Consider the following 72,089-nt stretch of genomic DNA (forward strand, 5'->3'; position numbering starts at 1 on the left):
TTATTGCAAAGTCATGCTAAATCAGTGACACTCATATATATAAATTGCGGTGATGATTATTGGCATGCTAGGTACCGTGATAGTTGCGGAGTAGCCAGAGATGAGGCTGGAGTAGAGCGCGACAACGTCGGTAGGCGCAGCTGCGAACACGAACAGGTCGTTGCTACCGACGCTGATGAGGAAGAATGATCTTGAGAGCAGGATGTGCACCGCAGCGCTGCCCACCTTCACCTGCATCTTGGCCTTGGTAGACTCGAAGTACATCACCTGCTTCGATAACGGGATGTTGTCCCCCGCATGCTGCATGGGTCCATAAAATGGTGATTAATTTATTCCATGCATAAATATATGGCCTATATATACCAACAACAGGTACACCATGGATAATAGTGACATGCACGTGAAGCTGATCGGTTGTTGAGATGGGTCGATCGAAGACTTACAGTGGAGTCCAGAATGCCGGCTCCAGCGGAAGCATAGCTCACACCTTCAGTGAGAGCAGTGACAACCATGGGGGTGGTGCCTTGTGTGAGCGACAGATAAGCCGGAGGGCTCTCCTTCAGTCCTAGCTTCTTTGCTGCAAACATGCACGGTTATCCGATATGGATACAGTTATACACACACACACCACCGTCATAAATATAACTTGTCACACTTCCCATATTGATCATCACGGATTCTAGTATAATGTTGTAGTTGAAAGATTGTTGCACTAGCCAATTAAACCAAAAGCGAGAGGGCCGGTCATTACACTCTAACACTTCCCCTCGTGTCTATTCTCCTTTTTTTGGAATCTTGACGCGCAGCGGAAACAGGGGCAGTCCACAATATTTTTTCATTGCTTTTGTTGGGTATTGAACCCTCAACCTCTAGTTTCAAGTTGTATGCACCTAACCTCTTAGCTCTGATACTGCTGAACGATTTATGCACTAGCCAATTGCACCAAAAGTCCGAACTGGTGGAAAGAGACTAGACAATATATTTATATTTAACACCCCCTCACGTCTTGGCTATTTTAGTCCTTAGCGTGGGTCGGTGCAGACCGCAGAATTTTTTTTTTTTTCTTTATACTGTGTGAGCAGGGTCTTGAACTTGAAACCTCTTCAGTCTGATATCATGAAAGATTGCTGCACTAGCCAATTAAACTAAAAATCCGAACTAAGAGAGGGCCGGTCATTACACTCTAACTGTACTAAATCTGCAGCGACAAATAATGAAGGGGTAGATAAGAGCACGCACCGATGGAGTCTGCGATGTTGTACCCGTTGCTGAACCGCCCGGTCGGCTTGGATCCCGGATAGTCGATGCCGTGAAGTGGCGTGTTTGCTCTAGGGACGTCTGCCCCCGCCAAGTAGTTGTTGTTCCCGACGTCTAGCGTCGAGTCCCCAAACACGTACATAGCCGGTACTTGCTTTAAGGCATTGCTACTCGGCTGGACCGCATCGCCAGCGGCGGCGACCAAGTGCCGCCGGATGGAGATTATAGCAAGGACAGCTACAAGCACCTGCCTCATGGCCTGGCCATAACCCATGGTAGATGATGGTATGTGCTCACTAACTTAGTTCTTGCTTCCACTGTAGATAGGCTTAGTTTTTTCTTTCTGTATTTGTGGCGACGGAGAGCAACTAGTTATATAGGCCGATGCGAGGCGCGTGCGCGTTTTCAACTCTCCTACCCTCTCTACCAAGTCCCAGTCTCATTGTACCCTACTTCACTATTCATTTTTTGTAATGCGTGAACAATTCGGCCGGATGCTATATATGTGTACGTAACGCGGGCTACGGCTAGGAAGATTCCGCTCAAAATGGAGCAGAATCGACAAGGGCCATGCATTTAACTGTAATGCACACATTACTCGTTTTTTTTATATATAATGACATACTCGTTATCTAGTGCGCATGTGACCACAGAAATTGCTGGGCTGGCCTTGATGTCTACGTAACTATCTGCTGGTCAACACTTTGTTAGGTCTGCATCGACCGTTAGCGCGTCTGCTGTCTCGTTTTTCAAATATCATCTCTTCAGGAATAGCACGTAGCTCATTATTCTGCTTATTCTATTTTGATGTGTCAATTCTCGCAACAACGTCACACTCAAGTCCATCATATAGTGTAAAACAGTACATGCATGCGCCGGTAGCTAAAGCATTTTTCTTTTAGCTAGTACTACAAGGACTGACATTTTTGTGGATTGAATACAAGAACCAAGGTTATGCAAGGATCGACTACAAATCAGCTGATGTATGGATTTGGACCTTAATTTTCCTAATAAAATCCATATACTTTTGCACATTAATCATATTAGAATTAAAATTTGCCATGTGTAGTTGTCACACATTGTTGTAACCACCGACCAAAATCTCACTCTTGATTGAGTTACAAACTTTGCCGGAACATAGTCATCCATTGATGGAGTCTTGCGCTCAGTCCCGATGATTATATATATCGTGCATGATTACGCAAATGTTCATCAACTCCCACATCTCCTCTTGACACATCAAGGCCTCGCGACGCTATTGCTGCCCACGCACGTTCCCACAATTAGGCTAGCTAGCAATGCCACTCATATTCACGGCAAATTAAATCCTTCTGATGAAATGCATTTCCCATTATTGCATTTCATCTTAAGAAAGGCATTTCCATTTTAATTTTTTCCCATTTCTCAAAATTATATGCAATTTGTTTCGAAGTACATAACCATTTTCTTCTGATATGTATCAACTTTTATTTTCATAAATATGAAAATTATGTTGAACAATAAATATTCAACAGAAAAGTACTCTTACTGTGTGTTCGGAGCAATATAAACTGATTAAATTGTACACGCCCCTAGCCTCAGCAATCTAAACTGGTTAAATCATTAGTAGAAAAATGGGCATCCATCTAAGTCATAAATACCGGTTCCCTTACGAACCGGTACTAAAGGGTGTATTAGTACCGGTTGCACTGCCCAGACCTTTAGTACCGGTTCGTAAGGACCTTTAATACCGGTTCGTGACACGAACCGGTACTAAAGGGTTCGCGTCAGCTGAAAAACCTTTAGTACCGGTTCGTGTCACGAACTCGGTACTAAAGGTAGCCTTTAGTACCGGTTCGTGACACGAACCGGTACTAAAGGTTTTCTGCTCCCACGCAGCTCCACACCCCCCCGTGGATCGCCTTTTTTGACACCGTAAAATAGAAAAGAAAATGATAGAAAATTCAAAAAATAAAATGTTTTTAGATTCTTGTATGTTATGCAACCTACTATTAGGGAAAATTAACAAATTTGAATTTTCACTTTTTTTGCAAAAAAGTTTTGAAAAATGGTAAAACCGCAATAACTTTTGCATAGGACGTCGAAAAAAAACGTATAATATATCAAAAAAATCCGTGGAAAAAGTTACATCCGCCGTCTCTCCTTCCATCGCGTGGCTGGCCATCAGCCTCCTCCCCGCCCCTCCCCCTCGCGACCACCGGCTGCAACCGCCGTTCCGCCGGCTGCAACTCCCCGCTGTCGATCTCCGCCGTCGTGATCGTGAGCCTCCTCCAGCCCTTTCACGGCCGCGCCTTCACCATCCCCAGCTGAGCTCCGCCGCCTCCTCCACCCCAGCGGCCATTCAACGCACAAAAAAGCGGCGGCCCGAGCTCTATATCCTCCACTGCCGCCTCTCTTTGTCGCACGCAGCGGTAGACTGGGGGGAGGGGAGGGGGTTTCTAGCCGCCTTTGCCTCCTGCCGGTGCTTAGTGGCTGGCCGGCCGGCTTAGTTTCTGCGCTCCTACATGGACTCCGCAGGATTCAACGCTGGTTCAGGTGAGATTCAAATCGCTTGGCCCCTCTCAGTTATGGTGGTCAAATTAGTCACTTTCTCACCTTATCTCGTGTAGGGGTTTGGGGCCTCGGATGCGTCGCTGCCTGGAGTCGCTCGCTAATGTGTGGAGTTGCCTCGCCGTCGTGCCCATTGTAGTTCTCATGGTCTAACGGCCCTGCAATTTATGGCCTCGAAACTTGGCTGAAGGTAAGCACCACCTCTGGTTTTTCTCTTTACAGTAGTAATCTACATGGTCAATTCTCATGCCAAAAGAAAAGGCAATCTGCTGTGTTTGATGCCAGGCTATTGCAAATAAATCATGGATTGGAGTGAATTAGTGGATATGCATATTTGTTGTGCAGGCTAGAAGGTGAAGATCGATTGCTGTTGCATATTTGTTGTGCAGACTAGAAGATGCAGGTCAATTGGTGCCTGTATTATTCCCTGTGTGGCAGCGTGTTCAATTTTAGGTAATTTCCCTCAAAATCTCCACTATGATGCATTTGGTTTCAGGTTATAAATTCTTTATTTTATCACATCTTGTCTGTAATGCGAGTTGAACTGCAACTATGAGTTGGGATAAAGGAAGCAGAAAATTCCTTTATAGGTTTATTAAATTGTCCTTACCTATCTGATTTCGCCTTCCAATGCAATGGATTGCAGGAAAGGGCATAATACTGTGAGAGGTACTATCATCTCAGAGGTGAGCTATTTATCCGGTTCTATGTGCACTTTGTTTCTCCCTTTTTAATGACATGAGGGTCTGAGTTCTCTGGGCTGATCTACCTGAAGCCATGTCTCAGACTCATTCATTTCCTAGGTGTGCCTTTATTCATACGAAGGTTGATTTATACGTATCGGTTGACCATGATTTTGTTGGATTTCATGGGAAACATTGCGAAGCTCGATCCTGGAGAGGGATGCATGAAGTGACTGGTTCTTACTATGGGAACTTTCAGTATTGCAATGGGGCCAAGAAATTTCTTTGAAGTTCATTTTCGATAACCTTGAGTAAAGATGATCAGGCCATCCACGAGCTAGAGACAATCCAGCTTTTGAGAAATATAGTTGTAAATTTCATATGTACATATTCTAGCTTTTTAAAAATATTTGTGTTCATCTGGATCTCTGGTTTATCAGATTGGTTGATGTCTGCTCTGGATTGGTTATCGTCTGCTTTTGAGGAATAGTTGTAAATCGCATATATACATATTGTAGCTTTTGAGAAATACTAGAGCTCTTGTTTATAGATCATAAAAGAGCTTGCAAAATCCTCCTTGCAGATGGTGTTAGGGTTGCATGCCCTCGACGCTCTCCCTCTCCGCCCCGGCCAGCCCTCAAGGTCTTGAGGTAACTAACAACGATGTAAATTCCATTTGCACTCCAAGAAATGGTTACATGTTAGATATGCAGCATCCTTTTGCTTGAATTCAATTCAACCAAACTTGAGCACTCATGTCTTGTTTTACACTTGGTTTGAGGAAGCATTTTTTAAGTCTAAAAGCCTGTCTTCCTCACTGAAAATAGTTTCTTCTGCCATGTTCTTCCTTTTTTTTAACCACCCTGCCTTACGTTAACTAAATAACTTGGTTACTAACAAATATGTTGGGTTTATATGCCCGGTTGACATGCTATTGATATCACAAAGACTATGCACCCCACGTCTCTTTGTTGTAGCCACTAAGAATCCACTTGCTTTCTTTCCTACATCCTGTATTCTTTAAATTGAATTTTATTATTTCTGTACTGAGAGCAGGATATATAGTTAGTTCGCATGTTCAGGTCGTTTGTTCTTCAGAGGATATTTCTTACATTTTCTATTTATTATGGATAAGAAGCAAAATATCTGAATGTAAAGAAGGAACATTAATAATTAGAAAACCGGTATTGTGCACTCATCCATCTTAGAGGTAAACTCTTCTAAGTGTGCAAGATGGTGGCTGACGAATATGCTTGATTTCAACACATTCAAGTGTACTTGTCGGTTTGGTAAACAAATTTATTATTTATGAATCCTGGGTGATACACTCTGTTTATAATTTCTCTCAGTTTTAGTCGAATATCTTTTTATTTTGCTTATAATTTAGAAAGCTCTTAAATATTAGTATGTCCAGTCATTTTTCTGTGGTAACCTTCCTTGCATTCTTTTCTAGGTGTGCAAGATGGTGGCTGACGAATATGCTTGAGTTCAACACACTGAAGTGTACTTATCGGTTTGTTAAAGAAATTTATGAATCTTAGGTGTTCTATGTATAGGCTCTGAAAATCATTTGCTTACAGTGATATTCCACGTGAATTTATATGAATAGACATAGGGAATGGTGTGCAGGAAGTTATTGTATAATCTGCAACATTACAATATTATTATCATTCTCTCTGCAAGAAGTTTAATTCATTACTGTTACCTTTTGGCCCGAATGATTTGTCAAGAAAAATGATTTTTCTTTGGCCATGTAGAGTGAATGCTATTCTGAACTTCAAAAGCAGTGAGGGGCTCATTTTGGGACAAGAACATAATTTTTAGAATATACTGAGATCATGGTGACCATGTATTCTCTACACTTGGATTTGCACCTTCTCTCTTCAGTGCTTTGATGTGTTACAGCCTGTTAAAAATTATTTTAGATTTATTGTTTGTAAAAATGTTGTTGTGAGTTATACCTTTTAGCTTTAGCCTTTGGTATTATACATGTGTATTTCGATTAATAGATTGCTTTCAGGATTATGTTTTGGTGCTTTGGATGTTCCAATCTATAGTTTCTATATACTTATTTATTCTTTTTGTCACATAGCGTTATAGTTTAAAGGGTAGGTTTTTTTTAATACTTCCATGTTTGAATAATAAACTGTTCACCGGGGGATAATATCTCTGCTTTTTTTTAATTCAGATGTGTAATCCTTCGGTTTTTTGAGATATGCCCCCTTAGTAAAATATTAATAAATGGTATTGATTAAGAGAGGTAACAGAAGGACTGGATAGCAGAGAAATAAATTGATCACATTTCAGTTTAAACGCCACTAGATTGTTACTAGTGTAGTGTGCTTAAAATTTCTTATATGTCTCTTATCTTTCCTCCATTTTCCCATGTCTCTTATATGCTTTGTTCATTGGGTCGTGCTTTAGGTACAAGCAGCATACATGAACCAAGGATACTATGTAAATTGGTATTAACTATACATTATAATAGTTAATGTAAACCCATGGGCAGCACCAAAAGGCCATAGTCGACGCTAAGTTTTGAACTTCAGAGGTATTCACTGTTGGCCTTTCTTTTATTTTGTGATTGTTCACTTGACCATATACTATTTTAGTTCTTAGATGATTCCTTTTTTGTTTACATCCCTACCATAGAATAAGCGGAGGAAAATATTTAAAAGCACATTAGGTGATATTGAGGCTAATTCCTATGGCCAGGTGTACGACTAGAGGGTTTAAATTATTTTCTTATCTTTGATGAAATTGTCCGTATTATCTTTGTGTGCTCCTTATCTTTTCTCAGATTATTATATGAAAAGAATAAACTATATTTTTCTTATAATGGCGTGATGGTTCAGTTTTTGGGTAGCATAGAACACTACAAAAAAGAAGGGTAACAATACAGAGATACAAGTATGCGGAAAGCTGATCAAAGGGTAGATAACTGTCAGACCTGCTCTTGCATCACTGGCAGGAGAATACATGTTATTCTCTCTCCGCTCCTGGACACAAGCATTGTGATTTCATATGAACAGTAGAAATTGTAGTTGAAATCCATTAGAGCTTAGCTGTTTATCCGTACACATAACACAACAATAATACTTATGCTACAATATTTAAATGCAGTCTATAGCTTTTCTGTGAGGCATTGTTCGCCATGTGGTGTTGAGTGTTGCTATCTGATTTTTTTTTTGTCTCGCTGCAGTCTATAGCTTTTCCCAAATGGCCAAATCAACTGCTTTTGTTTCTAGAAGAATGGTACAAATTATATGTGAAGGTCAAGTATGAACTTGCAGCTGACAATGTGATCCTAATGTGTATTATAGAAATCATTTGCATCAGCTTGGTTTAATATTTTGAGTTACTTTGTAGTTACTTTCATGGTTTTCATCGTGCCAGGCCCTAGGTGAGTTCTTGCAACTATTTATTTCTTATAATCTAGGTCAAGGTTTATCGTACTTTTAATCAAGATTCTGATCTACTTGCATTTTGTGGTATTTATCCTGAGACTGAAATGGTTATTCGAAGTAAAACATATTGATGAAATAGAAACATGATTTCATTTCTCTATCAGAAATGTACTGTTGTATATCGTGTTCTGCAAGTTTTTTTATTTGCTATGAGGTTGCTGGATTTTTTGCTTGATACCATGAAAGTAAAATGCGTATTTCTCTATGAATCCCTATGTGTTATCAAGTACAAAAACATGCTATGTGATTGTTCATAAGAAAAAAAGTGTTTGTCCCAAGGAATAGTTTACAAAATAGTGGAGTAAGGTTCAGGATGTTAGCTCTTTTAAGTTAAGTTTTCCCTTGTCAGCAAAGGATAGGCAATTAGTGATAGGGAGAGCTCGTGTATGAAGCCACAAAGAGAGAAATCAGGTTGCGCTGTTGTACCCAACCGGTGGACGTATTTATATTTGAGCTTATTAGTATCATTTTCTATTTATTGCATCAATCGCTGAAGGTTAGACATGTGTGCATACACTGCATTTGCAACTTGGATCCAGATAGGCTGGTTTGTATCTTTATGCAGGTCTATATAGTGTCACACTGCCTGCTGAAATGGGGTATTTTCATATATTCTTCCTGTTTCTCTTTTGCAAACAATGCATAGCATAGTTTTATATGCTGAACCTGTTTCCGGAAAGTTTTTTGTTCACAAGGAGGTTTTTGTGATGGTTTGGAATTATCGTAGTGAAGGAACTAACTATCCTGAATTTTCTAATTTATGTAAACCTGATGTGTGGAAGAGCAATGTGGTTTGCTCTAAATTTAGATTGCCATGATGTGTCTAATATATTTCTCGACATTGTATATGTATGTTTGTTTGGTGCTTGCTAATAAGTGGTTTCTATAGATGCTTTATATAGCGTTTGACAAACCGTTTCTCACCGCGGAAGTCGGCGGTCTGTTATATCCGTTATGGATATAGAATTATTAAATCAATTAAATTGGGTAGTTACTACCTAAATCAGCACAACCCCGTTGATACGGTTTGGAATAGGTTTCTTTGTAACTTCCAAAATATATGGTGTTTAGGCTTGAACATATAGATGCCTTCTTGGAGGCGGTCTCTATCCCTTATGAATATAAATTAGTAAATCAATTAAATTGGGTGGTTACCTACCTAAACCAGCATAGCCCCGTTGATACGGTTTGGAATAGGTTTCTTTGTAACTTTCAAGATATATGGTGTTTAGGCTTGGAAATATAGATGCCTCATTGGACAAGCATTACTTTTGACAAGCAAAAGTACTCTTGGTGCCTCCTTCAGTTCTCTTGTTGTGCGGCCAAAGCAAGGCACCTAAATCTATTCTTTTCGATTTGTTTTCATGGTTCATGAGCGGTAATTTTTTGTCTTCTTTTTTCTTGGTGCCTCCTACACTTCTATACAATCGTGCACCTTCGATTTTCACTTCTTGCCATTTTACTTGACATGGTTGTTGTGTTCTTCGTTGCAGGCCGTTGTCCCGTTTAAGGTTGCTGCCTAAAGGCTCTGTTGTTTTTCTGGTAGATTTGGGATTCAACTCTGTTGCAGGTAAGCTTTAGCATCTGGAAGGGATCTTTTGGGAATCATGTTCTGCTAGAAGATTTCAGTTTGCCAGTGCTGCAGTAGTTTGCAAGCAATCTTCTCATGATGTATATCCTATCCAAGCCATTATATGTTCATTAGATCGGTTATGCTTCAGATTATACAGTTTGGCAGCATGATCATGTATCGTATACAGTTTGATAAGTGTGTTAAATATTGCTGAAGTTGGTGTTGCTTTGTAACGGCTTTTCTCTACCGTCACAGTTTGATTTCTGCAATTATTAAGAGGCTACCAGTCCTGCTAATATTGCAGTGTGTGAGTTCTCCACTGTACAAGTTATGCTGTTTTTTCATGTGCGTGCATGCATTGTAAGTAGTACTAGACCATGATAGCGCGCGTTGCTGCGCCCGTCTATTTTTCAACAAAATATTATTTTTTTATAAATATATTAATAATTAGAAAGTAATATAAGAGACAAACTTAATCTGATCGCAAGGATGAAATTTAGTAGTAAGGGGGGACTGGGTTTTTTTACCTTGGTTCTAATGGTCTTAAAGTAGACTTCAATTACGACACGAAGTATTTGGGCTTCGTATGGAATAGCTGAGTAATTGACCCTGCTTATTGTGTGGTATAGCATCAGATTTATGGGTGCATTGCTTGAATGGAAGGTAACTATAATTGATTATTTTATGTTACTTCATGGTGTACACAATTCTAATCTACTATCAGTTATTTTTATCATACGTATTGAATTGTTTATTACCATAGGAGACTCGGTTCCATTGAAATGGGTTTGATGAATTGCAACCCGTTCTGATATTGTCGGTATTATGTGGTATAGGCCTGAACATATTTGCCAATATCAATTTGGTAAGTTGATTGAACATTTTAGAGTTCCACAACAGTTTTCCTTTGGATGTTTGTACATGAAGGTTGGCGTGAATATCTCAATTCTGTTTATTAGACCGTGGGCCCATCTGAAGAAAAGAACAAGAGATATAAAATTAAATCCAAGATATCAGATACAATTTGAACACATTAAACTTAGAGTGACCTATTGTCGTTGGTAATATATTTGGTTTAATGAACATTGTGATAGTGTGAACAAAATCAAACAAAATAATGTTACCTTATCTACTTTCTCATTCCCTGTAAACTTTAGTATTTGCTTTCCTTGAGTTATGAAGGTCGGACACTAATGTTTATTAGGACTGCTGAACCCGCAAGACAAAGCTTTAAATATATTCACTTTAAATTGTAATAATCATCTTAAACCATAACTAAACCAGTAACACATATTTCACCTTGAGAGATACATGCAAAACATCACTCTGAGTGCCCCCTAGCAGGAATGATGTACTGGAACTCCTGCAAGACATGCAAGGCAGAACGAGCAATTGGTGAAATTACAGGACGGCAGTTGGGGAAATTACAAAGCTGAATAACCAGAGATCTTAGAAGAGAACTCGTCGCTTCTTGTTTCTATATTTCTTTTTATTAGCCCAAGGAAAGGGAACACAGTATCTACTGATGTGGATCTTCCCACTGCTGATATATGCAGATCAAATGCTGCAAACAAACATAAGTCATAGTTTAACTCTACATGGAAGAACCAAAGTCTGAATGAACTCCATAGAAAATCAGATTTTAGAGCCAGGGAATGGTCTCAGCCGCAGATATGTGTTCTTGTGTGTCCATTTAGAGCTTATACTTTCAGGTTTACCATCCTCCAAAGAGGCTACATTTGGTTCTTCAACTAATTTCGGCTGATTTGGTAGAGGGTGCCGGACCAATCCTGTCAGCACAAAAGACAAATCAAGAGAGCAAGTATTGCTTCTAAATCACTTAACAGGTTAAAGCAGTCAAATGCCAGATTACATACCAAAGCATACACTTCAATTTCTGGTCGGAATTATTTTTTCTCTAAAGCATAGGAGCAGGACTGAAAAGGCATATACATACAATTAATACAATCTCTTCTGGTTAGTTAACCGTCCTGCGCTCTGCTGGCAAAAGACTCTCCAAAAATCCTCTTCACCAAGAATTTAAGAGGAAATTATGGATAAGAAATGTAGGAGAGACATAAGGGGTAGTTCATAAAAGAGACATCGCGGCCAGTTATCATAGCAAGGCTCCGGTGAATAATATGTGAATGAACTCATGAATACGTTGGCGTCGAAATGACGGTAATCATAAAGGTCATCGTAGAATTACTCTAGTTAATTTAACACCTCTGTGGATCTTCTTTACTAACCTGCAGTGCATCTGATGGTATATTTGTTGGCAGCGGCAAAACTGCATGGGTACAGTAGTATGAGTCTATGACAGATGGATGACCCCTGAAGCTGTGGATGTGAGCCAAAATGACGGAACAGAGCACAAGAAACTTGTTCCTCCTACAGTCTTCAGAGAACTGATGCATGCCTAGCTTACATTCATATCTCTACTCACCCGTGGATCAAAATAATCTTTTGGTACCTTTGATATTGAAAATCTGAATAAGGAAGAAAAGAGAGGGTGTTAAAGATGCAAATACAACAACATGTACTGTTAAAGAAGCATCAAATGTTCTCTTGATTTTTTTTAAGACAAACAAAATTGCAGTGCCAGACAACAGATAATAAGTGCAAACTATTTTCGTTATGCAATTTTAACTTAAGCTACCTCCGAGAAAATATAACTTAACCAAGCAACCACTTAAGTTCGAAGAGAGCCTACCTAAGTGTTATTGGTATAGTTAATTAGCATGGTAGGCAACATTTAGCCTCTATTCATAGGTATATAAACATATTTTAGTGTAGCTCAAAATCATTGTAGCTAATCGAAGTTTCATCATCCCTGGCTAACTTATATATGTTGCAACCTTGAAGAAATCATTAAAAAGTCCATCTGTATATGAGCATAAGCTATCCGTGTTCAATAGACATCAGTGCATAGAACGAATACTCTGAGAAAATCTTTTATCTGAAAATATTGATACATATTTAGCCTGCGCCAGAAAAAAATTATAGATTACCTGACCAACTGCACATGCTGCACTACTCCTCAATGATGTATACTGAGCACGGATAGATCCAAACAAAAATAACTCTGAAAGAAAGGAATTGAATAATAGATCTGAATTAACAACAAATTAGATAAGCGGTTCAGAATAATACATCCACATTGCGACATCCTATTGAGGTAGCAGGCAATACATAATAGATGGAAAATCAAATAGGGTGGACTACCTTAAATATTATGCGCATAATTACAGGAACACATAAATTCCCGAATAAAATTAAATGTCCAAATTCAGTGACACATGAATGAGGAATAAAGTAACAAGACATCATACGCATATTGATAGATGAACAGGTACAGTAGTTTCAACCAAAAAAGAGTATACCTACTCTGTAGGAGCTGCAAAAGTTCAATAACAAGGCCTCACTTGCATCTGCAGTAGAGCCCTTTCTCTTCCTTGCCACACCAGCAAAAACATCATCTGATCCAAGTTCCTTTTAGATTTAAGAACTGATTTGCTTTTAATAGCAAGAAAAATCATTACAACTGAAGTCAGGCAACAAATATTGACAAATCCAGTTAGTAATCTAGATCGGAGGGCGTCTCCTTCAAGCTGTGGAAGAGGGATAATCCAGATCGGCCTTCTGGAGGGCACCCTCCACTTCTATCAACCACAACCGGCCCGGCCAATCAGAAACTTAACACAGGGCATTGTGAAACAATTAGTGCACCTGTCTAGCAGCCATGGTGGCGAATGGAGGTTACACATTTGTTGTGAGCAATCCCTGGATAAAAATCCCAGACGAGAAGGACAACAATCCTTGCAAAAATAACAGTAGTCATTTGGCTACCTAATGTTAACGTTGATAAAATTACAGGAAAGACGCATGATGACAGGCAAGCAGAAAACGAACCCTTAGCAAGCAACATCTCTGATGAACTGTGGGAGGTCGAAGGCGAGGTTGAAGAGTTAATTAATGAAAGACGCTTGGTCGCTCCACATATTTATCAAAGAGAGGAGATAACTGACAATAATGCTCCATTAATCATCATAATTACAGGAAGGAGTGGATGAAAGTAATGACATGAATGAGTGAGTCGAAATTCACACCGTCATTAGTGCGCCGACGGTTTCAGCTTGCGCACCGTCATTAGGACGCCACCCAAATGAAGGAAGGAGAAGCGTTCCTCCGATATGGGCCGGGTCCACCAACAGTTCCAAGAATCGTAGGCCGATATGGACGGAGCCCACTCCGCGGCCTGCTCGCCATACAGACTTGGCCGGCGTCGGCGCCGGAGAAGAAACAGAATAAGTGCTCGGCCTATCCAATCCAGCCGAAATATAAGAAAAACGGCAAGGTGCAGCCATTGGTACCCGGGCGTCGCTGTTTCTTCGTGGTGGGAGTCAAGTAGCCGGTCTTTCGGTGCGCTTAGCCGTCAGCGGCGCAGCCGCGCAGGTGTAGGAGAAGGGCGATGCGGGCAGAACGGACAAGGAACAAGAAGAACGAGGGATGTCGTTTCGATATACCTGTACGTGAGGACTAAAACTGTGTAAAGCCCGAACGCCTAAGCCCATATGAGAATTTCGTGGCCCAACAAACCAGGTGAGGCCTAACTCGTTTCCTGGAGTAGCAGCCCGGTAACGAAAGGTGATCTATCTGAGGCTATCGAACAAAGTAAGACCGTGGTGATCGACCGTTCGGGATTACAGAGCACATACAGACCGTCAGATACCCAGATCGGACGGCTTAGAACCCCAAATCGTTGTGGAGGCTCCTAGGTAGGCGAGTTATACTGTTTACTAATAATGCAGGTAGAGGTACCGAGGTAATGAGGTATTTGGGGCTAATAAACAAATCATCACCTCTTCCTAGAAGACTGCACTTTTCAAGTTGCTTATGTATTGAGTTAATTTTGTCTATCCAACGAAATATATTAGAGCAATTGATCTTCAAGACTTTCTTAGTAGTTCAGCTTAGTAACACTTGTGTTTTCTGTTTCATGTATGCCTGCCAGCTTCATACAGGTTGTAAGGATTTGTTTGACATGTTCTGGTCTTCAAAATATTATTCAGGCACAATAGATGACACAATAGATATATCCTCATATACAGGAATGCATAACACACTGTCATATTTCTTCTGTCTGACCCAAAGTATTTTGAACTGGAAAGCTTCATGTAAGAAGATATAATCAGTTGATTTCTATGTTCTCTTCTAATAGATCCACATTAAGTATGACAACGTTCACAAGTTTATGTCCCGCTGAAGTTGACCTATCACCATAGCCATAGTTCCTACTCTTAAATCATTGTGTATATTTCAGCGAAAAATCGCTTCTATTAGGTTCTATGTCGGCATTAAGTATAAAGATGTGTAGCTAGCTTTCCGATCAGTGGGAATGCTTACCCTTTTCTCTTTTTATTAAATGGATTCCATGTGGTACAGTGGTGAGCAACTAAACAATTGTTAAAAAATGGATTCCATATATGCTATGGCCTATCATCCTATCGGGTCATGATGGATTCATACTCATATGTTGTGGCGTGTAGAATGAAGCCCACAACACTTGCCCATCCATGCCACCACGACTTGCTTTTTCCACCTAATTTTTTGTGGCGGTTATACAAACTGTAAATCCGTGTGAATTTGACGGGATCGTGCGCCAAGGCGCACATCTAAATCTAGTTTTCTATAGTAGGCAGTTATGGACACGGATCTCTTGCCGACTGTACTTCATTTATCCGGACGGCATCGCCATGCCCATCCACGATCGAAGTTGCCGCTCTGAAACTGAAGTTTTCTTCCATGTTGAGGGAATGATGTTTCAGATGGTGATGATAATGCGTATTTTAAAATAAATCATTACTGTTCATCTTCTGAGATTAGAAAAGGCAGGAAGAGCAAGGAAAAAATGTATCAACATGGTTATTATTATTATCTATTAGCACAAAACAATGGATATGAAAATTATGGTGAACACAGAGATATTACAAAGAAAATTTATGTGTCTGTCGGGAGGGGGGGTGGGGTGATCATAGGATCTAAAACACACACACGAATTGGGATGAACACACAGAGAGGGACACCGGGGTTTTTTGTGTTGTGCACAGTCTGCAACTTTTCTCTATGTTTACGACTTATTCTGAATACAAGCAAAGCATGGAGCACCCACGATCCGTAAGCATCGCGCCATCCCACGAGCGGAAACGTGTGTCCACAGGAATCGGTCCTGGATCGTTAGCCGATGACCAGGACAACTATGTCTATCTAAACCTGTCTACTGAAAACTGAAACAACGAGCAGTTGTCGTCGACAACAACTTGACGAGCAACAGTGCAAAAGTTCAGAGATAAAAACTAAAACAGGAAACGCACAAGGATTATTCAACAGGGGGGGCCAATTGCCCTGGAATATAACTGCAACTCCCACGGGTCTACTTGCCTGCGAAAGGAGCGGAGCAGAACAGATGTGCTTGCGTGTCGACTCACGAAAAGGATTGCGTCAAGGTCTTAAGAAGGTCCATTGGCTAACCGTGTAAGGTGCTAATTTGCTAGGTAGGCTTATTATCGAATTTGAGCATAATTTCATCACACATATGAAAGGGAAAAATTTCGGTAGTCAGTGAAGGTGAAGAAGAGGGGGCAGGAAATCCTCGTCCAGAAGTGCATCCTCGGGAAGATGCCCATGTTCCAAACCGAGCACGCTTTGCCGACGAGGTCGAGCGGCTCGAGCTCTGCAATCACGTTGTCATGCAACGCCCGCCACGCCCGACGGTATGCAACGGTACCCCCTTTGACAGCACCTTGTAATGTAGTCGTGTGGAGCTCTTGCATGTGAGGTTGAATGATGCACCGCAATGTCTTCGCACAAAACAACGGCTATAAAATCATAACAAACAAATATATATTACATAGAAAATTCATGTTTGTGACGGGAGGGGGTGGGGGGCAATGGCCCCTACCCTCAACAATTTAACCCATTTAACCTATTTAGAGCACAAGTGTCAATGGACGTTTGCCTCCTCATACTGCCCCGCGCACTATTTTTCTTCCTATCCACATTAGTAAATAGTAAAACTGAACCACTTAGGACCTCCCACAATGATTTTGCGTCTAGGGCCATCGGATCAGACATCTGAACGATCTAGATTCTCTCCTCATCCCAGCAGTATCTATCGGGTTGTCATCGCCGTGTAACTCCACATTAACCGGCCGGCCGAACGTAGCTGGGCTGCTGCTCTCCAAAACGAGTTCGGCGTTTTCTTGTTATGGGCTGCTGCCATAAGCCCAATACATCGAGGGTTATGATAGATATGCAAGCAAAGCCAGCTTTGCTCTCTCTCTCTTCCTCTCCCGTATTTCCTTTGAGGCAGTCGTAGTCGTGTCACAAAACTACCAAAAGTGTTCGTTTTGTCACATGACTACCACTATTAGGGTCAGTTTGTGATGGAGAGCACTGATTTTGTAATTTGCAGGTCTTAATCCAATTTCGGACTACTGAAACCCAGTGTCAGGTCCTACCTGGCAAAAATAAATATTTGTTTCTACTCAATTTACACAAGACCCCTCCAAGTGCCGGCTCCTAATGCAATCAAGTCCCAATTGGCTAGGCACGCTAGTTGCCTCCTCCGTTCCTGTCGTGGGCCTACTTGCTCGAGATAACCACCGCTGCTCCTCTGCTGCCTGGGGCGCGTTTGGTTGCCTGGGCCGATTTGCTGCATGACTGCGCCAGCGAGATGGGAGGCATTGCGCGTTGCGAACGGGCCATGGGCCACTTTTGGTGGGTCGTTTGATAGCCTGTGCGGCCTTTTGCGCGCCGGAGAAGGAACCCAGGCCCCATCATTTGGTTGCCCGTTTCTAGCCCATTCTTCCCAGGTCGTGCAGCCCACAGCCTGTTTGGTTGCACATAACTCAGTGATGTGGTAACCCCTTCACTTTGAGTGGTGAGGTTGCCCAGTACTGAATAACAACACACATCAGATTCAGTTCATCAGAAAAGATGCTGGTACTACACAGCAACTAGTACTTAGTGGGCGATGCATCACGAACGAAGCAACTACTTCGTGATGCATCACAGGTTTGTCACGAGGGGTTAGTATATACCACCTCGAACAAGTTCATCATTACAAACCGGGGATCAGATTGTAGCAAGTCCTAGCTGAAGGAGGGATACAAGATCTCCTCCCAAAATCAGCGGATCATGAGAAGGAAGCAGACGCACTAAGCAGGAAACTGGTTGCGGAGCCAGGTCCTAAGCCAGCTCCTCCTCTCCGGTGGCTGCAGCTTACGGTAGGCGGCATACTCGCCTTCATTGTCTGTAATGAAGTCGATAGCCCTGACGAGAAAGTTAGGCTAGAACAGCTGCGCCTTGCAGACAAACCGGGGAGTGAAGATCGTCTTCATCTAAGCGTAGTTGGTGATCGGGGTGCCGACGTACTGACGGTGCTTCGGGTACCGCTGCAATCGACAAGGAACACATGTTAGTGCGGACGGCATTGACATGTATATACTTTCAGATCGATGAGGATTCGTACCAGGATGTACTCGTCCGCTGCCGCTTCGTCACCGCCGTAGAAGCAGCAACCATCTTCACTCCAGTCCAGAATGCGATTGGATTTCATCTTCATGATGACGCTCCACTTCGTCATCCAGTTGTTGATGTGGTTGTACAGCTGAAGAGTGGTGACATGTACGCCGACGAATGCAAGAACATCCGCGGCTACCTTCTTCATCTGCTGCTCCTTGAATCCAATGTTGAAGCAGACACCGCTACGGACGAGCTGAACCAACCTGTTCAACACAAACTCTGATAGCTCAGGTTTCCAAACCATGGCTGGTTTGCTTGCTATCAGAGATGGCTGAGCATTCACATTTGCCGTAGACAGATCAGGGGAGCCCAAAGGTATGATAGCCTACATGACAAACACTAGCAGATCAATGAACTACCACTTGGAAATCCTTAAGCACTAGCAGATCTATGAACTACCAGTACCACATCAAAGAACATCGAGGTAGGTAAGATCGGCCTTACAGTCAAAGGAGCCACACACATCACCGAGGTAGGGGAAGCAGGAGACCCTGGCGGAGATGCAGGCAGCACCACCGTCCCCGTCGTAGAGTCAGATGGAACCTGGAAAACCTCCACAACCTCCACCGGCGACGAAGGAATGTCGTAGAATGGATTCGTTCACACCCCGGTTGTGTAACCATAAGATCTAGATCTAAGGCTAGGGTTTGCAGAAGCTTACCACAACCAAAGTCATCGACGCACACGAAGAAGACGACCATCCTCCGCGGCCAGTAGCCGCCGCCACAGCCGCCGTCGCCGCCGCAAGCCTCGCCGACCGTGCGGGTGAGGTAGAGCCGGCCATGTCGCTAGATCGGGGATGGTGGATGAGCTCGAAATGGGGGGAAATGGGGGATTTGGATTTGCCGGTGAGAGAGCCGCCCCTATATACGGTGGCGAAAATTCAAGCGCGGTGACCGAATTCGTGGCACCGAGATTTCGCCGTCCCGCGCGAGCTCCCGCCATCTCCCGCGGTGGCTCTGCGAGGAAGCCGCATTCTCCACTTCTGCGGAAACGGGGGTGGCTCGCTAGAAACGGCCGAACCGGGCGTTCCTCCACGGCCTGGCCCGAGGGTGATTTGAGAACCGGTTCCTGCAACAACGCGGCGTGGACCAGGAAACCAACCGGACCGAAAAAGCTGGACCGATGCGAGCCAAGGGGCTTGCAGCCTACCAAACGCGCCCCCGGGGAGCTCTGGCTGCCCCGCATGTCTCCGCCTTCATCCGATAACCGCCGCCGTCGCCGCGAAATACTAGTCCCGTAAACTCTCGTATCTCTTCTTAGCTCACAGCTCTCCTATCTCTCTCTCTACCTCGCTTGCGTGCGGCGGCCGACGGGGACATCTGTCCCACTTCGACTGCGCCAGGGGGAGATGGAGGAGTCGCCTGGGCCACAGCCCCGTGCTATTCTGTTGCTGTCGAGCTCCCATGTGCTTCCATCCCCACACCCTTCTCATGTTCCGGAGGCGCCACCATCTGCCCCTGCCAGCAACCGCCTGGGTGTGCTGGTTTCCGCCGCCGTTCGTTCCAACCTGGGTGCGCTCATGGCGGCACAGCTAGCACACGGCCAGGAGCGGCCATTACCATCGGGAGGCCCTCCACGGCAGCCTTCATTGCCGCCCGCCTACCCCTTGCTCGCTCGTTCTCCACCTCCGTCGAGGCCCCGCACCACGGTGGTCTCCACCTCGTCCCCCCTGCCGGCGACCTGCTCCCGCTCTACGGCGTCCTGATACGTCCAATTTGCATCACTATTTTGTATCATAATTTGCTGTTATTCATTGATATATTTCATATTGGGACACAATACTTATGTTATTTCATCTATTTTGCATGTTTCATCATCATTGGAGGATCAAACACCGGAGCCGAGGATTCTGCTCGGAAAAAGCACCGTCGAACGCAATATTTCGGAAGATCAACCGTGGAAGGGAATTTCACGTAAATTCCTATTTTTCCAGATGACGGAGGGAGCCAAAGGGGAAGAAGAGAGGGGCCACTGTGGGCCCGGACCATAGGGCGGCGCGGCCCAAGGCCCGGCCGCGCCACCCTATGCTGCAGGGGGCCCACGACCCCTTTCGCCTCCTTTTCTTCGCGTACTCCTTCGTCCCGAAAACCTAAGCCGGATAGAGGACCTCACGAAGGGTTACGGCCGCCTCTGCGGGGCGGAGAACACCAGAGAGAAAAGAGCTCTCCGGCGGGCAGGAATCCGCCGGGGAAATTCCCTCCCGGAGGGGGAAAACGACGCCATCGCCATCGTCATCGAGCGGGACATCATCTCCATCATCATCATCATCATCTCCACCATCTACACCGCCATCACCACCGCTGCACCTCGTCACCGCTGTAGCAATTCGGGTTGGATCTTGATTGTTTGATAGGGGAAACTCTCCCGGTGTTATTCTATACTTGTTGTAGATGCTATTGAGTGAAACCATTGAACCAAGGTTTATGTTCAGATTGCTATTCATCATCATATCACCTCTGATTGTATTCCATATGATGTCTCGTGAGTAGTTCGTTTAGTTCTTGAGGACATGGGTGAAGTCTAAATGCTAGTAGTGAATTATGGTTGAGTAATATTCAATGTTATGATATTTAAGTTGTGGTGTCATTCTTCTAGTGGTGTCGTGTGAACGTCGACTACACGACACTTCACCATTTATGGGCCTAGGGGAGTGCATCTTGTATTCGGTTGCTAATTGCGGGGTTGCCGGAGTGACGAAACCTAAGCCCCCGTTAGTATATCGATGCGGGGAGGGATCGCGAGGATCTCGAGTTTAAGGTCTGTGGTTAGATTTATCTTAATTACTTTCTTGTAGTTGCGGATGCTTGCAAGGGGTATAATCACAAGTATGTATTAGTCCTAGGAAGGGCGGTGCATTAGCATAGGTTCGCCCACACGACACTTATCAAAACAATGAAGATTAATCAGCTGTATGAAGCGAAAGTACTAGACTAAAATCCCCGTGTGTCCTCAGGAACGTTTGGTCATTATAAGTAATCAAACCGGCTTGTCCTTTGTGCTAAAAAGGATTGGGCCACTCGCTGCAATTATTTCTCTCGCATTTTATTTACTTGTACTTTATTTATCCGCAATATCAAAACCCCCGAATACTTGTCACGTGAGCATTTACGAGTGAATCCTCCATCGAAACTGCTGCCAACACCTTCGCTCCTCGTTGGGATCGACATTCTTACTTATCGAAGATACTACGATACACCCCCTATACTTGTGGGTCATCAAGACTATTTTCCGGCGCCGTTGCCGGGGAGTGAAGCGCTATTGGTAAGTGGAATTGGTAAGGAAAACCTTTACTCGTTGTGCTTATTTTATTTCACCTTGCTCGCTATAAATCATTATGGAGAGATCTTCTCTTCAATTTCTATTTGGGAAATCTACTACTACTGCAACGGTAGTGGATGAAGCGCCGAGTGAGGAAGTAGTACCATATAAAATACCTATGAAAATTATTGAACGTGTTATGGATAACCGCTATGAAGGGGATGGAACTCGTCCATCCTGGTGATCATTTACTCGTTTTTGCATGAATTATGCGGGTTATTCAAATGTGCAGGTATTTCTATGAATGAAGTTAGGAAGAAACTATTCACTATATCGTCGTCCGGTAAAGCGGCGCACTGGTATAAATTGTTGAAGAATGGTGATTCTATTGATTGGGAGGACATTGTGCCTTTATTTTATTCCAAATTTTATCCTCCAAGTGAAATTCACAAAGATCGGAACCGCATATATAATTTCTGGCCTCATGATGGAGAGAGTATTGCCCAAGCTTGGGGAGATTGAAGTCTTTAATGCTCAAATGCCCCATTCATGAGCTTCCTGGTAATGTTATTATTGATAATTTCTATGCAAGACTTTCTTTTCAAGACAAGACCTTGCTCGGATACTTCTTGTTCTGGATCATTTACACGCAAGAATGAAGAGTTTAAAAGGGACCTTCTTGATCGGATCCAAGAAAATACTCGAAGGATGGGAGAACGACAAAGATAGAGAATCGGGTATAATTTATGATTATAAATGCATTGAAGCTTTTATGGATACTCGATAAATTTCGTAATATGAGTGCTACATATGGTCTTGATTCCCAAGTTGTTGCAAATCTTTATAGAGCTTTTGCCTCTCATTATGAACTGCCTAAGAAGAATTTTGATAAGTATCATGAACCGTATAAAGATAAAATTGATTCATCTGTAAACAAATGTGTAGTGGTTGAAACTGTTGATAATGTTATTCCTGAAGCTTATATCGAAAAAACTCCTTTCCCCGCTAAAATGAAGGAGTACTCTGTCATATCTAGTGCGGTTAATAAAAGCGAAAAGAAACCTAGAGAACCTGAAGAACAAATTAAAATTGAACTCTGTCTGTTGCAATAGTTAAAGATCTTGTGACTGAAAATGTGGAGGATGGTCATATTATTTTACGTGAAGATGCTTCTAATATTGTTTCACATCCTAATAAATCCAAACAAGTTAGTGTTCCTATGCTATCTCGTTAGAATTGGTGATCATTGCTATTATGGTTTATGTGATATTGGTGCAAGTGTTAGTGCTATTCCTTATGAGCTTTACACGGAGATTATGCACGAAATTGGTTCTTGTGAACTTGAAGATATTGATGTGGTTATTCATCCGGCTAATAGAGAAACTATTTCTCCAATTGGTATTGTTCGGGATGTGGAAGTTCTATGTGGTAAGATTAAATATCCTGCTGACTTTTTGGTACTTGGTTCTGCTGCTAGTGATTATTGTCCTATCATTTTTGGTAGACCTTTTCTAAACACTTGTGGAGCTATTATAGATTGTAAGAAAGAGAAAATATTGACTAGATTTGCTGGTGAACCTTATGAATTTAACTTTTCTAAATTTACCAAAACTCCTTATAAAACTGACTTGCCTAGTAATGATTTTAAAATGGAGCAAGTGTGCATCTATTGTTCTTGTTCCTAATAATCCTTTGCAGCAACATTTGGAGAATAGTGAAAGTGAAGCTTTTAGGAAAGAAAGAGATGAGCTTGAGGAAATTTTTCGTCGCCAACCTATTCTCAAGCATGATTTACCGGTGGAAGATTTGGGTACAACACCGCCACCGAAGGAAGATCCTGTTTTTGATTTAAAGCCTTTACCTGATAATCTTAAATATGCTCATATTGATGATAAGAAAATATATCCTATTATTATTAGTTCTAAGCTTTCAGAGATTGAGGAAGAAAGGTTATTGGAAATATTGAAGAAACACCGAGGAGCTATTGGCTATACTCTTGATGATTTAAAAGGGATTTCTCCTTCTATTTGCCAACATGCTATTAATATGGAAGAAGACGCAAAGCTCGTTGTTGAACATCAACGTCGTCTAATTCCGAAGATGAAGGAAGTGGTAAGAAACGAGGTATTAAAACTCCTTGAAGTCTGGTATTATATATCCTATTGCTGATAGTAGATGGGTTAGTCCTGTTCATTGTGTTCCTAAGAAGGGAGGAATGACTGTTGTGCCTAATGATAATGATGAGCTTATTCCTCAAAGAATAGTTGTAGGTTATAGAATGTGCATTGATTTTCGTAAAGTTAATAAAGTTACTAAGAAAGATCATTACCCTTTACCCTTTATTGATCAAATGTTAGAGAGGTTGTCTAAAAATACTCATTTTTGCTTTCTTGATGGTTATTCTGGGTTTTCACAAATTCGTCGTTAAAGCTAAAGATCAAGAGAAAACCACTTTTACTTGTCCTTATGGAACGTATGCTTATAGGCGTATGCCTTTTGGTTTATGTAATGCTCCTGCTACTTTTCAAAGATGCATGTCTGCTATTTTTCATGGTTTTTGCGAAAGTATTGTAGAGGTGTTCATGGATGATTTTTCTGTCTATGGAAATTCTTTTGATAATTGCTCGCGAAATCTCGATAAAGTTTTGCGAGAGATGTGAAGAAACTAACCTTGTTCTTAATTGGGAGAAATGCCACTTTATGGTTAATGAAGGAATTGTATTGGGACATAAAATTTCCGAGAGAGGTATTGAAGTTGATAGAGCTAAAGTCGAAGCAATTGAGAAGATGCCCTATCCGAGGGATGTTAAAGGTATTCGTAGTGTTCTTGGTCATGCTTGGGTTTTATAGGAGATTTATTAAAGATTTCTCTAAAATTTCAAAGCCTCTTACTAATCTTCTTCAAAAAGATGTACCTTTTGTTTTTGATGATGATTGTAAGGAAGCTTTTGAAACTCTAAAGAAAGCCTTAACAACTCGCTCCTATAGTCGAACCTCCCGATTGGAATTTGCCTTTTGAAATTATGTGTGATGCTAGTGATTTTGTTGTAGGCGCTGTTCTTGGACAGCGGGTAGATAAAAAATTAAATGTTATTCATTATGCTAGTAAGACTCTTGATGCTTGCTCAAAGAAATTATGCTACAACTGAAAAGGAATTGTTAGTCTGTAGTCTTTGCTTGTGATAAGTTTAGACCCTATATTGTTGATTCGAAAGTTACAATTCATACCGATCATGCTTGCAATTAGATACCTTATGACAAAGAAAGATGCTAAGCCAAGGCTTATTAGATGGGTACTTCGTTGCAAGAATTTGATTTACATATTATAGATAGGAAAGGTGCTGATAATCCTGTTGTCGATAATTTGTCTAGATTGGAAAATATTGCTTATGATCCTGTTCCTGTTAATGATAGTTTTCCAAATGAACAATTGGCTGTAATAAAGGTGAGCTCGCGAGAGAGCCCATGGTATGCGGATTATGCTAACTTTATTGTTTCGAAGTATTTGCCTCCAACCTTTTCAGCTCAAGCAAAGGAGGAAATTCTTTTATGACTTGAGGCATTATTTTTGGGATGACCCACACTTATATAAAGAAGGAGTGGACGGTATTATGCGAAGATGTGTTCTCGAATATGAACAACGAGGAGATATTGAATAAATGTCATGGAAGTGTTTATGGAGGACATCACGCTGGAGATAGAACCGCGCAGAAGGTTCTACAATCAGGTTTTTATTGGCCAACACTCTTCAAAGATGCAAGGAAATTTATTTTATCTTGTGATGAATGTCAAAGAGTTGGTAATATCTCCAGACGCAATGAAATGCCTATGAATTATACTCTTGTTATTGAACCATTCGATTGTTGGGGATTCGACTTCATGGGTCCTTTCCCTTCTTCGGACGGTAACACTCATATACTTGTCGCTGTTGATTATGTTACTAAATGGGTAGAAGCTATACCTACAAAAAGTGCCGATGGTGAGACCTCTATAAAAATGCTTGTAGATATTATATTTCCTAGATTTGGAGTACCTAGATATATTATGACTGATGGAGGTTCTCATTTTATTCATGGAGGTTTTAGAAAAACTCTTGCTAAGTATGGTATTAATCATAGAATTGCTTACGCTTATCACCCTCAAACTAGTGGTCAAGTAGAATTATCAAATAGAGAGATTAAAGCTATCTTAGGTAAGATCGTTAACAAATCTAGAAAGAACTGGCCTAGCAAATTGAAAGAAGCACTATGGGCTTATAGAACTCGCTTATAAAAATCCTATGGGAATGTCACCTTATAAAATGGTTTATGGAAAAGCTTGTCATTTACCTCTAGAACTAGAGCACAAAGCTTATTGGGCTGTTAGAGAACTAAATAAAGACCCTAAACTAGCCGGTAATAAGAGGTTGTTGCAATTAAGTTCTCTAGATGAATGGAGAAGTGAAGCTTATGAAAATGCTAAACTCTTTAAAGAAAAAGTTAAGAAGTGGCATGATAGAAGGATCATTAAAAGAGAATTTAATGTTGGAGATCAAGTTCTATTGTATCGGTCTCGTCTCAGATTCTTTGCAGGGAAATTACTCTCGAAGTGGGAAGGACCATATGTTCTTGAGGAGGTGTATCGTTCAGGAGCAATTAAAATTAGCTCTCTCCAAGGCAATGCCACACAAGTGGTGAATGGACAAAGACTCGAGCATTATATCTCGGGTGATTCTTATAATGTTGATGTTGATATTATTCAAGTGGAGACACCGGAGGCTTTCATCAAAGGACAAATTGACGATCCGCCGGAACCGGACTTTGAATAGGTAACAGTACGAGTAATAAAAGGTCCGCGTTTACCTTTCCGAACATTATTTCTGCTGTTTTTAGAAAATATGAAAAATTACGGAATCGAAACGGAGTGGAAAAGACGCACGAGGGCGTGCCACCATAGGCCGGCGCGGGCCCCACCATGGCCGCGCCGACCTATGGTCTGGCCGCCTCGTTGCCCCTTTCCGACTCGTTTTCGACCTGGAATCTTCCTTTTGTCGTAGAAATATTTGCTATATAATCCCCCGGACCCCTGGAGGTCCGTAATATCGTTTTCTCGTCGTGTTTTGTTTCGAGCTGTTTTCTGCCAGATTTGTTTTGATCTAGATCCACCATGTCCTCGTCGGGAACTCAGAAGGACAGCTTCTTTGAGGACGTCGTCAACCCGTATATGAACGAGCTGAAGATGCACCCCAAAGAGTTGCAGCTCGTGGATGGACAGTTGCAGACCAAAGATGTCCAGGGCCCTAAGGGAGAAGGGAGTTTGGAAGACAGGATGGAGAAACTGGAACAAGAGGTTTTCATCTACAAGAAGATGGCTGAGCGTGAAGTGGATATCTTTCACAAGATTGTGTCTGAACTCATTGATGGGCACAAGAAGGAGACTGCAAAGCTGTGGGACGATATCTTCTCACTTCACGACACCACCAACAAACTCCAAGCTCAACTCTATGATGTTCATAACCAAAACTGTGAGTATGAAAACAGATTCAAGCGCATAAGTCATGCTGCTAGTTTCAGGTTCCCGGAGACCAAGATGTCTTTTGTTGATGGAGGGCCTCTTCCATGGAAGTCTGATGACGACAAAGATTCACCATCATCACCGAAGGAGTAATTCATCATCGGTATTGGCATCCCCTTGGTTTGTTCCAAGCTTGGGGAGTGCCGCGGTATCACATCACCACCACCTTTATCTTTTACTATCAAGTAGTGTCATATCATGAGTAGGGAAGTTATTATATAGAATAGTATGCAATGTGGAAGTATCTCTCTTAGTTAGTTATCTATGTATCCGTTGGTGTGAGTTATCGTTATGGAATATTAATGAGAAGTCTTATCATTTACTTTTTGCACACCTTATTTTAGTTTGCAATCTCCATTATATGATCACTCTTGACATGAGTATTGATATCACTTTGGGAGCATCAAGTAAATCTATTGGGTTTTGGCAAACTTAGCATTGGTCAATAGCAACAACACCCTTATGTTTAATTAGAAGAGAGAAATACACTTAGATACATTACTCTATTATCTCTATGCTTAGTATTCTAAAGTTAAAATTGCTTGTGCTTATGAGAAAGATGCATGATTGTTTCTATCATATGTATATTTGTTTGTTTCCCTCAACTTTATGCTTGCTATCAAACCTTGCTAGCCAAAGACCCGTATCGAGAGGGAATGCTTCTCATACATCCATAACCTTAGACCAAACCTATGCCATTTGTGTCCACCATACCTACCTACTACATGGTATTTTCTGCCATTCCAAGTAAATACTTCATGTGCTACCTTTAAATAATTCAAACTATACTACTCCTTATTTGTGTCAATGTTTAATAGCTCATGAGGAAGTATGTGGTGTTTTATCTTTCAATCTTGTTGGGCAACTTTCACCAATGGACTAGCGGCACATCCGCTTATCCAATAACTTTGCAATAAGAGCTGGCAACGGGATTCCCAGTCCCAAAGTAATTAATCAAAATAGACACTCCTCCATGGTTTGTGATTGTTGGACGGCACCCGAAGGATTCGGTTAGCCATGGCTTGAGAAAGCAAAGGTTGGGAGGAGTGTCAACATAATAAAACTAAAATAAAAAGGCACTCCTTCATGGTATGAGATTGTTGGCAGTGCACCCGAGGATTCGGTTAGCCATGGTTTGTGAAAGAAAGGTTGGAAGGAGTGCCACCCAAAAATAAAATAAAATGGGAGCCGCTCTTTGAGAGTTTGTCTGGCAAGGGGGTTAGAGTGCCCGCTACCATTCGTTGACAACAACAAACACCTCTTAAAATCTTACTTTTATTCTCTTTATATGATTTCAAAACTTGAAAAGCTCTAGCACATGATTTAATCCCTGCTTCCCTCTGCGAAGGGCCTGTCTTTTACTTTTATGTCGAGTCAGTAAACCTATTTCCCTCTATCTCAAGCAAGCAATTGAGTTGTTGAGAACCAATCATTTATGCTGTGATCCAGTTAATCATGTCTTTTATACTTTCTTGTTTAGTACCAATTTTATCTGAATGAATATGACTTTGAAGTTATCAATAATTATGAGGAGATTGTTATGTTTAAATATGAAGGCTCAGCTATAAATTCTAATATGAAAGCTTTACTTAGAAGTACAATCCGTTAGTAGTTCTCTGACCAAGAACAAAGTTTGCCATCACCAATTATGATTTCTTATGCACCTTTACTTGTGATTTCTCTTTACTTATTTCGAGATGAGTTATATGAGGAAGTTGTTTACTAGAATGTCTTGTGCAAATGAATATGATGCTTCTTGTCCGTATTTTATTTATCGACTCTTCACTCCATAAACATGTGGTCTTGTTTATCGAGCTCAGTTCGCTTGGGGACAAGCGAGGTCTAAGCTTGGGGGAGTTGATACGTCCAATTTGCATCACTATTTTGTATCATAATTTGCTCGTTATTCATTGATATATTTCATATTGGGACACAATACTTATGTTATTTCATCTATTTTGCATGTTTCATCATCATTGGAGGATCAAACACCGGAGCCAGGATTCTGCTGGAAAAAGCACCGTCAGAACGCAATATTTCGGAAGATCAATTGTGGAAGGGAATTTCACGTAAATTCCTATTTTTCCAGATGACGGAGGGAGCCAAAAGGGGAAGAGGAGAGGGGCCATCGTGGGCCCGGACCATAGGGCGGCGCGGCCCAAGGCCCGGCCGCGCCACCCTATGCTCCGGGGGCCCACGACCCCTTTCGCCTCCTTTTCTTCGCGTACTCCTTCGTCCCGAAAACCTAAGCCGGATAGAGGACCTCACGAAGGGTTACAGCCGCCTCGCGGGGCGGAGAACACCGGAGAGAAAAGAGCTCTCCGGCGGGCAGGAATCCGCCGGGGAAATTCCCTCCCGGAGGGGAAAACGACGCCATCGCCATCGTCATCGAGCGGGACATCATCTCCATCATCATCATCATCATCTCCACCATCTACACCGCCATCACCACCGCTGCACCTCGTCACCGCTGTAGCAATTCGGGTTGGATCTTGATTGTTTGATAGGGGAAACTCTCCCGGTGTTATTCTATACTTGTTGTAGATGCTATTGAGTGAAACCATTGAACCAAGGTTTATGTTCAGATTGCTATTCATCATCATATCACCTCTGATTGTATTCCATATGATGTCTCGTGAGTAGTTCGTTTAGTTCTTGAGGACATGGGTGAAGTCTAAATGCTAGTAGTGAATTATGGTTGAGTAATATTCAATGTTATGATATTTAAGTTGTGGTGTCATTCTTCTAGTGGTGTCGTGTGAACGTCGACTACACGACACTTCACCATTTATGGGCCTAGGGGAGTGCATCTTGTATTCGGTTGCTAATTGCGGGGTTGCCGGAGTGACATAAACCTAAGCCCCCGTTAGTATATCGATGCAGGAGGGATCGCAGGATCTCAGAGTTTAAGGCTGTGGTTAGATTTATCTTAATTACTTTCTTGTAGTTGCGGATGCTTGCAAGGGGTATAATCACAAGTATGTATTAGTCCTAGGAAGGGCGGTGCATTAGCATAGGTTCGCCCACACGACACTTATCAAAACAATGAAGATTAATCAGCCCGTATGAAGCGAAAGTACTAGACTAAAATCCCCGTGTGTCCTCGGGAACGTTTGGTCATTATAAGTAATCAAACCGGCTTGTCCTTTGTGCTAAAAAGGATTGGGCCACTCGCTGCAATTATTTCTCTCGCATTTTATTTACTTGTACTTTATTTATCCGCAATATCAAAACCCCCCGAATACTTGTCCGTGAGCATTTACAGTGAATCCTCCATCGAAACTGCTGCCAACACCTTCTGCTCCTCGTTGGGATCGACATTCTTACTTATCGAAGATACTACGATACACCCCCTATACTTGTGGGTCATCACGTCCCAACATAGCGACTGGCCAGATGACGCCTCGGCCCCTTCATCCTCCTTGTGCCGCACCCGTCGGCCCAGAATGCGCAGGCGCGACGAGCTCGTCGCCGACCATCAGACCATGGCTCCCTCTTCTTCATGTCCGTCTCCCGAGCCTCCAGCTCACCGCCCGCAGCCGCTCGCCCGCTCCCAGATCCCCGCTCCAGTTGCTCTCCTCCCAGACAGCGGCGCCCTCTGGCTCTCCTCCCAGGCCGGTGATACGTCTCAAACGTATCTATAATTTCTTATGTTCCATGCTACTTTATTGATGATACCTACATGTTTTATACACATTATATGTCATTATTATGCGTTTTCCGGAACAAACCTATTGACGAGATGCCGAAGGGCCAGTTGCTGTTTTCTGTTGTTTTTGGTTTCAGAAATCCTAGAAAGGAAATATTCTCGGAATCGGACGAAATCAAGACCCAACATCCTATTTTTCCCGGACGCTTCCAGAGCACCGAAGAAGGGCCAGAGGGGAGCCAGGAGGGCCCCACCCCACAGGGCAGCGCGGCCAAGGGGGTGGGCGCGCCCCCCTATGAGGAGGGAGCCCCGTGGCCCCTCCGACTCCGTCTCTTCGCCTATTTAGTCGTCCCTGACCTAAAAACAACGATACGGAGGACGAAACCCACAGAAACCTTCCAGAGCCGCCGCCATCGCGAAGCCAAGATCTGGGGGACAGGGGTCTATGTTCCGGCACCCTGCCGGACGGGGAAGTTCCCCCGGAAGGCTTCTCCATCGACACCGCTGCCATCTCCACCGCCATCTTCATCACCGCTGCTGCTCCCATGAGGAGGGAGTAGTTCTCCATCGAGGCTCGGCGCTGTACCGGTAGCTATGTGGTTCATCTCTCTCCTATGTACTTTAATACAATAATCTCATGAGTTGCCTTACATGATTGAGATTCATATGATGATGCTTGTAATCTAGATGTCATTATGCTAGTCAAGTGAGTTTTACTTATGTGATCTCCGGAGACTCCTTGTCCCACGTGTGTAAAGGTGACAGTGTGTGCACCGTGTGGGTCTCTTAGGCTATATTTCACAAAATACTTATTCACTGTTATGAATGGCATAGTGAAGTGCTTATTTATATCTCTTTATGATTGCAATGTGTTTTGTATCACAATTTATCTATGTGCTACTCTAGCAATGTTATTAAAGTAGTTTTATTCCTCCTGCACGGTGTAATGGTGACAAGTGTGTGCACTCGTGTTAGTACTTGGTTTATGCTATGATCATGATCTCTTGTAGATTGCGAAGTTAACTATTGCTATGATAGTATTGATGTGTATTATTCCTCCTACATAAGCGTGAAGGTGACAGTGTGCATGCTATGTTAGTACTTGGTTTAGTCGTTTCGATCTTTCATGCACTCTAAGGTTATTTAAATATGAACATTGAATTGTGGAGCTTGTTAACTCCGGCATTGAGGGTTCGTGTAATCCTACGCAATGTGTTTATCATCCAACAAGAGAGTGTAGAGTATGCATTTATCTATTCTGTTATGTGATCAAAGTTAAGAGTGTCCACTAGTGAAAGTCTATTCCCTAGGCCTTGTTCCTAAATACTGCTATCGCTGTTTGTTACTTGTTTACTGCGTTACTACCGCTGCGTTACTACTGCATGTTTACTTCTCGCAATATTACTACCATCAACTGCACGCCAGCGAGCTATTTTCTGGCGCCGTACTACTGCTCATACTTATTCATACCACCTGTATTTCACTATCTCTTCGCCGAACTAGTACAGCTATTAGGTGTGTTGGGGACACAAGAGACTTCTTGCTTTGTGGTTGCAGGGTTGCATGAGAGGGATATCTTTGACCTCTTCCTCCCTGAGTTCGATAAACCTTGGGTGATCCACTTAAGGGAAAACTTGCTCGCTGTTCTACAAACCTCTGCTCTTGGAGGCCCAACACTGTCTACAAGAATAGAAGCACCCGTAGACATCAAGCACTTTTCCGGCGCCGTTGCCGGGGAGGAAAGGTAAAAGGCACTCATACTCCGGTTCCGGGTAACGAGTACTTTTACGGCGCCATTGTGTGTGTGCTCGAAGCTATTTCCTTTAGATCCTGCAATTGCATCTTTTTGTTTCTTGTTTTTATTTTCACTAGTTAGGCATAATGGAAAACAACAAAAAAATTGGTGACCTTTTTAATCTTTTTCCTAATTTAGAATTTTTTGATACAAAAATTAATAAACCTATGGAACCTTATTTACATGATAGTAGCAATGTTATTAGTATGAATGCAATTACTGCTGATGCTATAAAGAAGTCTAAGCTTGGGGAAGCTAGTTTGCATAAAAATAATCTTTTTTGCTCCTCAACTTTGGAAGAAATATTTTGCTCTGATAATGCTTTATCTCCCTTATGCGATAACTCTAATGATGCTTCTGATGTTTTAAATCCACCTGCTGAAAGTATTCCGTATAAAATACCTATGAAAATTATTGAACGTGTTATGGATAACCGCTATGAAGGGGATGGAACTGTCCATCCTGGAGATCATTTACTGTTTTTGCATGAATTATGCGGGTTATTCAAGTGTGCAGGTATCTCTATGGATGAAGTGAAGAAGAAACTATTCTCTATGTCGTTGTCTGGTAAAGCGGCGCATTGGTATAAACTGCTGAAGGACGGGCGCTCTCTTGATTGGAAGGATATGATACCTCTATTTTGTTCTAAGTTCTATCCTCCAAGTGAAATTCACAAAGATCGAAACCATATATATAATTTCTGGCCTCATGATGGAGAGAGTATTGCCCAAGCATGGGAGAGATTGAAGTCTTTAATGCTCAAATGCCCCAATCATGAGCTTCCAGGTAATATCATCATTGATAATTTCTATGCAAGACTTTCTTTTCAAGATAAGACCTTGCTGGATACTACTTGTTCTCGGATCATTCACGCGCAACAAAGAAGAGTTTAAAAGGGACCTTCTTGATCGGATTAAGGAGAACGCCGAAGATTGGGAGAATGACAAAGGTAAAGAATCAGGTATAAACTATGATTATGAATGTATTGAAACTTTTATGAATACTCGATGAATTTCGAAATATGAGTGCTACCTATGGTCTTGACTCTCAAGTTGTTGCAAATTTTTATAAAGCTTTTGCTTCTCACATTGAATTGCCTAGGAAGAATTTTGATAAGTATCATGAACCTTTTAAAGAGGCTTGCATGAAGAATGAAATTGTTGTTAATGATTGCAATAAGCATGCTCAAACTCCTGAAAATGCTATTTCCTATAAGCATGTTAATTTTTGTGGAATACATAGACCTTGTGGAATTAATCAAATTGAGGAAGAATATTGTATCCATCATAGGAATGAAAAAACTAGAAAGTGGTCTAGGGCTCTAGATGATCTTGGAGAAAAAGTGTGTGCCCTCTATCCTTTTATTTGTAAACTTTGCCATAGAGTTGGTCATTTTAATTTTCAATGCTCCTCCAATGATAATTTGAACCCCATCAGTGCTGCAAATTTGTATTGTGATGATGAAATTATTCCTAATCAGCATGATGAACTTACCTTATTTTTGAAGTGTGAAGAGTTATCAAGAAAAATTTCTTTGTTAGATATTAACGATCTTGATATTGATGATGTCCTGCGTGGGTGTCTTTCTTATTGCATTGATAATAGCCATACAAATAGTTACATACAAAATATTTTAGAAGATGACACCCTGCCAAAATATGATAGGACCGCTGTGTGTTTTCAACTAATTAATGAAAAGGAGGGATCCTCCCAAGTTTCTTCTATTGTTTCTAAAAGTAAATCAGGGTATGCGGACAAGCCACCTTTCAAGCCTCTTCCTCCTAAAGAAGGGAACGAGGAGAAGGAAGAGAAGAAGAAGAAGAAGAAGAAGAAGAAGAAGAAGGGAACGAAGAAGAAGAAGAAGAAGAAGAAGAAGAAGAAGAAGAAGAAGAAGAAGAAGAAGGAGAATAAAGAGAAAGAGGCAATGACATATCCCCGCGTGTATGAGGTAACAATAGGTAACCATAAGTATGTTGCGCCTAATGATTATTATGATAATGAATCTGAGTACGATGATCTTCCTATGCCCTGTACCCATGTTAGTGATCATGATTTGGATGAGCACACTACCTTTGATATTGGAAATCTCTTTGGTACTGATTATGAAAGTAATGATGATAGTATTATTCATGTCCCCTTAAACGATGATATTGAAAGCTCTAAGCTTGGGGATGTTGTGCTTGAAGATATTATATTTGAGGCCTCTACTTTTAGTGAAAATGATGATATTACATATTCTGGTTTAGATAATTGCTATAGAGATGTATATGACACATGTTACAATTATCCTTATGAAACTTGTCATAGTTATGATGGGCTTGCCAAAAACCATTCCCTTAGTATGCAACTTGTTTACCATGTTCAAATTCTCAACAATGATCCCGCTCCAATTACTATTAATGAGAAGAGTTTTTCTTATGTCAAAAATAATGACACCCTTATGCATATGAACCATGATAAGAATGTTTTAAGTGATGGTTATATTGTAGATTTCATCAATGATGCTACTGAAAGTTATTATGAGAGAGGGAAACATGGTTATAGGCATCTTAATAATATTAAGTTTCCCCTCTTTATGTTGAGAATCTTGAAGTTACTCGTGTTTTATCCTCTTATGCTTGTCACTTTGTTCTTCATGAATTCATTTGTGTACAAGATTCTTATGCATAGGAAGCATGCTAGGCTTAAATTTGTTTTGAATTTGTCTCTTGATGCTCCTTTTTGCTTCAAATACTATTTCTTGCAAAACTGCTAAGCCCATCTTAATGGCTATAAAGAAAGAACTTTTTGGGAGATAACCCATGTGTTTATTTTGCTGCAGTACCTTTGTTTTATATTGGTGTCTTGGAAGTTGTTACTACTGTAGCAACCTCTCCTTATCTTAGTTTTGTTGCATTGTTGTGCCAAGTAAAGCCTTTGATAGTAAGGTTCATACTAGATTTGGATTACTGCGCAGAAACAGATTTCTTGCTGTCACGAATCTGGGCCTAATTCTCTGTAGGTAACTCAGAAAATTATGCCAATTTACGTGAGTGATCCTCAGATATGTACGCAACTTTCATTAGTTTTGAGTTTTTCCGTTTGAGCAAGTCTGGTGCCATTTTAAAATTCGTCTTTACGGACTGTTCTGTTTTTGACAGATTCTGCCTTTTATTTCGCATTGCCGCTTTTGTTAAGTTGAATGAGTTTCTTTGTTCCATTAACTTTCAGAAGTTTTGTGCAATGTCCAGAAGTGTTAAGAATGATTGTGTCACCTCTGAACATGTGAATTTTTGATTATGCACTAACCCTCTAATGAGTTTGCTTGAAGTTTGGTGTGAAGGAAGTTTTCAAGGGTCAAGAGAGGAGGATGATATACTACGATCAAGAAGAATGAAAAGTCTAAGCTTGGGGATGCCCCGGTGGTTCATCCCTGCATATTTTAAGAAGACTCAAGCATCTAAGCTTGGGGATGCCCAAGGCATCCCCTTCTTCATCGACAAAGTATCGGGTTCCTTCTCTTGAAACTATATTTTTATTCGGTCACATCTTATGTACTTTATTTGGAGCGTCTGTATGTTTTTGTTTTTGTTTTGGTTTGAATAAATGATTGTTTGGGAGAGAGACACGCTCCGCTGGTTCGTATGAACACATGTGTTTTTAGCTTTTAATTTTCATGGCGAAGGTAGAAACTGGTTCGTTAATTGTTATATGGTTGGAAACGGGAAATGCTACATGTAGTAATTGGTATAATGTCTTGAATAATGTGATACTTGGCAATTGTGTACTCATATAGATCTTGTTTAAGCTCTTGCATCATGTACCTTGTACCCATTAATGAATAATTACATAGAGCTTGTTAAAATTTGGTTTGCATGATTGGTCTCTCTAAGTCTAGATGTAAAGTCTTATAATGCTTACAATATGTTTATATGTGAGTCTTGCTGCACCATTTCATACTTGAGTTTGCTTCAAATAACCTTGCTAGCCTAAACCTTGTATCGAGAGGGAATACTTCTCATGCATCCAAATACTTGAGCCAATATTCATGCCATTTGTGTCCACCATACCTACCTACTACATGGTATTTCTCCGCCATTCCAAAGTAAATTGCTTGAGTGCTACCTTTAAACCATTCAAAATTTATCACCTCTGATTTGTGTCAATGTTTTATAGCTCATGAGGAAGTATGTGGTGTTTATCTTTCAATCTTGTTGGGCAACTTTCACCAATGGACTAGTGGCTTCATCCGCTTATCCAATAATTTTGCAAAGAGAGCTGGCAATGGGATTCCCAGTCCCAAATTAATTAACAAAAATAGACACTCCTCCATGGTATGTGATTGTTGGAAGGCACCGAAGGATTCGGTTAGCCATGGCTTGAGAAAGCAAAGGTGGGGAGGAGTGTCAACATAATAAAACTAAAATAAAAAGGCACTCCTTCATGGTATGAGATTGTTGGCAGGCACCCGAAGGATTCGGTTAGCCATGGTTTGTGAAAGCAAAGGTTGGAAGGAGTGCCACCCAAAAATAAAAATAAAAATAAAATGGGAGCCGCTCTTTGAAGGTTTGTCTGGCAAGGGGGTTAGAGTGCCCACTACCATTCGTTGACAACAACAAACACCTCTCAAAACTTTACTTTTATACTCTCTATATGTTTTCAAAATCAAAGCTCTAGCACAAATATAGCAATCGATGCTTTCCTCTTTGAAGGACCATTCTTTTACTTTATTGTTGAGTCAGTTTACCTATTCTTTCTATCTTAGAAGCAAACACTTGTGTAAATTCGTGTGCATTGATTCTTACATGTTTACCTATTGCACTTGTTATATTACTTTGTGTTGACAATTATCCATGAGATATACATGTTAAGGTTGAAAGCAACCGCTGAAACTTATATCTTCCTTTGTGTTGTTTCAAAGCTTTCTACTAAGAATTTATTGCTTATGAGTTAGCTCTTATGCAAGACTTATTGATGCTTGTCTTGAAAGTATTATTCATGAAAAGTCTTTGTTATATGATTCATTTGTTTACTCATTATCTTCATCATTGCTTCGAATCTCTGCATTCATCTCATGTGCTTACAATAGTATGATCAAGGTTATGATGGCATGTCACTTAAGAAATTATCATTGTTATCGTTTACCTACTCGAGGGCGAGTAGGAACTAAGCTTGGGGATGCTTGATACGTCTCAAATGTATCTATAATTTCGTATGTGTTCCATGCTACTTTATTGATGATACCTACATGTTTTATACACATTATATGTCATTATTATGCGTTTTCCGGAACTAACCTATTGACGAGATGCCGAAGGGCCAGTTGCTGTTTTCTACTGTTTTTGGTTTCAGAAATCCTAGAAAGGAAATATTCTCGGAATCGGACGAAATCAAGACCCAACATCATATTTTTCCCGGACGCTTCCAGAGCACCGAAGAAGGGCCAGAGGGGAGCCAGGAGGGCCCCACCCCACAGGGCGGCGCGGCCAAGGGGGTGGGCGCGCCCCCCTATGAGGAGGGAGCCCCGTGGCCCCTCCGACTCCGTCTCTTCGCCTATTTAGTCGTCCCTGACCTAAAAACAACGATACGGAGGACGAAACCCACAGAAACCTTCCAGAGCCGCCGCCATCGCGAAGCCAAGATCTGGGGGACATGGGTCTCTGTTCCGGCACCCTGCCGGACGGGGAAGTGCCCCCGGAAGGCTTCTCCATCGACACCGCTGCCATCTCCACCGCCATCTTCATCACCGCTGCTGCTCCCATGAGGAGGGAGTAGTTCTCCATCGAGGCTCGGGGCTGTACCGGTAGCTATGTGGTTCATCTCTCTCCTATGTACTTCAATACAATAATCTCATGAGCTGCCTTACATGATTGAGATTCATATGATGATGCTTGTAATCTATATGTCATTATGCTAGTCAAGTGAGTTTTACTTATGTGATCTCCGGAGACTCCTTGTCCCACGTATGTAAAGGTGACAGTGTGTGCACCGTGTGGGTCTCTTAGGCTATATTTCACGTAATACTTATTCACTCGTTATGAATGGCATAGTGAAGTGCTTATTTATATCTCTTTATGATTGCAATGTGTTTTGTATCACAATTTATCTATGTGCTACTCTAGCAATGTTATTAAAGTAGTTTTATTCCTCCTGCACGGTGTAATGGTGACAGTGTGTGCACTCGTGTTAGTACTTGGTTTATGCTATGATCATGATCTCTTGTAGATTGCGAAGTTAACTATTGCTATGATAGTATTGATGTGTATTATTCCTCCTACATAAGCGTGAAGGTGACAGTGTGCATGCTATGTTAGTACTTGGTTTAGTCGTTTCGATCTTTCATGCACTCTAAGGTTATTTAAATATGAACATTGAGTTGTGGAGCTTGTTAACTCCGGCATTGAGGGTTCGTGTAATCCTACGCAATGTGTTTATCATCCAACAAGAGAGTGTAGAGTATGCATTTATCTATTCTGTTATGTGATCAAAGTTGAGAGTGTCCTCTAGTGAAAGTCTATTCCCTAGGCCTTGTTCCTAAATACTGCTATCGCTGCTTGTTACTGTTTTACTACGTTACTACTGCATGTTTACTTCCTGCAATATTACTACCATCAACTGCACGCCAGCGAGCTATTTTCTGGCGCCGTACTACTGCTCATACTTATTCATACCACCTGTATTTCACTATCTCTTCGCCGAACTAGTACACCTATTAGGTGTGTTGGGGACACAAGAGACTTCTTGCTTTGTGGTTGCAGGGTTGCATGAGAGGTATATCTTTGACCTCTTCCTCCCTGAGTTCGATAAACCTTGGGTGATCCACTTAAGGGAAAACTTGCTGCTGTTCTACAAACCTCTGCTCTTGGAGGCCCAACACTGTCTACAAGAATAGAAGCACCCGTAGACATCAGCCGGCTATGCTGCCAACGGACGACAACTCCCCCATGGCCACCTAGGAGAAGGGGAATAGGAGCCGATAGGAAAAATAAGGGAGCATGGGACTTGATAGCTTTTGAAAAAAAGAGATAGGGGTCTTCTATAAATTTCGCATAAAGAAGTCATTTTCTTTTGTCATATATGACCTGACAGTGGGTCCTAGTTGTCAGAAAATGAGTTAACCCGTTTAAATTGAAAAATCAGTGCTCCGCGTCATAGACCCCAATAGTGGTAGTCATGTGACAAAATGAACACTTTTGTTAGTTTCGTTACACGACGGCCTCAATTGTGGTAGTTTTTTGTCATTTACTCCATCCCAGAGCTATGGCCGCGGGGCGCCTCCTCTTCCCCTAGCCCCCCCCCCCCCCCGGTGCCGTGACCTGTGACTCGCTACCTCCATCTTCCCTGGACCTCGGTTGCTGCCTGGGTGTCGGTCAGATCAATGCCTGCTCTACTCACGAACCCTGCTACGAGTCCCCTCCTTCGTCGTCTCTTCCGATAAGTGGATCTTTCTGCCTCATTACATTTTAACTTTCCCGGAGTGTTCATGAATTATCGTCCACTCATCGTCGAGACATACCTCTGAGCATGTCGTAGTTCGTGCCGAGTATTGCGTCTCCTTGGACACCCCCATGACATTCTTTCTTGTTCATCGTTGTGTTAACTGTTGTTAAATTATATGCATTTGATCCTTGAAAAAAAATTATATGCCATAATTTGCTTAATCTGATTCTGGTTATTATGTATTTCCCATTTCAAAAATTACCAGCGTCGCCATTTTTCTTTGACTCAGGACTGAGGAGCATTTTTACTGATCAAGAATCTAATAACAAGCCTTCTATAAAGTGTTATCTTCCCTAAATTTATCTTCCTTCTGTTTTCATCGGTTGATTGGACATAGAAGGTAACTCTGGGTTCCATGTACAAAGATTGAAGTTGTTAATACTTATGAGTTATTTATAGTAAACCATTAACTCTGCAGGTTAGGCTCGCATGATAACTATCTACTTGCTGAAAGTGCTCATAGGAATGCTAATGTGGTTGTGCCACTCTTTGCAAGTCACTCACAAGGCAGTGTTCTGTGCTTAGCATACTGTCCCCTGACATGTTAGACACAGGTAAGAAAGATATTGCAGCATGTGACAATACAAAAGTGAAATTACTATGAAATCGTGGTTAAGATGTTAATCATATTAGACTCCCACCATTTTGTCGTTTAGGCGCATAAGATTTTTGTGTGGTACAACAATGCCTTCATTTCCATCTACTCCCTATCTTTCTCAGTAAATTGTTGCTCTATTGGATTTGTCTGTTGGGCTTGTTCATGCAGAAGATAATTTGCTCTCCAGTCTTACATTCTAGCATGCCTGTTTATTTAAAAAGTTCATATATGCATAAGGCTTCTTAGGAGACAGTAAAATGGAGCTACATACGCCCTTCTTCGCCAATGACATGCCTGAGCGGTGTCTTGATCTGCATGTGATTGGTGCTAGCTAAGAAACCAGCAAGGTGATGGCGTGTAACTCACACGTTCGTTGGGAACCCCAAGAGGAAGGTATGATGCGCACAGTAGCAAGTTTTCCCTCAGAAAGAAACCAAGGTTTAATCGAACCAGTAGGAGCCAAGAAGCACGTTGAAGGTTGATGGTCGCGAAATGTGATGCGGCGCAACACCGAGGATTCCGGCGCCAACTAGGAACCTGCACAACACAACCAAAGTACTTTGCCCCAACGAAACGAGTGAGGTTGTCAATCTCACCGGCTTGCTCGTAACAAAGGATTAAACGTATCGAGTGGAAGATGTTTGCAAAGAAAACAGTAAAACAAGTAGATTGTATGCTATGTAAAGAATAGGACCGGGGTCCACAGTTCACTAGAGGTGTCTCTCCCATAAGATAAAAGCATGTTGGGTGAACAAATTACAGTCGGGCAATTAACAAATAGAGAAAGGCATAACAATGCATATACATGACATGGTAAATATAGTGAGATTTAATTGGGCATTACGACAAAGTACATAGACCGCCATCCAACTGCATCTATGCCTAAAAAGTCCACCTTCAGGTTATCATCCGAACCCCCTCTAGTATTAAGTTGCAAAGCAACGAGACAATTGCATTAAGTATGGTGCGTAATGTAATCAACAACTACATCCTTAGACATAGCATCAATGTTTTATCCCTAGTGGCAACGAGCACAACACAACCTTAGAACTTTTCGTCACTTCGTCCCGGTGTAAATGCAGGCATGAACCCACTATCGAGCATAAATACTCCCTCTTGGAGTTAAGAGTAAAAACTTGGCCGAGCCTCTACTAGTAACGGAGAGCATGCAAGATCATAAACAACACATGAACAATAGATTGATAATCACCATAATCATAGTACTCTCTATCCATCGGATCCCGACAAACACAACATATAGAATTACATATAGATGATCTTGATCATGTTAGGCAGCTCACAAGATCTAACAATGAAGCACAACAAGGAGAAGACGACCATCTAGCTACTGCTATGGACCCATGGTCCAGGGGTGAACTACTCACTCATCACTCCGGGAGGCGACCATGGCGGTGTAGAGTCCTCCGGGAGATGAATCCCCTCTCCGGCAGGGTGCCGGAGGCGATCTCCGAATCCCCCGAGATGGGATTCGCGGCGGCGGCGTCTGCGGAAGGTTTTCCGTATCGTGGCTCTCGGTGCTTGGGGTTTTCGCGACGGAAGCTTTAAGTAGGCGGAGGGTCAACGCGAGGGGCCACACGAGGGGCCCAGGGGATAGGTCGGCGCGGCCATGGCCTGGGCCGCGCCGGCCACCCCCCTGGCCTCCTCGTGGCCCCACTTCGTTAGGTCTTCGGTCTTCCGGAAGCTTCGTGCAAAAATAGGACCACGGGCGAAAGTTTCGTCCAATTCCGAGAATATTTCTTTACTAGGATTTCTGAAACCAAAAACAGCGAGAAAACGACAGCGGCTCTTCGGCATCTTGTTAATAGGTTAGTTCGAGAAAATGCATAAATATGACATATAATGTGCATAAAACATGTAGGTATCATCAATAAAGTAGCATGGAACATAAGAAATTATCGATACGTTGGAGACGTATCAGCATCCCCAAGCTTAGTTCTGCTCGTCCCGAGCGGAGTAAAACGATAACAAAGATAATTTCGAAGTGACATGCCATCATAATCTTGATCATACTATTTGTAAACATATGTAATGAATGCAGCGATCAAAGCAAAGGTAATGACATGAGTAAACAAGTGAATCATATGACAAAGACTTTTCATGAATAGTACTTCAAGACAAGCATCAATAAGTCTTGCATAAGAGTTAACTCATAAAGCAATAAATCAAAGTAAAGGTGTTGAAGCAACACATAGGAAGATTAAGTTTCAGCGGTTGCTTTCAACTTGTAACATGTATATCTCATGGATAATTGTCAACATAAAGTAATATAACAAGTGCAATATGCAAATATGTAGGAATCAATGCACAGTTCACACAAGTGTTTGCTTCTTAAGGTGGAAGGAGATAGGTAAACTGACTCAACAATAAAAGTAAAAGAATGGTCCTTCAAAGAGAAAAGCATCGATTGCTTGTATTTGTGCTAGAGCTTTTATTTTGAAAACATGAAACAATTTTGTCAACGGTAGTAATAAAGCATATGAGTTATGTAAATTATATCTTACAAGTTGCAAGCCTCATGCATAGTATACTAATAGTGCCCGCACCTCATCCTACTTAATTTGGACTACCGGATCTTCGCATGCCATGTTTCAACCAAGTGTCACAAAGGGGTACCTCCATGCCGCTCTGTACAAAGGTCTAAGGAGAAAGCTCGCATTTCGGATTTCTCGCTTTTGATTATTCTCAACTTAGACATCCATACCGGGACAACATGGACAACGGATAATGGACTCCTCTTAAATGCATAAGCATGTAGCAAAGTTATTATTCTCATATGAGATTGAGGATATATGTCCAAAACTGAAACTTCCACCATGGTTCATGGCTTTAGTTAGCGGCCCAATGTTCTTCTCTAACAATTTTGCATGCTCCAACCACTAAAATGATAGACCTTCGAGACAAGACGGACATGCATAGCAACTCACATGATATTCAACAATAGTTGATGGCGTTCCCCGAAGCATGGTTATCGCACAACAAGCAACTTAATAAAATATAAAGTGCATAAGTACATATTCAATACTACGATAGTTTTTAAGGCTATTTTGTCCCATGAGCTATATATTGCAAAGGTGAATGATGGAATTTTAAAGGTAGCACTCAAGCAATTTACTTTGGAATGGCGGAGAAATACCATGTAGTAGGTAGTTATGGTGGACACAAATGGCATAGTAGTTGGCTCAAGGATTTTGGATGCATGAGAAGTATTCCCTCTCGATACAAGGTTTAGGCTAGCAAGGTTATTTGAAGCAAACTCAAGGATGAACAAGTGCAGCAAGACTCACATAAAAGACATATTGTAAACATTATAAGACTCTACACTTGTCTTCCTTGTTGTTCAAAACTCAATACTAGATATTATCTAGACCTTAGAGAAACCAAATATGCAAATCAAATTTTAGCAAGCTCTATGTATTTCTTCATTAATGGGTGCAAAGCATATGATGCAAGAGCTTAATCATGAGCACAACAATTACCAAGTATCACATTATCCAAGACATTTTAGAATTACTACATGTAGCATTTTCCAATTCCAACCATATAACAATTTAACAAAGAAGAAACTTCGCCTTGAACATTATGAGTAAAGCCTAAGGACACATGTGTCCATATGCAACAGCGGAGCGTGTCTCTCTCCCACAAAGTGAATGCTAGGATCCATCTTATTCAAACGAAAACAAAAACGAAAACAAACCGACGCTCCAAGCAAAGAATACAAGATGTGATTGAATAAAAATATAGTTTCGGGGGAGGAACTCGATGATGTTGTCGATGAAGAAGGGGATGCCTTGGGCATCCCCAAGCTTAGACGCTTGAGTCTTCTTAAAATATGCAGGGGTGAACCACGGGGGCATCCCCAAGCTTAGAGCTTTCACTCCTCTTGATCATAGTATATCATTCTCCTCTCTTGACCCTTGAAAACTTCCTTCACACCAAACTTCAAGCAAACTCATTAGAGGGTTAGTGCACAATTAATAATTCACTCATTCAGAGGTGACACAATCATTATTTTCACTTCTGGACATTGCATAATGCTACTGGACATTAATGGATCAAAGAAATAAATCCAACATAGCAAAAGAGGCAATGCGAAATAAAAGGCAGAATCTGTCAAAAACAGAACAGTCCGTAAAGACGAATTTAGTAATGGCACCAGACTTGCTCAAATGGAAAAACTCAAAACTAATGAAAGTTGCGTACATATCTGAGGATCACGCTCGTAAATTGGCAGATTTTTTCGAATTTTCTACAGGGAACTGTGCCCAGATTCGTGACAGACAGCAATGCTGTTTCTGCGCAGCGATCCCAAATATAACATCAACTTTGACATAGAAACTTTACTTGGCACAAAAACATGATAAGGAGAGGTTGCTACAGTAGTAAACAACTTCCAAGACTCAACAAAACAAAAAAAATTGCTGTAGGTAAAAACATGGGTTGTCTCCCATAAGCGCTTTTCTTTAACGCCTTTCAGCTAGGCGCGAAAAGTGCAAATCAAGTAACATCAAGAGTAGAAGCATCAACATTATTATTTTTCATGCAAACACAACTTGTTGCAGAGGGTGCTTTAGGTGCTCCATTATCTAAATTTTCTATGGTGGTGCTAGGGGTTTTAGCAATTTTAGGCCTATAGTAATTCTTTTGTTTAGGCGCTTTAGAGGCGTACATAAATTTTTGCTCTTTACCCACATAAGCTTTCTCATTATACTTGAGAGAAGAAAAGGTTGAACCCAAGGTTCCCATAGCTTTTTCAAGTTCATCAATCCTATTGGTTTGATTATCATGGACAACACAAGTTCCTAGGACACTAATTCTTTCATCAATTCCTCCTAAGGATTTATCAAGTTCATAAGTTTTGTCAAATAACATTCCCAATTTAGTTTCGACACTTGGAAAATTTTTCTCTATGGTTTCCAATTTTTTCATAACATCTTCAAGAGAGATTTCAATTTTAACTTCATTAACAGGTGGTATTCCAACTAGACTCTCAATGATGCAACTAGCTTCTAAAGCGGGAGTACCTAGGAAATTACCTCCCGAAAGAGTATCAAGAACATATCTATTCCAACTAGATAAACCAACATAAAAGTTCCTACGAAGGATAGTGGTGGAGTGCTTCTTAATGCACCTTTGATGAGCATTACTAATTCTATACCAAGCATCTTTAAAACTTTCTCCACCTTGTTGCTTAAAAGAACGAACTTCAACTTCAGGATTACTCATGATAACAGTAATAAAGTAAACTAGGCAAATAAAATAAGGACAAGTAACTAATTTTTTTTGTGTTTTTGATATAGCAAACAAGATAGCAAATAAAGTAAAACTAGCAACTAATTTTTTTGTGTTTTGATTTAGTGCAGCAAACAAAGTAATAAATAAAATAAAGCAAGACAAAAACAAAGTAAAGAGATTGAGAAGTGGAGACTCCCCTTGCAGCGTGTCTTGATCTCCCGGCAACGGCGCCGGAAAATTATGCTTGATGGCGTGTAACTCACACGTTCGTTGGGAACCCCAAGAGGAAGGTATGATGCGCACGGTAGCAAGTTTTCCCTCGGAAAGAAACCAAGGTTTAATCGAACCGAGTAGGAGCCAAGAAGCACGTTGAAGGTTGATGGTCGCGAAATGTGATGCGGCGCAACACCGAGGATTCCGGCGCCAACTAGGAACCTGCACAACACAACCAAAGTACTTTGCCCCAACGAAACGAGTGAGGTTGTCAATCTCACCGGCTTGCTGTAACAAAGGATTAAACGTATCGAGTGGAAGATGTTTGCAAAGAAAACAGTAAAACAAGTAGATTGTATGCTATGTAAAGAATAGGACCGGGGTCCACAGTTCACTAGAGGTGTCTCTCCCATAAGATAAAAGCATGTTGGGTGAACAAATTACGGTCGGGCAATTAACAAATAGAGAAAGGCATAACAATGCATATACATGACATGGTAAATATAGTGAGATTTAATTGGGCATTACGACAAAGTACATAGACCGCCATCCAGCTGCATCTATGCCTAAAAAGTCCACCTTCAGGTTATCATCCGAACCCCCTCTAGTATTAAGTTGCAAAGCAACAGACAATTGCATTAAGTATGGTGCGTAATGTAATCAACAACTACATCCTTAGACATAGCATCAATGTTTTATCCCTAGTGGCAACAGCACAACACAACCTTAGAACTTTCATCACTTGTCCCGGTGTAAATGCGAGGCATGAACCCACTATCGAGCATAACTACTCCCTCTTGGAGTTAAGAGTAAAAACTTGGCCAGAGCCTCTACTAGTAACGGAGAGCATGCAAGATCATAAACAACACATGAACAATAGATTGATAATCACCATAATCATAGTACTCTCTATCCATCGGATCCCAGACAAACACAACATATAGAATTACATATAGATGATCTTGATCATGTTAGGCAGCTCACAAGATCTAACAATGAAGCACAACAAGGAGAAGACGACCATCTAGCTACTGCTATGGACCCATGGTCCGGGGGTGAACTACTCACTCATCACTCCGGAGGCGACCATGGCGGTGTAGAGTCCTCCGGGAGATGAATCCCCTCTCCGGCGGGGTGCCGGAGGCGATCTCCGAATCCCCCGAGATGGGATTCGCGGCGGCGGCGTCTGCGGAAGGTTTTCCGTATCGTGGCTCTCGGTGCCGGGGTTTTCGCGACGGAAGCTTTAAGTAGGCGGAGGGTCAACGCGAGGGGCCACACGAGGGGCCCGGGGGATAGGTCGGCGCGGCCGGGGCCTGGGCCGCGCCGGCCACCCCTGGCCTCCTCGTGGCCCCACTTCGTTAGGTCTTCGGTCTTCGGAAGCTTCGTGCAAAAATAGGACCACAGGCGAAAGTTTCGTCCAATTCCGAGAATATTTCTTTACTAGGATTTCTGAAACCAAAAACAGCGAGAAAACGACAAGTGGCTCTTCGGCATCTTGTTAATAGGTTAGTTCCAGAAAATGCATAAATATGACATATAATGTGCATAAAACATGTAGGTATCATCAATAAAGTAGCATGGAACATAAGAAATTATCGATACGTTGGAGACGTATCACAAGGCGATGGTCGCACCAGTGGATCCACACTGGATGCCAAGTTCTATCGATTTGGTGTGGATTTTGAAGCGCACAGACTTCCTTCCCTTCTTCTGTCTCGATGGTACACCTCGAGGTCCTCCTTGGACCCCATCGCCGCCTCTGATTTTTCCTGCAGATTTTTCATCCCAGTACGTCCTCTCTTCCACCATATATTTTTAAGTTTGGACTCCTAATTAGTGTTGCAGTGTTGTATTTCCAGCCTCGGTTGTTACAGGTTGTCGCTACAGTAGAGTACATGGGTAAGAGGAGAAGAAAGGAGGCATAAGGGGAGCAGATAAGCCGACTCATACCTGCTGTTGGTTGATCCCAGGTAAACAATTTGCCATAAAGGCAAGTAGACTCATCCCATACCTGCTTGCACTGCAATGTATTTTTTAATTAAAAGTAGGGGCATGGTTGATGAAATAATGAGCTCTCTACAAGAGCCCATTCCAAACTGCAGGACGATACATGATGCAGCCAATCCCCCACAGTTTACCTAGAATTTTCAACATGGAATCTGCAAAATCATCGGTGTGCTTTTTTCTTGGTATTTGGTTTTAATTTAGATGCAGATTGCATGAGGTATTGTTCCTTGTTATTGTATATGCAACCAACTATCAAGAAATAAAATGCATTTTACTCAGTTTTGTTTTTGCTGCAGATGCGCTGCCAAAATAAGCTTGCATACTATAGGTAGGTGGATATATTAGTGAGTTCATTGATATGACTTCGTTCTTGATTTGATTGTTCATGTTGTAAGGTAGATGACTGGTTGGGTAACTTCTAATATTGATATATATCTTAATTATAACAATTTTTGACCAATCTAAACTATTTTTTCTACAGAGTTTTACTACAAACCTTGGTCATATCTGCAGAAAAGGTAAGACGCACCGATCTCAATTGATATGCATGGGGGAGGGCTTACTGATCACAAGCATGAATGTGATAGTTTTTAAAATTGTTGTCTTGTGCCATTTTATCTTTTGACTCACCAAAGGAGTTACTGTACTATAATTCTTTGCCCAACTTTTCAAGGCATTGACATGTTTTCACTCTGGAGTTGACAGTGTGCAGTTAAAAATGTTGACATGTTCGTTTTGGCTATTTTTGTAAATTTTTGAATTATTCTTATATTATGATGTGACACTATCTAAAGTTACCTGAAATCAAGTGTGTCATGGTTATACCAATGCTACCGAGGAACATGTTTGTTCTCTTATGTGTTGATTTGATATCAACTTCTTTGATTTGAATTTACGTTTTGTTTTTGAATTTTTTTAATGATTGTAACCTTTGGTGCTGCCGTGTTGATTGGATATCAACTTCTTTGATTTGCATCTATGTTTCAGTTTTGAAATTTATTCATGAGTGTAACCTTTGGTACTGCCAAGCTAGATATCTAAAAAATAGTTGTGTCTCAATGTGGCAAGATGCATCATTTTGCAGTTGGACTTTGGTCATGATATTTCTTTCTTAGTTGCTGAGAAAGGACGCGCAGTGTAATAAAAGTAATACAACCTATTTATCTCTGACCTTGGTCTTTCCAGGTGCACATCTGACAATATTGAAGTGGTAAAGCCGGCCCTCTCATATGCGTTAGACCCAAGATAAAAAACAGTGCTCACTATTTAGCACTTTTCTACTACCGTCCAGTATATAGGTCAGTTCTAAAAATCTACTCATAGTTAATTATACAACCATATTTTATGCCTCCATATCTAGCTTGGAAATGTGTAGGTACAAATTAGTGACAAGCAATCACTGTTGCCACGACCTCTGTGAATTTGAGCTACAATATGCCGAAGATTGGTTGAACCCAATGCACATTACTGCTAAAGTTGAAGTTGAAGAGAAATCTGTGATTCCGTTATATATATATATATTAGTGTTATGGTACGTGTCATAGCAATATGAACAATAGTCAAATTTTCATAATTTACCAATTCATCCTAATTTTATTCGACAAAGAGATGGTGTAAGCTGCCTATCCCGTGTTTTAAGCAACCTGCAAAGAGTAAGCTCGAGGGTTGTATTTATTTATGTGTTCTTTGTTCTACTTCTAAGATGCTACTAATAAACATGTTTATTGTGTGTAATCCTGGTTTGGCATACATGGTAAATATGAAGTGTAAGTTTCCTCTATGATTTAGCAAGCAGTTAGTTCATCGAAGTATTCATCATTTGCTCGTGTTTTTTCCTTTCAATATTGTTCATGTTTGTGTGCTAAAAAGGAACCTCTTTATATAGATTGACTTGCCAGATTGTTGGTTACTATCCTTCACTCCTCCCATCATATTATCATGTGCAACACTTCACAAAATTAGCCTCTTTATGAATGAGCTCCTGTTTAGGGGTTTGGATAGATTTCTCTACATTCTATTATGCTAGCAAAAGAACTTTGTAACCAGTTTTGATATATTTCTAGCAAAAGAGTTGTAATATTATATAAACTAGCGCAGTGGCCCTCGCAAATGCGAGGGCATCATCTTTATTGAATTAAGAGTGTGTGAGAATTAAATATATGGTTTGAGACATGTTCAAATTATGCAATGTGTATAGTGAAGCTCTATGAACACCTAGTTTGCCAAACCATCACATGTGCAGGCAACATCTATACCCATCTTTATATTGTGGATGGATATCTATATATTTTCCATTTTGGAAGGACCAATATGTGATCATTTGTGCTATTTGTACATGATATTACATTGTTACATACAATTATATTTATCTCATGGCATATTATATAGTTTTTATCATCCTTGAGTTTATGGAATATTGTTGGGTACTCCATGTTAACATTCATATACACAATCATTGGTATTAGATGCAAAACTATAAAGTTTATTTGTGGTCCAAATAATGATGTTGATTAGTTGATAGTTAAAACTGAATAGCATATTAAATTGTCTTAATGAACTGAGAAGAAATAATTTCTCCAATTCGGCACACATGACAATACGAACTTTCATTTTAGTTTATTTTACAACTTCCCTTCTCTTAATTACATAATCCTTTTGTAATACATGACATTTTAGAGCACTTTATTTTGAAAATATTTATCGGTATTTTTTCCCATGTTCACAATGGTATATTTACATATGGTCAGATAAATATAGAGCAGCGAAATAATGCTTTTATATCAGTTATTTTAAAATGGAGGTATATTGTTTTTATAAGTTTTAATACATCTCTGTGGTATCCCCGCTCTTCAACCTAGTGTAGTAAAATTTCTCTCCCATGTATTTTCTATGATATGTTACATGGCTATGTCTGATGGGAGGACGTAGTTATGTAATCTCACTCAATCAACCGAGTACTGTTAATTTGCTGCTTGATTGAAATAATGCATTTTCCTAAGCTAACTCAACCTAACAATGCAAGTGCTAACCAGCGATCTTCCTATCTGTCTGATTGGTGTACACTGAATACGAGCAAATCGACGGTCGCCTAGCTACATACACAAAAATATTTGAGCGGAATCGTCAACCGCTTGGCTAAGTATGTACAAAGGCGATAGAACTGCAGACCGCCGGCCTGCACACCCAAGTCTCATGGAGATAGCGATTTGATATAGTATTAGATTATTCTTGATAGAATTATATGACATCTACCAAACTTCCAGCACCCATGGTGTAGAATTTCTGCCGATAGAAACGGGCATCGGCGGCGAGCGGAATACCCGGCCAGTGAGCTTAAGTATGTACAAAGGCAACATGACTGCCATTTGCCGCCATGCGTCAAAGTAGCATGGAGAAAAGGGTTTGATAAAGTTATTGTAGATGATAGAGTTCCATGCCATCTACCAATCTGTCGCTGCTATAGAATTGCTGCCGATAGAAACGGGCAGTGGCGAGCGGAATTGCCTGCTAGTGGGCTAAGTACGCAAAAAGGCAACAAAAACGCCGATCGCTGCCATGCGTGCGCTGAAATAGCATGGGAAGAGCGGTTTGATTTGGTTTTGGTAGATGATAGAGTTTCATGCCATCTAGCAAAACGCCTGATACCCGCGGTGTAGAATTTATATCACGGAAATGGGCAGCGGTGGAGGACAAACAACTCCGGCGAAACTCTAGGTATTACGGGCAGGGGCGAAGCTGGAGCTCGAGTTACCCTGATGCACCACTTACTATAGCGGTTTTTTTTAAACAACAATCTAAGGTCTGTTTGGATGGGAGCCCCAGGCTGCGAAGCCAAAAAAATAGCACTTAGAAAAAATAGCGGGACCCATAATTAAATATAGCCCTTGTGTTGTAGATACAAATATAATTTATCACGTAACTTTGCCTTAACACTTCCCAGCTGACAGCTGAGATACGGGCACAAATTATATTAGCCATATTGTGCACAATCTTTTTTTCCGGTTGAAATAGTCCATGAAGCTCACGTCTTGTTTTCTTTTTGACCTGAAGCTCACGTCTTGTTAATTACACGGATCACCGATCATTCTCTTTTTTTTTGGAAAGACAATCAGCTTTTGATTTAGTTTCCAATACGTACCTATTAAATAATGACAAATAATGACCCACGTTGTGCGTAGATAATCAATCTACCTTAGAGTTCTCTCCACGGGACTTAGCCAAGTTCTCTCCATGACACACGGAAGATGTAAATCGTGGAATATCTCGTTTGATCTTTTTCCTTGTTTTTTCTGGCTGAACGTATCTCTTCGTAGTACTTTTTTTTTTTTTGCATTGAACTGGTTCAGCTGTTCACTATCGTGTCAGGCCTGGCTGCGCATCTACGTAACAGGAACAAACATACCTGTTGAACTAATTATTTGAAACAAACGTGTTGAACTAATTAACTGGAACACGTCTCACATATTTGTTACGTAAATCTTATAAAATCCTAGCCACAAATTTTCGATCTAACTATCGAAAATAATTATGATGATGTGGATTAACGTGATGTCTCTATTTAAACATCTGTATTTTGCTTTTAATAGATAATAGATAGATTGACTTCCCAGATTGTTGGTTATTATCCTTCACTCCTTCCATCATATTATTATGTGTTGCACTTTACAAAATTAGCCTCTTTATGAATGAGATCTTGTTTAGGGGTTTGGATAGATTTCTCTACATTCTGTTATGACAGCAAAAGAGCTTCGTAACCAGTTTTGATATCTTTCTTGCAAAAGAGTTGTGATAACCATATTCTTTTCTTACAAATAATGTTGGGTACATGAATTAGATCACTTATGGTTTTGTTGGTTCTTTTTTGTGCGGGACTATTGGTGTAGGAATAACTTATAACTCTACATAGAGATCGAGGTTTGAAGCAAAAAAAATTATGAGGAAAATGACTTGCATATCAACCAAAAAGTACCTAGACCCTTTATGAATAGTAAACTCTGAAGCTCAGTGTTTTTTCAGATGAACATGCTGTAGCATATTACCATGCGGACAAAGTATATTAAGTTAACTAGAGGAGGGCTTTATCCATGGCATGCGAAACTTTGTCAGCAAAATTCACAAAAACTTCAAAACTATGATATATTTACATGTTTTTTTCCTATGTTTTGCACATTTTATTTTGTGACTTTATGTACATTTGGATGTCAGATGTTTTATTCTCATGGAACTCATGTTCACAAATATACTAATTTTACCATATTTCGTTAGAGTTAAGATTTCTTAAATATTTCAGTTATTTTTCTAAACACGGACAGGCGCGGTAACGCGCGATGACGTGGGCCAAAAACATAAATTTACGTTTGTTGGAGCAGGTGTCAGGATAGGACGATTGTAACTGTTTGTACGAAGAGGAGAAACAAAATCTTTGCATTTTTTCTTCGCATATGTGGGCCAGGATACTGTATCAAACTTTACAACTATCTATAATAGAGTGGTAGCCTTAAGTCCTATTCAGGGAGCAACTACACCGTGATCGATCAGGTGAGCATTTTGAGAAGAATCTCGGCGAGGTTGGGATTAACCAAACAAATCCTAAGTGGGCATTAATAGTTGCCGTGTTAAAATTTGAAATATTTCTAAGAGATCTTTCAAACGGGGCAACATATGGAGTGTTGGTACTGGTGAAAATATCAATATTTACACCGACCCGTGGATTCCAGCAAGTGATAATAGATAGATCCTAACCCTGCGTGGGACAGGGATGTATACCAAAGTTTTGGAGTTGGTCGATCTGATCACTAGAAATTGGGATGTTGCGCTGCTTAAGTCTCTATTTTTTGATATTGATGCCAACTGGATATTGGAAATCCCTCTAAACAATCAAGGATTCAACGTTTTATTGCTTGGAAACATAATAAAAAAGGCCGCTATTCGATTCGCTCAGGCTATCACCTTCAATGGAGACACACGTATGGTTCGAGAGCAAATTTACTTGCGCTACCTAGTACTACTGCAACAAACCCCGCCTAGAAGTCTTTGTGGAAACTGAAAATTCAGAGCAAGCCTAAAATATTCATGTGGCGTGCTTTGTATGGAATCATCCCTCTAAAATCCATCCTAGTGAATAGACATATCGGCTCATCTGGGCAATGTCCGATATGTATGCAGGGGCCAGAGATGTGGCCCATCTACTCTTCCAATGTGACACGGTGAGGCAGATTTGGTGATCTCTCGGAATTACAAATATCATTCACAAATCCTTGCTAACTGATCGAGCTGGTTCGGCTGTGTTTTAGCATCTTCTGCATGGCGATGATGCAACGATGTCGTGATATAATGATCTGGGACTTAAGGAGACAATTGAGGTGGCATGTTGGTATATCTGGTGGATTCGGCGCATGCCTACTCGTGACGAAACGGTTCCCCCAATTTAGAAATGCAAGATGTCAATTCTTTCAATTACCTTAAATGCTGCTAAGGTGGGTGCTAAGCCGATCCCTAACTGAATCAAATGGGAAAAAACCGGGTGTTCGCGAAGTGAAGGTTAACATTCTCGATGGCTCATTTTTCCGTGAGTCGCACTCCAGGTCTGTTGCAGTTATCATCCGGAATTCCGAGGGAGTGTTTCTCGTGGCATATTCTATTTTCCTCCCTATTTTTTCTTCGGCAGGGGCTTCTGAAGCGTTGGCTACGAGGGAAGGTCTATCTCTGGCTAACCGTTTTGGTTGCAGCAATGTTATAAAGTAATCATACTCAATGGAGACGGCGGATGCTTGTTCAGGAAATGAAGCTTGGTGGGGCGAATCATCGGCCATCTTTGCAGATTGTCTTGATCTAGCAACCCTAATCAACGCGGTCTTTTTCAAACAATGTCCAAGAGAAGCCAATGGAGTTGCTCATGATCTAGCTAGGAATAGTTTTTGTAACCAAAGTTCTTGTAATTGGGTCGATGAAGCCCCTAGCTTTATTATTAGCAAACTCATAGATGATGTAACCATACTGCGATTTGGAAGCAACAAGTTTTAGACGCATTATTTTCCTTACCAGGATATCTAAGGGGACTGAAAGATTTTTAATGAGGCGGCTTGCTGACTTGATATATTATGGTTTCAAAAAAAAAACTCTAGCAGATCCCATAAATCGCCCGAAACTATAATATAACCGTCACTTTTCTGTTTTCGTTCAGTTTCTTGCACCGTTCAAATCCTGTAAACTCGTCTGAACCGTAAACTTTTTTATAGGGCACGGAGAAAATTCCCACCCAACCTGTATATATCCAGGTTGCAAGGCCAAACCAAGTGCGACCTGTACTCCTCACGTTTTGGCGGGACGGAAACTTTGGCTTAGGCCAACTGCCTCCGCTAGAATTTGACCAAATGGCAAAATCTGGCCAAGGATCCAAAACTCGTACCATCTGAGGGATCTGACTTGCGCCACGCAGGCCCATGCCCACAGGAGTGCGGGCCGTGCGGGCGCATAGGGCCCAAATTTCGTGTTCAAGTTTTAAACATGTAAAAAATGCATTGTGATATCTCGACTTCTATATTGAAATTAAACAATTAATTAGTGTGATTTTCATTGCAGAGATTGAGGTAAGTTTGATATCCTCTAATGGGGATATAGAGGTAAATTTGATATAGTGGTACATGAAATTTTTGGGATAGGTTTACATACCGTAAGTTTGTTAGATTCTAAAAGTATTTTCCTAGTTTTTAATACCCAAACAACTTAAATGCATCAAAACCATTAGGTGTACATTTTTTCTAGGTTTGACCGTTGGTTCAGTTATTTTAGTTTTAAAAAATATATATTTCCTCTTAAAAAAAATTAAGATGATTTACCATGAGTTTAGAATATACTGGCTTGGCTCCGAGAGTAGTTCTTTATTCTGAACATCCAAGACATATATACATTATATATTTTTGAATGCAAATATTTATTACTTATATTTCTCTTGTGAGATAGGGCCCATTTTAGAGTTTTGCACAAGGCCCTGAATTTTGTCGGACCGGCCCTGGCGCCACACATTTTCGGCTATTTTCCCAATTCATCGAACACTGTATCGTACCATCCCTGTCCCATTGATAGCGAGTCACTGGCTGCTTTTTTTTTCACCTTCATCGGGCAACCCTAACTAGCAGCTAAAATGTGTTCTGCGGCTGAACTGTCATCTTTATTTATTTTCAGATCATCAGGATGCAGGTACTTAGCCCTTTACAGTTGTAAACAAGATATCATGACATAAATGCAAGCAAGTGCGGTAGAGAAAGCAAAAGGTTGGCCCGAAAACTACTTTTTACAAGCAACGGTATTGCCGGAGAGCCATCCAGGACAGATTGTGCTTTGATATTGATGAGACTACATGTCGACTTTTTAACAAAACCGAAACATAATTGAAGTAAATTTAAACAGTAGAAAATATTTCACAAGTTTTGGAAACATGTGACAAACATATGTGGAACTTTGTGAAACATATTTTGAACAGCAAATATTTTTTCACAAATTTCAAACATATTTCACATTTTTTTAGAAACTATATCAGCACCTGGGTGACCAGTCCGGTACATACCGGAACCGGTAAAATCGCTGCGTTCGAGGGTTGATCTTGACCACATCCGACCAATCGAAGAAACCAGTCCCGTAGCGTTCATGTTGAGTAACATATTGTATAGATATAGGTCCCCGTGTTTTCTTAGGGTTGTACCTGTAATTGTACATGTGTCCGCCTATATATATATGAGCAGCCGGCCCTATTGGTGCTGTGCAATCTCCAATAACCTTTCTACATGGTATCAGAGACCCTTCGGGTCCTGCCCTAGCCGCCGCCCTCCTCTCCCCTTGGGGCGCCGCCAGCCACCCTCCCTCCAACCCTAGCCGCCGCCCCTCCTCCTCCCTAGGGCGCCGCCGGCCACCACCACCACCGCTTCCGCCACCACTCCCAACCCTAGCCGCCGCCCTTCTCATCTAGGGCGCCGCCGGCCCTCACCACCGTTATGGAGCGCTTCGACTCTTCCGGCTCCGGTTTCTCCTCCGGCTCCAGCAGCAGCAACCCCTTCGCCGGCCCCTCCGTCGCCGTCATCCGCGACATCCCCAACCGCCGAGCGCGTGCCGCTGAAGCTCTCCACCACCGCCGCCAACTTCTTCCCGTGGAAGACGTACTTTGGGCTGCTCTTCCGCGAGTATGATCTCCTTGATCACGTCGACGGCACCATCGACCTCCTCGCCATGCCGCACGACCCCGAGTGGCTCGCCATCGACGCCACCATCATCCGCTGGTTCTACCAGACCGTCTCCAACGACATCTTTCGCACCGTCGTTCGCGACGGCGACTCCGCCCACACGGTCTGGGCTAAAATCACCGGCCTCTTCACCGACAACAAAATCCAGCGGGTCACCTTCTTCCAGCAGGAGTTCTTCGGCACCCACCAGAACGACTTGTCTCTCGATGACTACGCCCTCAAGCTGAAGAGTCTCTCCGATGAGCTCCGTGACTTGGAGTTCCCGATCGATGACAAGATCATGCTCTCCACCCTGTCGGCGGGTCTCGGCGAGGATCTCGAGCAACGCCGCCTCCAACCTCACGCTCCTCACCACGCCCACCTTCGAGCAGGCCGTGGCGTACCCGCGCCTCGAGGAGCGCCGCCTCAAGCACCTCCGGGCTCGGGCGGCCCACACCGCCGCTCGCCGCTGGCTTCTCCCGCGGCGCCCGGACTCCCGCGCCCGCGCCCCCGCGCCTCGCCCCATGGGTCCGCCGCCGGGTTTCCCCGCCGTCGCCCGCCGCCCGGCCGGACCGGACCGTGGACCGGCCGGTCCGGTCACCAGGCCGGCCAGACCGGCCCCTGGACTGGGCACGCTGGCGCCCCGGCCGGCCAGACCGGCCCCTGGACCGGGCAGCCGGCTCCTCCTGGCGGTAGCCGCCGTGGCCGTCGTCGCCGTGGCGGTGGCAACGGTGGTGGCACCGGTGGCGCCAATGCTGCCGCCCCCGCGCCTCGTCCCCCGCAGTACACCGCCCCTCCGCCATGGACTGCCGGTCACAATCCGTGGACCGGGGTTGTTCACGCCTACTCCATGCCCGTGCCGCGCGCCCCCTACCCGGGCATCATGGGGCCGCGTCCAGCCTCCCACCAGGCGTTCTACGCGGCGCCCCAGCCTGCCCCGGCCTACGCCGCCCTCCGGGCGCGACCCCGTGGGATCCCGCGCTCCCGACCGCCCTCCGCAGCGCCCTCCGCCGGGGCGTATGGTGGCGGTGGCGACTGGTTCATGGACACCGGTGCCTCCGCGCATATGGCTGCACATCCCGGTAACCTCTCCTTTTCCACACCCGCTTCCACTTCTTCTCGCATCATCGTTGGCAACGGTCATGCCCTTCCTATTACTCACACTGGTTCTGTCTCTTTTCCTTCCACCTCCACTCCTCTCTCTCTCCATAATGTTCTTGTTTCTCCTGACTTGATTAAAAATCTTGTTTCTGTTAAGTCCTTCTGTCGTGATAACCCTGTGACTGTGGAATTTGACGCTTTTGGTTTCTCTGTCAAGGATGGTCGTACCCGGATGCTCCTCCACCGATGTGATAGCCCCGGCGATCTCTACCCCGTTGGCGCGGCCTCCACCACCACCGGCCGCCCACTCGCCCTCTCCGCCGGTGTCGACCTTTGGCACGCCCGTCTTGGTCATCCTAGCTCCGCCACTCTGCGTCAAATAATGCAAGGCTTCTCCTTTACTTGTAATAAAACGGATGCCCACACTTGTGAAGCATGTCGTCTAGGCAAACATGTTCGCCTTCCGTTTAGTTCGTCCTCCACAGTCGCGTCTTTTCCCTTTCAACTTATTCATAGTGATGTATGGACCTCGCCGGTTCCGAGTAACTCTGGCTATAATTATTATCTTGTGATTCTTGATGATTACTCGCATTTTGTATGGACTTTTCCACTTCGCCGTAAGTCAGATGTTGCCACCACCCTCACCGCCTTCTTCGCCTTCGTCTCTACTCAGTTTGGTCGCCCCATTCACGCTTTACAAACCGACAACGGCAAGGAGTTCGACAACATCACCATTCGCTCACTTCTCGCCACCCACGGCGCCATCTTCCGCCTCACGTGTCCATACACTTCTTCACAGAATGGCCGTGCCGAACGGATGCTTCGTACCCTCAACGACTGCGTCCGCACCCTTCTGTTCCATGCCTCCATGCCCCCGCGATTCTGGCCGGATGCCCTTGCCACGGCGACTCTCCTCGTCAACATCCGCCCGTGTCGTGTGCGTTGGTTCTACACGCCGCATCATCTCCTTTACGGTGCGCCGCCCACCTATGATGACCTCCGCATCTTCGGCTGCCTGTGTTATCCTAACACTGCTGCCACCGCCACGCATAAGCTTGCGCTGCGCTCCCTCCCTTGTGTGTTTCTCGGCTACCCCGCCAACACCAAGGGCTACCGCTGTTACGACCCGGTCTCCCATCGTGTCTTCACTTCCCGGCACGTGTACTTTGACGAGTTGGTTTTTCCGTTTCAGCAGGGACTCATGGCGACCCCTCCGACGACGCCCCCGGCGCCCGCTGGCCCCCCTGCGGCCGCGTGCCGCCGACTGACCGCGGTGGCCCCCCCAGCGCCGGCCCCGCCTGGTCCCTCGGCGCCCCCGTCGCCCGCCGCCGCGACGCCCGCGTCACCCCCGTCGCCCGCCGCCGCGACGCCCGCGTCGTCCGACGCGCCATCGCCAGCATCGCCCGCGGCGTCCCCTTCGACCGCACCCGCGACGTCCGAGGCGTCCCCGGCGCCCCCGTCGCCCGAGGCGCCATCGCCCGCGGCGGCCGCCTCTTCGTCGTCTGCCTCGCCACTCGTCGCTGCGGTTCCTGAGCCCATGCTCACCCGCGCCCGCGCTGGTGTGCGGCGACCGTCTACTCGCTACCCCGCCGACCAGTATGTCTGCGCGGCGGCTCCGTCTACAGCGTCTGCCTTCTGGGCCAGCGGCAACAGCATATTGCCGCACGACGGCGGCGCCCCCTTCACCAGCCGACCCGGCCAAGCGCCCGGTCAGACCGGCCCCCTGGCCGGCCCGCCCGGCCTGCCGCCCGGTCCGACCGGCTCTGCCACCGGCTCGGCGACCGTCCCTTCGCCAGTGCCCACCTCGGCCCGCGCTGCCTTGCGCGACCCGCATTGGCGCGCTGCCATGCAGGAGGAGTACGACGCGCTGCAGCGCAATAGGACCTGGGAGCTCGTTCCCCGGCCCCCTCGAGCCAACGTCATCTCCGGCAAATGGGTCTTCAAGCACAAGCTCGGCTCCGACGGTACTCTCGAGCGCTACAAGGCGCGCCGGGTGGTGCGCGGTTTTCGGCAGCGCGTCGGCGTCGACTTCACGGATACGCTTGCCCCGGTTGTCAAACCGGGCACGATCCGCACAAAGTGCTGCACCTCGCCGCGTCTCGTGCGTGGCCCGTGCATCGGATGGACGTCTCCAACGCCTTCCTTCATGGCCATCTGCAGGAACGGTGTACTGTCGGCAACCCATCGGCTTCGTCGACACCGAGCGCCCCGATGACGTGTGCTTGCTCTCTCGGTCCCTGTATGGACTGAAGCAGGCGCCCCGCGCCTGGTACCAGCGCATCGCCGGCTTCCTGCATCAGCTGGGCTTCCGCTCCACGCGCTCCGATGCATCCCTGTTTGTCTACCGGACCGGCCACGACATGGCATACCTGCTGTTGTACGTCGACGACATCATCCTGACGGCCTCCACCGCTGGTCTTCTTCGACAGCTCACCGACCGTCTTCGCGCCGAGTTCGCGTTGAAGGACCTTGGCCCGCTCCACTACTTCCTCGGTATCGAGGTTGTCCGACGTGCGGACGGGTTCTTCCTCCATCAGCGGAAGTATGCTCACGAGCTTCTCGAGCGTGCAGGGATGCTTAACTGCAACCCTGCGCCCACTCCTGTCGACACGAAGGCCAAGCTCTCCGCCAGTGATGGGTCGCTGGCATCCGACGCGCCGCTCTATCGCTCCATTGTCGGTGCTATTCAGTACTTGACACTGACGCGGCCGGAGCTCCAGTACGCCGTGCAGCAGGTGTGCTTGCATATGCATGCTCCTCGGGATGCTCATTGGGCCGCGGTGAAGCGGATTCTCCGCTACGTCTGTGGTACCATGGGCTACGGCTTGACGTTGCATGCTTCGCCCTCGACGTCGACTGACCTAGTCGCCTACTCCGACGCGGAATGGGCGGGTTGCCCGGATACGCGCCGCTCCACCAGCGGCTACTGCGTCTACCTCGGCTCGTCGCTTGTCTCTTGGTCCTCCAAGAGGCAGCCCACCGTGTCCCGCTCCAGAGTGCTGAGGCCGAGTACCGCGCCGTGGCTAACGCTGTGGCTGAGTGCACATGGCTTCGTCAGCTTCTGTCCGAGCTCTCTTGTCCTGTTGACAAGGCTACGGTGGTTTTCTGCGACAACGTGTCGGCTGTCTACCTCTCCGCCAATCCCGTTCATCATCGGTGCACCAAGCACATCGAGTTGGACATCCACTTTGTTCGTGAGCAAGTTGCCCTCGGTCGCGTTCGAGTTCTTCACGTACCGACGTCTCAGCAATTTGCCGATATCATGACGAAGGGATTGCCATCCACGACTTTCCCCGAGTTTCGCTCCAGCCTCGTGTGTCGGTGCCGACCCTTCGACTGCGGGGGGGTGTTGAGTAACATATTGTATAGATATAGGTCCCCGTGTTTTCTCAGGGTTGTACCTGTAATTGTACATGTGTCCGCCTATATATATATATGAGCAGCCGGCCCTATTGGTGCTGTGCAATCTCCAATAACCTTTCTACAGTTCAGCTTGGAGCATTCCTAGCTAGCTAGCTGGTGAGATGTGGGATTGTGTGGCAGCTTGAGCCTTCCGAGTACGAATTCGCTTCACTACGAGAAGAGCTGCTCCGAGGATCACGACGACCATTGCCACGGCGACGACGACAACAACGGCAAGATGATCTTTCATCTTCCTCCCTGCACACACAAATGAAGATATGACGATAATTATAGAGATCACATCTCAACGTGTCATTAGCGAACTCACGAATTCTTGCTCCTTTTCCCACTGGAAGAATGGGTGCGGAAATCTCGACCTGCAGATAGCACTTGTACCGGAACGCGTAGAACACGCCAGCCGACTGAACGCGGTCGTACTCCTGCCGCCGTACCGGGAGGAACTCCGGCAGGTCCCGCGCCGATTTCTCCAGGCAACGCGCGCAGTCCGCCGCCGTCACGTTGCCCGGGCACTGCGCCAGCGCGCGCACCGTGCTGTTCCCCTGCGCCGTCGTGTTCGCCGTGGCTAGCATCCGCCCGCCGGAGCTGCCGCCGTCGGCGGCGCGCGGAGCCAGCGATAGCGCCAGGTTGACGAGTTTATACACGTCGTAGAAGTCGGGGTAGTGGTTGAACACGTCCCCTTCGTATTCGAAGTTCAACGTGAACCACTCGTCCTCGCGGTCGCGCGTGGGGGAGCTCGCGTTGGTATCGTCGGCGTACGCGAGGAAGCAGCCGGCGTTCCAGAACCCGGCGCGCCGGCTGCCGCTGCAGATGCCGATCCGGTCGACGGACATAGACATGCACTGGCGGCATTCCTTGGGCGGCGGAGACTCGCCGAAGCAGAGCCCGCGCACGGACGCACGCTTGTTGCCCGAGCGGAGGGAGGCGAAGCCCGTCGGCGCGGCGGCAGAGGGCAGGGCGGCCAGGAGCGGCGCGAGGCTGGCGCGGAAGGCCGTGCCATTTGCCGTGGCCTGCCACCGTGGCTCTGGGTCGCACTCGTACATCAAGATGCCACCCGTGACGTCCCCGTCGTCGTTGGCGCCCGCGGGGATCGCCATCACAACGAGGACGAGGATGACGAGCAGCAGACATTGACGCGTCGGTGGTAGCGCCATTGCCGGTACAGAGTTGACAATCTTTGGCCACTACTTGCAGGCTATAGCAGCTGACTGAGGAGGAGACTTTGATACTCGATCGCAGCTTTCGAGTGCATGTTACCCCGAGCAGACGGAAGCGCGCGAAGACGTCATTACAGCAGACGGCACGCGGCGGTAATTATTTGACTAGTCTAATGTCTGGTGCCTTGGTGGTGAGAAGTTCTCCTAGATTAGAATAGTTGACTGGTTTTCCAAAATGGCATGGGGAAGGCTTTAGTGGATTAGCTACCATAGCAACTGAAATGGATGCTTGATACTCGGAGCTTGCGCGGTGACGGCGATGATGAGGAGGGTGCATTGACAATCTGCGGGCTTAGCTGCTGAGAGTGAGAGAGGAGGAGACTTGATACTCGGAGCTAGCGTTCGACCGACCGCCGCGCCTTCGGATCTGAGACCACGCTCAGGCGACGACGTCATTCCGAACACGTGGGGGAGTATCCATCATAGCAAATTAGATTGCTGGATAGTGTAATGTACACATGTTCAACCTGTGCATTTCGTACGAATGATCGAACTGAAAGGTAGTTCTCTGATACCATGTGTTCACTTGGATATTGAACCCTGATCTGTTTTTGTTTCATTGATTCTATAGAAAGTGAAATTGTGAGATTTGAACAACATATTGAGAATCATTTGTTCTCCTTGCCAGCTGAGTGCTCAGGAGTACTAACAAAACAGAATCCAGTAGGGCATTGAGGTAGCAACTAGCTACCAGCTTTACTGATTCTGAACAGTCCTATTCAACGGTCCGTTTTCTGACTTTGGCATCAGATTGTGGGATCAGCATAACATTCAGATCAAGTACCATTTGTAACTAAGTAATCTTTAAGCTGAAGATAAGAATGTATCCATATTTCAGTTTGAAGGAAGTCTAGCTCAAGATGGGATTAAAATGGATCATAGCAGATTGTATTGCAGGATAGCATAATGTATACATTTTATCTTTCTTTTCTAAGGCAAAAACTTTGCCCCAATCTATTAATTAAGGAGAAGTTTTACAAGAAGAGAGTAATTCTTGTAATATAATGTACACATGTTAAATCTGTGCATTTTGCCCGAATGATGCTCTTAAGGAATGATGAAAGGCAGTCAATCGATACCATCTGGCCACATGGATATTGAACTCTGCTTTTCTTTCGTTGGTTCTATGAAAAAAGGAAATCATGAGATTTGAAGTACATATTGAGAATCACATGTTCTCTTTACCTGCTCAGTGCTCAGGGCAGGAGTACTAACTAAACAGAATCCAGCGAGTCATTGGGAATTGGCATAGCAACTAGCTGCCAGCTTTATTGACGCTGAAAAACCCTGCTCGATGGTCCGTTTCTGACTTCGGTTTCAGAACAGTGGAATCAGCATAACATTCCGATCAAGTGCGGGGTACGGGTACCCAAAAGGACTCGTATGTAATCCTTAAGCTGAAGATAAGAATGTGTAGACATCTGAGGCTGAATGAAGTCTAGCTCACGGTGTGGCTTATGGTACGATCGATCGCTAGCCAGGGCATGCCGGTAGCCCGTAGCAGAATGGATTGCTAGCTAGACTGCTTCTTTTTGCTTGTGCGCACTCATGGTTCACAAATTGCACCGTATGATCTATATAATGTGCATCAGTGCATGTTCATTCCGTGTAATTCGTGTTTTTAATGCTGGAACTCTTGACGAGTGATGAAAGGTTAAGTAAAACAGCATGTCCTCCGAAACAATGGGACAAATGAAATTACGAGATTAGCAAGAAACCAGCTGAGGTTTGAGGTAGCAACCACTCCAGCAGGAGGTTTCAGTAGCTACCAACTATACTACTACTACTGCTGCTGTAGTCATGCTGAGCAATTAAGCTTTATAGTCAGTACTCCGACTTTGGGTTCAGCTCAGTGGAGATTTAATCGGCATAAACTTCAGACCAACTAGTACTAATGTTTAAGCTGGTGAGGACTTCTACAGTACCCCAAATTGATATGAGCCATCCATTTTGATCGATCGGACAGCTCCTAAGCGCGCGTACTCCACAAGCAGCCCACGGAGTAGCAACTCAAAATCGGTGGAAAACTCACGGAGTACCTCGGCCGAAGGGCCAGGAAGTAATTACTTATCATAGTCTGCCCACGGGTAGGGGTAGTTTAGTGTTTTATGCTTGTCCGAGGGTTTTTTCGATTAGTTATAGCTGTGAAGGGTGAACCATCTCCCGTCTCTAATCGTTGCATTTTCTGGATGAACCCTAGCAGAGGTCAACCTGGCGGCGTCAGGGGAAATGGAGCCGACCAGGAAGTGGGGCGAGGCACCGCGAGGCCATCGTGTCCAGGCCCTCTACTGAAGCGCGCCGACGGATGGGCGCCAATGGTGGCAGGTTCGCAGCGGTGAGGTGGGGGAAAGGGAGGAGCGGCCGTGGCGGCGAGGTGGTCAGCTCCCTCGACGGATGCACGCCGCGGGTGCGGGAGTGGTGGTGGTTGGCTCGCTGTGCCAGGAAGGTGAGGAAAGGGACGAGCGGCTGTGGCGGCGAGGTGGTCCACTCCCTTACGGATTCGCACTCCTGCAGGACTCGTGATGAACATCGAGGAGTTCAGCATATGAGGAACATCCCTATCCCAGTCCCTGTTATTTTTCGATGAAATGGATTGCTACATGAAAATTGCTCAGGTAGGGATTTAGAATTGCAAATGCCTCTATAATCATATGGTAGTTTTGTGATGAATAGCTGAATAACCACTCCTGATATTTTATCATTCACCATTTTGTGATACCTTCTATAAATTTGAAGCCTTGTTGTGGTAATTCTTAGCATGTGTAACAACTAGAATCCCTTGAACTTTGCCACTAGCACAACCAAATCGATGTCTGACCATTTATCATGGGCAACCTGAGACTAATACACTTTGTACACATACCTCTTAATCTGAATGATAATGTCATATAACAATTAACCATGAGTCTGACCAAGGTTATTGCATAAAAGTTGCTCAGGAGCTAACATTATGGCCTAACAGGACAAATGTTTGAAGTAAAGTGCTTTGGCTGATGTACTTTCAGAAATATGTTCTCTGGTTTTTCTTTTTCTTTTTGTGCAAGATGATCATCGAGCAGGAACTTTGTCTCTTTTATGGACATCTTTCTTACTTCGATCTTGTTCTTCACACTGTAGATCATGTCGCATGGTAGTTGCTTCATATCAATGTCTAGATCTTTCTGCATGTGAATGAACGTGCAAAGTTAATCCATGGATGGAATTTTAAAGTGCATGTAGTAACTATTTCACACATGTGTAAATTTTTTGGAATTTTTTTCCCTCGTCATACTCTATGAACCTAAGCACATGCAGGCCACAAGAGAACCTGTAAGAAATAGCAAAAATTGATTAGGATTGCATTAGGCGAGGATATGAAATCAGAGTACACTCTGGTGATGAATGTGCGTACTGATCTTTCTGCTTTGGCAGATTGTTAATAGTAGTTCTCTTCCAAAGGGGCACATCATAGTCTGGATACATGTGCATCGTAGAAACTTCGTTCTTCTACCATCCGTAAATATGCAGCTATACCTTCTAGTTTAAAGTGTTTGTTCCAGTCAGTAATTATTGAAGGCTTTTTTTGGCTTCCTAACTTGATGGTCCTCACAGGCACTTCGTGACTGTGGTGTTCCCATCGTCGCTAGAGAGTTGTTGCCATCCGTAGATGTGTGCCTGTCGACATCAACATGTGCTGCATTAGGTCCGTCGTCCCATGTGCATTTGTCTCCCGTCGTACAATAGGACTTCTGCGTTCATCCATGGTAGTAAAGAAAGTAATTATTGTTAAGTGTAAATTGTTAGATGTATATATATGTATTGTAGTTTCCTCATATGTTAGGGGGTTTCTGCATATGTGCACCTGTACATGTACTTATATATCGTGCGCTGTCACCCGGTAATACAACAAGTATATTCCCTAACATGGTATCAGCGCAACATTGATCCTCCTCTCCCTACGAACTTGTTCCCGGCCGTCGCGTGCCGTCCTTGTCCCCGTCATCCTCGTCCCCGTTCGTTCTCCGCTCCCGAGGACCCCGTCGCCTGAGGCTGCTCTCCTCCGATCTCCTTCCCCGCCCGCCCGACCGACTGAGGACCCCGTCGCCTGAGGCTGCTCTCCTCCGAGGCTGCTCCCGATCTCCTTCCCCGCCCTCCCGATCTCCTTCCTCGCCCGACCGACCGACTGAGGACCCCGTCGCCTGAGGCTGCTCCCGATCGATCTCCTTCCCCGCCCGCCCGACCGACTGAGGCTGCTCCCGATCTCCTCCTGGTGCGGCTCTCCTCTGTGGCCCGCCTGATCCCCTGCTGTGGATCGCTCCCGGTCGATTCGGCGCCAGGCTCCGTCGCCCGCCCGCTCGGTTTTTCTCGTCTAGTTCGTTGACTTCGATCTAAAAAAAAGCGAAAAAAATAAGCTATGTCTTCCTCGGGCTATGTTGCGATCCCTCGCTGCCCGGTGATCTTTGGTGGCGCGAATTACCCTGATTTCGCTGCCTTCATGCGCGTCCACATGCAAGGTCTTCATCTTTGGGGTGTGCTTTCTGGCGAGGTCTCCTGTCCGCCGCGCCCCGTTGCTCCTACGGTGCCTGTTGCACCGCCACCTGTTGCCCTTGCCCCTGATGCTACTCAGGCAGATAAGGATGCAGCCAAGAGTGCTGATGACACTGCTCTGGCTGATTTATTGTGAAGTGTACAAGTAGATTGCCTAGCCCTTTCCATTAGTTTGGACTTTTGGTTCAAGTGGCTAGTGCATGAAGCTTAACATGGTATCAGAGCAAGGTTTCGAGTTCAAATTCTGGCTTTCACATGGTTTTTGCAATTAAGACTAAAAATTGTTGTTGCCCCCCTCTTACATGGTTTTCGCAATTAAGCCTAAAAATTGCTGTTGCCCCCCTCTTTAGCCACCGCTGATGCCCTGTTTCGGTGTGCTCTTCTTCTTTCACGTGTTGACTTTCTCTTCTCCCGTCACACGCGAGTGGGGGTGTTGTGAAGTGTACAAGTAGATTGCCTAGCCCTTTCCACCAGTTCGGACTTTTGGTTCAAGTGGCTAGTGCATGAAGGTTAACATAAATGACATTGGATAACACTTGATCTTTCAATCGACAGATGAAGAGGAGGCTGGACAAAGCTCCAGGCTTTGTGGCGGGTATGGTTGGTGGACGATCGGGAGGTCATGTCATACCCTGTGCCGGTAACTGACGAAGTGTCGATAATTTCAGTTAAGCACTCATATGCATGCCAGAAGCTATGACGACTGTTGATCAAGCGACCAATATCACAAATTATCTATTTAGTATTAGAGTTTTTGCCCGGCTGCCACGACATTGCGTCTTTGTAATCTGCTGAATTCCCCTCAAATTAAGCTATAAAGATTGCCTGATCTCGCTATGTATCCAGTAATTTCATTTGAGGTCTGTCAGGTCATCTCTATATAGTGTCGGCTGTTGCCTTAGAATTGTTGCCATGTAATCTTTTTTTGTTACTGAGATGATACAACTTCTTCCCTTCCGTTGAGTTCTTTTTATGTAAGACAAGACATCAAACATATAATGCCATGACTAAAAGGAATGCTTGGACAGAGTTTGCCGTGACATATAAAAATCCCCCTTATGTATGTTTGAAGAAACAGGCAATGTATATCATCTTTGTCCATAAGCTTGACTGAATTAAATAATATACATGCTAGTACATGCTAAAGAAAGATTTTGTTTAGAGACAATTTTCTTCTATGATTCTTTTTGTTGGCTGCCTTTTCGAAGGAGAAATAACTCAAATGTGCCATCTGAATTTCAACACTCAAACTGAATCTACACATACATCGTTCAGCTCTGTAGGTGATAGAACAACCTCTGTTACAATGTTGCAGATCAATACATAGTAGTCTGACCCACACATTAGCTCATGAAATAAACGAAAGTGTACCCATGGCGGGATCAAATCAAATTGGAGTCTCTCCTTTATCCATGCCTAATTAAGCACAGTAGTAATCAAATTAATCTAACTAATTAAACAGTAAAATCTTAAAACGAGGAGATCATCACACTGATATGTCAAGCTGGAAACAAAGAAAGGAACAAGCAAAAGAGGAGAGAAGCATAGCTAGCTAGAAGGCCAGCGGTGGTGGCCGAACCGAGCCAATTACTACTGAACTTTTACTTTAGATTAATATTGTTGTTTTGTACTAATCTATCAGCAGTAACCACTAACCAGAGCAAGTATGAGCCAGCTCACGGCGCGAGAACAACCAAAACGGAGCTTGCAGCTTGCCCGCAATGGAGATCCTCGATCAGGACGAAGCAATAGACGATCGATCCGTACGGCCGCACGCGTTGGGGAAGGACGGACCTTCAACCAGGATGCCGGGAGCGGCGGCATGAGGCGTGAAACAAGGGCAGAAGCGGGTGGTGGCACCAATCACAGCGGAGACGAGGGCAGAAGCGCGCGGCAGCGCCGATCACAGTGCACGCAACGGCAGAACAGAGGAGCGCCGCCTCTATCGGGATGGCCTGGTGTCGTCGAGTCGTTCCACAACAGCGGAGACCATCCATCCTCTATCCGGATGTAGTGTTGTCGTTCAAATGCCCTTTTGGCACTTTCGGAAAATTAAATTACACACCGGACCTGCAGCACGGACGGTTAGATTGGCTCGGTAATCCAGCACACAGTTTTGGAGTACCGGGTACCGTAAAAGTTCTCAAGCTGGAGCACTTGTCAACATTTTAATTGAACAGAGTGATCTAGCTGAAGAAGAGAGTAAAACGAAAACAAAAAACCTAGCTGAAGAGGAATTAGCATGGACTTTCAACAATGAATAAACCTACTCAGCTCAACGTAACCAGCTGAAAAATCAGCTGCTACATATCTATCCAAAGATTATCACACAAAAGAAGGAAGAAAAGGCCCAAAGGGAAATTGTTCTTAGGCAATGCATTCCAATCTGCTGAGACACTAAACAGTGAATAAATCCACTCTCAAGTCTGAAACGGTGTCTTAATTAGGCAGCTGCCACTAAACATGACAATTTGCCAATTGCACTGCAGTCCTAAATTCCTAATTGACAGGATAATATGATCGATCCTAAGCGTTGGGATGTTGTTGAGCAGGCCAAACTATCTTAACTATGATGATGCCAACGGCGACGACTGTGATGATCGTGGCGAGGACGACGAGCGCAACACCGTTCTCCTTAATTAAGCATCTTCACTGCACGTACGGATCAAACAATTTAGCCAAATGCATTTGCGAGGATTTAGCTAGGCTGATGAAGAACTCACGGATCATCTTACCGGGCAGGTCGGGGGCGTGGATCTCCAGCCGCAGGCGGCAGTTGAAGCCGGCGACGACGGCGACGCCCTCGCGCCGGCCGTCGAGCGCCCATCCCCCGCCGCAGCAGTTGCGCGGCAGCTCCCGGGCCGATTCTTCCAGGCAGCGCGCGCAGCCCGCCGGCGTGACGTCCCTCGCGCAATGCGCCGCCGAGCGCACCGTGCCCTTCCGGGCGGTGGTCGAGTAGGAGGTCGCCATCATCGGGACCGAGCACCAGGTCGGCGAGGTCGCGCGCGTCGTAGAAGGCGGCGTGCAGTGGGTCACGCCGTCGGTGCTGAATGTAAACTGAGAAGGAAATAGACTAATGCGACGTACTTTATTCATCTGAACAGGTTACAATATATAGCTTAGAGAGATAAGCGAGAGAGAGAGGAGACGTGGTGGTTCAGATCCTAGCTAGACGCACGCACGCTCAACGTGCGGTACATGCAGATAAGTATTGACGAAGCAATACAGAGACTAAGTCGCGCGCGGTAGGCGTCCTCGTGGGGCCACGAGGAGTTCGTGTCGCGGTAGCCGACGAAGCAGCCGGCGTTCCAGGCGCCGGCGCGGCGGCTGCCACTCCACTCGTCGGCGATCTTCTCGGCAGCCCAGGACAGGCACCCCGCGCACCCTCCCGTCGGCGGGGAGTCGTCGAAGCAGAGGCCGCGGACGAACGGGGCGCCGTTGTCGGAGTGGAGAGAGGCGAAGCCCGTCGGGCCGGCGGCGGAGGGGAGGGCGACGAGGAGCGCGTGGAGGTCGGCGTGGAACGCGCTGCTGGCGGCGTCGCTGCCGTTGGGCGCCGCCTGGTGGCACTCTGCCAAAATGTAGAGGCTTGCTTCTAGGTTTGGATTGGTTAATTTTGGCACTCAAATTATGTAGGCCACCTGTGTTGATAGATTTTTCTATAGAAAATTTCACCAAACCACAAATTTTGAGGCAATAGTTTCATATAACCAAGACCTAAAAATATTTTTTTATCAGAAAACCATACCTTTTGGGGTAATTTATTTCATATAATCCAAATCTCGTGATTTTATAGGGTTGATACCGTTTCTAACAACCTAGACCCACAAATTAAGTGCCACATTGCAGAGGAGGTGCTTTCGATAACCCGGGCCAACATGTTTGAATTTATGTTTTTTTTGTCAAAATTTACAAAAAATGGCAAAACAGTTTGTTTGATTCAAATATGGTCTAGATCATGTTTGGTATGCAGAAAATCAGGGAGAACCACTTCGTCTGCCACATGGCACCTGACTTGTAGACCTAGGTTACTCTTTAATTACTTTTACGACTTGGGTTCACTGAGTAATTAAATTTATCCCCAAAATTGTATTTTAATGCTAAATTTTCTTCGGTTGTGGAGTTGCGAAATCCTAGCCCAAATAGTACTGGTTTTGCGAATTTTTCTCATTTATTATAAAATTTTAATTATTGGCAAACTTTGTATGTGTGTGTGTCTCTGCACTTCCAGAAATAAAAAAGAAATGCAACATTGGTTCTGCCTGCTGTAAAATGCATCTTTACCACATGAAGAACGCCAAGGATGACAGCCCTTGCAGTGGAACTTATACCTTAAAAAACTACTGCATGTTGGGCGAACGACACAGTAGAATTTGCACTCATCCTCAAAGTTTTCTTGTGCCTTTTCTGGAAGAAGTCCTGTGCCTCCGTGTCTTTTTCTCGGTGGCACGGAACACACCCCATGTGTCTGGTCAGCATCGTAAATTTTGAACTTGGCCATGGGGGATGCACCTGAAAGCAAAGAAGGAAAATATTCATATATATCGTTTGATGAAAAAATCAAGAAGCTCAGCTTGTTCTCGACGAAAATCAGGAAACCAAGGGCCATACCTTACAAATTAAGGGTCGTCGTCTGCCCATCTGCATATCTGAAATTGGGGCTCTCTCCATGTACGTCTGCTCTTTCC

The 72,089-nt window shown here is 43.8% G+C and overlaps 1 protein-coding gene across 1 annotated transcript in view; it reads right to left on the minus strand.

Moving 5' to 3' along the window:
- LOC124697154 (GDSL esterase/lipase At5g55050-like) overlaps positions 1–1,669 on the minus strand; it is a 2,515-nt gene extending 846 nt beyond the window's left edge. The window contains exons 1-3 of the mRNA XM_047229789.1: positions 1,240–1,669; positions 444–577; positions 76–300 (exon numbers count right to left, since the gene is read on the minus strand). Coding sequence (XP_047085745.1) covers positions 76–300; positions 444–577; positions 1,240–1,531 — 651 coding nt within the window. The 5' untranslated portion in view covers positions 1,532–1,669. The remainder of the gene's footprint in view (positions 1–75; positions 301–443; positions 578–1,239) is intronic.
- Positions 1,670–72,089: the final 70,420 nt, after the last annotated feature.

Source organism: Lolium rigidum, chromosome 1, assembly GCF_022539505.1.
Source record: "Lolium rigidum isolate FL_2022 chromosome 1, APGP_CSIRO_Lrig_0.1, whole genome shotgun sequence".
Lineage (NCBI taxonomy): Eukaryota > Viridiplantae > Streptophyta > Magnoliopsida > Poales > Poaceae > Lolium > Lolium rigidum.